The sequence below is a fragment of the Nycticebus coucang genome, chromosome 4 (assembly GCF_027406575.1).
Source record: "Nycticebus coucang isolate mNycCou1 chromosome 4, mNycCou1.pri, whole genome shotgun sequence".
Lineage (NCBI taxonomy): Eukaryota > Metazoa > Chordata > Mammalia > Primates > Lorisidae > Nycticebus > Nycticebus coucang.
In genome coordinates, this window is record NC_069783.1 from 131,902,218 (window position 1) to 131,972,994 (window position 70,777).

General features: G+C 50.1%; 1 protein-coding gene, 2 long non-coding RNA genes and 1 pseudogene across 6 annotated transcripts in view; 2 read left to right on the plus strand and 2 right to left on the minus strand.

Annotated features, from left to right (window-relative positions):
* LOC128583422 (coiled-coil domain-containing protein 152-like) overlaps positions 1 to 9,649 on the minus strand; it is a 10,792-nt pseudogene extending 1,143 nt beyond the window's left edge.
* A 19,349-nt stretch (positions 9,650 to 28,998) lies between these two features.
* On the plus strand, positions 28,999 to 59,605 carry LOC128583508 (uncharacterized). 3 transcript variants are annotated; one of them, XR_008379467.1, is made up of 4 exons: positions 28,999 to 29,139; positions 32,055 to 32,130; positions 46,170 to 46,284; positions 58,629 to 59,605. It is a non-coding gene; the product is annotated as an uncharacterized LOC128583508 (long non-coding RNA). The 3 variants fall into 3 exon arrangements; XR_008379465.1 differs by lacking the exon at positions 58,629 to 59,605 and adding an exon at positions 55,542 to 58,618; XR_008379466.1 differs by lacking the exons at positions 46,170 to 46,284; positions 58,629 to 59,605 and adding an exon at positions 55,542 to 58,618.
* On the minus strand, positions 46,292 to 49,231 carry LOC128583501 (LHFPL tetraspan subfamily member 7 protein-like). Its single transcript, XM_053587702.1, has 3 exons — positions 48,885 to 49,231; positions 48,455 to 48,672; positions 46,292 to 47,584 (listed from the first exon to the last, which is right to left on the minus strand). The coding sequence occupies exons 1-3, from the start codon at positions 48,955 to 48,957 to the stop codon at positions 47,396 to 47,398; spliced, it is 480 nt and encodes a 159-aa protein (XP_053443677.1). The 5' UTR covers positions 48,958 to 49,231; the 3' UTR covers positions 46,292 to 47,395.
* Positions 59,606 to 68,321: 8,716 nt separating the features above from the next.
* LOC128583514 (uncharacterized) overlaps positions 68,322 to 70,777 on the plus strand; it is a 4,942-nt gene continuing 2,486 nt past the window's right edge. For both annotated transcript variants that reach the window (XR_008379479.1, XR_008379478.1), the window contains exons 1-2: positions 68,322 to 68,681; positions 69,633 to 69,731. This is a non-coding gene — a long non-coding RNA (uncharacterized LOC128583514). The remainder of the gene's footprint in view (positions 68,682 to 69,632; positions 69,732 to 70,777) is intronic.

The following is a 70,777-nucleotide window of genomic DNA, read 5'->3' on the forward strand; positions in this document are numbered from 1 at the left end:
GAAGGCTGTGAGGGAGGAACAGTCTGCAGGGTCCTAGTATAAGGCAGACTCTGGTGCACCTTTTGAGCTCAGGTAACCATCCTTGGGGGAGCTGAACAGCCCCTGAATCCCAGGAAGACCCTTTTGTTGTCAGGGGGCACTGTTGGTCATGCCTCCTAAGATATCTGGTGAGAGATTCAGGACCTCGATCCCATGGAGACTGAATGCTGATGAAGCAACCAGGCCGGGACTGAGAGCAAATAAGTCAAGAAGACAGGATCATGGCTCCTTAGGAACTAGAGAATGGCTTCTGACCCCCATCGAATTCAGCAAAGCCAGCCTGTGTTTGCTCTGTCTCCTAATACCACAGCACCACCAGGTGTCCAGGCAATATATTACTCTATATATTTTATTAGTATTATTATTGTTATTTTATTCCTGTTCTCAGTATTTTCCTTTGTTTCTTTCTTTGTTTTTTGTGGCACTGTTCTTTGTTTGGTTTGGTTAGGTTTGGTAGCATTTTTATTTTTTCATTTGTATTTTCTTCAATACAAAGGATCCTCCATTTTTGTTCCAGGTTTTCAGCCCCTTTTATTCTTTTTTTCTTTTCTATTTCATTTTTTCTCTGTGTTAGAGATTTTTCTATTTTTGTCACCTTTCCTACATAAATTTCTCCTACAACAACTAATATATTCCTTTTTTCTTTATCTTATATAATTATATTTTTAATTTTCTTTATTTACTTTTATTTATTTTTTCTTTCTTTTTTCTTTTCTCTGAGGGCTGAGGGTTCATGGCATTGGCCTGTCTGGGAGGTAACAGCATTGGTCTGGCTCTAGGACATCACGAACTTGTGGTCTAGTGTATCCTTCTAGCTTTGGCCTTTGGAAAGTCATCACTGCAACATACTGCTGATTTTTTTCTATACTTGGTGGAGCTGGGGTCTTGCTTTTGCCCAGGATGGCAATAAGATCCTGACCTTGAGTGACCCATTCAGCCCAGCCCCCCAAAGTACTAGAGTTGTGGATATAAGTCAGAGCACCCAGCTGAGCACCACCATTTCTCCTATTGCTCTCTTTGTCTCTTTCTGTCCTTCTTCTCCCCTTTTCTTAAATTATTTCCTTTTACCTCCCCTTCTTTTTTATCCTTTTCATTCCTCTCTCCCTTCTCACTCTTTACTTTTGGCCTTATACCAAAAGGCCACTTCAACACCTAAGCTCAGAGACAAGGTAATTTAAAATGAAGGAGGTAGTGAGAGGAAAAAGTAGGGAAAGGCAGTGAACAGGAAGAAAACACATGAGGAGGAACAAACAGAAAAATTCTGGCAACGTGGAAAACTGGAACAGAGTTCTGCCCTGCAAGGGATCCTGCGGTAGCCACCTCAGAAGATTCCACGTATACAGAATTAATGGAGGCTCAGTGCCCGTAGCACAGTGGTTACAGCACCAGCCACATACACTGAAGGTGGTGGGTTCAAACCCAGCACAGGCTAGCTAAACAACAGCTAAACAACTGTAACAAAAAATAGCCGGGCATTGTGGCAGGCACCTTTAGTCCCAGCTACTTGGGAGCCTGAGGCAAGAATCACTTAAACCCAAGAGTTTCAGGTTGCTGTGAGCTGTGACGCCATGGCACTCTACTGAGGATGACATAGTAAGACTCAGTCTCAAAAAAAAAAAAAAATTAATGGAAATGACAGAAAGGGAATTTAAAATATGAATGGCAAAAACAATAAAGAGAATTGATGAGAAAGTAAAAAATACTCAAAAGGAAATCCAAAAACAGAACCAAAGGATGAAAGATATGAAGAATATAGAAAGGATATGCTGGAGCTTAACAAATTGAAGAAGTCAATCAGGGAACTTAAAGATGCAATAGAAAGTATCAATAACAGATTAGACCATGGAGAAGAAAGAATCTCAGAGCTAGAAGATAAAGCTCTTTTACTAACCCAGGTAGTCAAAGAGACAGAAAAGAGAGAGAAAGCAGAACACTCACTCGAAGAATTATGGGATTTCATGAAGCATTCAAACATATAAATTATAGGGATCCCTGAAGGGGAAGAAGAACCCCAAAGGAACGGAAGCCCTACTGGAGGATATCATAAGTGAAAATTTCCCAATATCACTACAGATTCCAAAACACTCCTTTGGAGGGAGAGCAAATGCCAGGTCATCTCAATACAAATAGAGCATGTTCAAGACACATTGTCATAAACCTGTGCAAAATCAAGATAAAAGACAAAATTCTGCAAGCAGCCAGGAGTAAGCACCAACTGACTTACAGGGGCAATCCTTCAGAGTGATAGCAGATGTTTCAGCTGAAACTTTCCAAGCCAGAAGAGAATAGTCATCTGATTTTAACCTTCTTAAACATAACCATTTTCTGGGCAGAATTTTGTATCCTGCTAAACTAAGCTTCAAAATCAATGGAAAAATCAAATCTTTTACTGATATGCAAACATTGGAGAAATTCACCACAACAAGACTGGATCTACAAGAACTACTTAGACCTAGTCTCCGCATTGACCATCACAATGGACCACCAGCAAGTAAACACCCAGAAACTAAAGGAAAAAACCTAGCTTCCACAATGGCGTAAAGGATAAAACTAAGCAACGGACTTTCACTAAATAAGAAGATTAGAACTCCCTCACACTTACCAATTCTCTCCATGAATGTTAACAGCTTGAATTCCTCACTGAAAAGGCTCAGGCTAGCTGATTGGATAAAAAAGAACAAGCCATCTATATGTTATCTCCAGGAAACATATTTCACTTTAAAGGACAAAACAAGACTCAGGGTGAAGGGTTGGAAAGCAGTATTTCAGGCAAATAGAAATCAGAAGAAAGGAGGGGGTCACTGCTGGGAGAATGGGGACTGAAGACCCCACTCTTGGCAAAGGAAAGCACCCCAAGAAAAAGAGGAAAACTAAAAAGTAAGCTGAGTGAATCAGAACAAAGAAAAATCAGCCAGTTTACATTTAAGCTAGCCATTGCTAGCAAACTTCTTGCCTTTTCTGAAGTTCTAACCTGTTGGGGATACAGCTTACAAACCTCCTGCTGGGTCTGTGAGCACTCTGAGGGGAATAATGGTTATAGAAAAGGCTATGACAAGTCCTAAGAAAAGATATATCTTCTAGGGTATTTCCTGCCCATTAAACAGGCAAAGCAGATACCCATTGTGGAGATTCACATTTGCCTTGGACAGAGACCAAGGGAGTAGCTTGAGCTCTGAGATATGAGCAGAAGAGCTTATGTCCTTTATAACAGAGGAAAATCCTCTGTGGTGGTGATGGCGGGAAAATGCCTCCCTCCCACCGATCCCTCAGAGTAGATTAATGCTGGTGGTGTTTTACTCCACAGGGAACTAGCAGAGCTTAACACCTCCCTAGAAATCTGTGTGTGTGACCTCAAGCAGGAGGCTCTCCCAGATTTAAAAAGGCTCAGATTTCAGATTATTGAAGGAGCTAATATGATCAATCTGAGAAACTGCTGACGTCTTTGTACCCTCCCTCATCTTTCCTCTGGGCAAATAGACTTCAATAAAATCAGAGTGGAGAAAACACCCTGGGCCATTGCTGGAATCCCATGATGGGCAATGGACCCCTGAGGTCCCACTTTTAATTCTACTCTATGTCTCTTCTCTTTCTTTGCCATTGCTCCTAACTCTATATTTCTTCAGTTGATCACCACCATTTCCACAGGTCTCAGTGAACACTGCTCTCAGGGTGGGACCCCGACAGGTCACAATCTTATTTTCAGATACAAGTGGATTTAAAGCAACTAGAGTTAAGAGAGACAAAAACAGTCACCTCATACTGGTCAAAGGAACAATATAACAAGTGTGCATTTCAATTCTAAGTATTTATGTACCCAACGTAAATGCTTCCAGATTTATGAAAAGACCTTAATTGGTCTGAGCAATATGGTATCCTATTACCATAGGATTGGTATCCTATTACCACAGCTATGGACGTTCACACCCCTCTGACAGAACTGGACAGATCCTCTAAATAGAAATTCAACATGCAAGGGACTTAAATGTGACCCTAGAACAAATGGGCTTAATGGACACATAAGAACACCCCATTCCAAAGCTAAAGAATATATACTCTTCTTCACAGCCCATAGAACATACTCCAAAATAGATCATATCCTAGGATACAAATCAAACCTGAACGAAATTAAAAGATTTGAAATTATAACTTGTATCTTCTCAAACCACAAGGCAACAAAGGTGGAACTCAACTCCAATAAACTGTCTCATCCTTACAGAAAGGCATGGAAATTAAGCAACCTTATGGTGAATGACAGTTGGGTCAAGGAAGAGATAAAGGAGGAAATTATTAAGTTTTTTGAACATAACAATGATGAAGCTACAAGTTATGAAAACCTGTTGGATACTGCCAAAGCAGTCCTGAGAGAGAGAGATTTATCATATTAGATACCTAAATCTGAAAAACAGAAAGAGAGCACATCAATAACCTAATGAATCCTCTTAAGAAAATGGAAAATGAAAAGGAATCCAATCCTAACTTAGCAGAAGAAAAAAAATACCCAAAATTAAATCAAAAACAAATGAAAATGATAACAGAATCATTCAGAAAAATTAATAAAACAAAAAGTTGGCTTTTCAAAAGGGGATAAATAAAATTGATAAACCTATGGCCAGATTAATTAGAAACAGAAAAGTAAAATCTCTAATAACCTCAATCAGAAATGAAAAAGGGCAAATAACTACAGATACCACAGAGACACCAGAGATTCTTTCTGACTACTAAAGAAACTCTACCCCCAGAAATTTGACAATGTGTAGGAAATGGACTGATAGCTGGAAACACACTCTCTAGACTTCACCAGGAAGAAATAGATCTCTTGAACAGACCAATATTAAACACTGAGGTCAAAGAAACAATAAAAAAATCTTCCCATAAAAAAAGCTCAGGACCAGATGGCTTCTCACCAGAATTCTATCAAACCTTCAAAGAAGAACTTGGACCTATACTGCAGAACTTATTCCAAAACACTATGAGAAGGAAGGAACCTTTCTCAACACATTTTGTGAAGCAAACACCACCCTGATTCCAAAACCAGGAAAGGACCTAGCAACAAAAGAGAACTATAGACCAATTTCACTGATGAATATTGAAGCAAAAATACACAACCAAATCTTAGCAAATCTTAGCTAATAGATTGCAGCTACACATCAAAAAAATTATACATCACAATCAAGTAGGTTTCATCCAAGGAATGCAAGGCTGGTAACACATGCAAATCCATAAATGTAATTCACCATATCAATAGAAGCAAAAACAAAGACCATATGATTCTCTCAATAGATGCAGAAAAAGCATCTTTTTCTAAGAAGAACACTTAAGAATATAGGCATAGGTGGCACATTTTGTAAACGGATGGAAGCCATCTATGACAAACCCACAGCTAATACTGAATGGAGTAAAACTGAAAGTTTTTCCACTTAGCACTGGAATCAGACAAGAACGTATTCTATCCCCCTGCTATTCAACATAGTCCTGGAAGTTCTAGCCAATGCAATCAATAAGAGAAGGATATAAAGGGCATCCAAATGTGGGTCAAACTCTCTTTGCCGATGATATGATCTTATACATAGAGGACCCCAGAGACCCGACCTCAAGACTCCTGGAAGTGATCAAGAAATACACTAATGTCTCAGGGTATAAAATCAATATCCACAAATCAGTAGCCTTTGTATATGCCAATAACTGTCAAATTGAGAAGCTAATCAAAGACACAATTCCCTTCACAGTAGCTTCAAAGAAAATGAAATACCTAGGAATATACCTAACAAAAGAGGTGAAGGACATCTACAAAGAGAATTAGGAAACTGTAAGAAAAGAAATAGCAGAAGACAAATGGCAGAACCTATTATGCTTCTGGAAAAATCAGAATCGTCAAAATGTCTATATTACCCAAACAATCTACAGATTCCCTGCAATCCCCATTAAAATATCAACATCATACTTTGAAGAACTGGAAGAAATAGTTCATTGTTTCATATGGAACCAGAGAAAAACCCATATAGCTAAAGGAATTTTTAGTAATAAAAACAAAGCTGGAGGCATTACCCTATCAGACTTTAGGTTATATTACAAGTCCACAGTTATCAAAACAGCATGGTAGAGACAGAAAAATAGAGGCATAGATGCATGGAATCAAAAAGAAAATGAAGAGATGGAAGCAGTCTCTTATAGCCATCTGATCTTTGATAAACCAAACAAAAGCATACAATGGGGAAAAGAATCCCTGTTCAATAAGTGGTGCTGGGAGAACTGGATAACCAATTGTAAGAGAGTGAAACTGGACCTGCACCTTTCACCACTTAGAAAAATTGATTCAAGATGGATAAAAGATTTAAATCTATGACATGAAATGATAAATGTCCTAAAAGAAAGTGTGGGAAAAATTCTTCAGGATGTTGGCCTGGGGAAAGATTTTATAAAGAAGATTTCCATGACAATCACAACAACAAATATAAACAAGTGGGACTTAATTAAACTGAAAAGCTTCTGCTCAGCTAATTAAAGCAAATAGACAACCTTCAGAATGGGAAAGGATATTTGCGTGTTACAAATCTGACAAAGGCGTGACTAGGATCTATAAAGAACTCATTTTAATCAATAAAAAAAAGACCAAACAATCCCATCTATTACTGGGCAAGAGACATAAACAGAACTTTCTCTGAGGAAGACAGATGAATGGCCAATAAACATATGAAAAAATGCCCATTGCCCTTGATCGTCAGAGAAATGCAAATCAAAACCACCCTGAGATCTCACCTCACCCCAGTGAGAAAAGCCCACATCACAAAGTCCCAGAGCGGCAGATACTGGCATGGATGTGAGAGAGGGGAACACTTTTACACTATTGGTGGGACTGCAAACTCACACAGCCTCTATGAAAAGAAGTATGGAGAATCCTCAAAGAACTCAAATTGTACTTCCCATTTGATCCTGCAATCCCATTACTAGGCACATACTCAGAAGAAAAAAATCATTTTATCATAAACATATGTGCACTAGATTGTTTATTACAGCTCAATTTACCATCACCAAAATGTGGAAACAACGTAAATGTCAATCAACCCAGGAATGGATGAAGAAACTGTGTTATGTGGACACCATGGAGCACTATTCAGCCATGTAAACGATGGAGACTTCAGATCTTTCATGTTCACCTGGATGGAACTGAAATTCATTCTTCTTAGTAAAGTATCACAAGAATGGAAAATGAAATAGCCAATGTGCTCAGTACTAATGTGAAGCCCACAGATGATCTAACATACACTTATGTAAGAGAAAAGCTCAATTCAATTCAATTTCTGGGCAGAGGGACCGAGGCCAGGGCTGAGGGGAGGCGGGAGGAGGCTGGGTGTGCTCCCACTTAATGAGCACCCTATAAGGGTATACATCTCTTGGGTGTGGGATACAACCACGGGAGGGACTCTACTTAACAAATGCAAATATTGTTACCTGGTTGTTTGTACCTTCACATTTACCCAAAAGAAAAAATATATATATTAAATTAAAGAAGCCAGGCACAAAAGGCCACATAGGCTTTGTTTCCATTGATACAAAACCTCTAGAATAAGCAAATTCACAGGGACAAAAAGTCAATTAGGAATGGCCCTGGACTGAGGGGACTGGGGATGGCGTGGGTGTGTGTGTGTGTGTGAATTCTTATTAGTCCAAGATTTCCTTTTGGGATGATGAGAATGTTCTGGAACTAGGTAGTCATGACAACTGCACAACCCTGTGACTGTATTTAAAACCACTGAACTGTATGCTTTGAAAGGGTAAATTTATGGTAAGTAAATTAGATCTCAATTTTTTAAAAGCCATTTCTTGTAACTTTGAATATTATGCTAAAAGAATGTCTGTCTCATCCCTGAAGTTGAATTGTTGTCTGAGCCACATCAGAGAGAACCGTTCAGAGCCGTGAATGGGATTTTTCTTACTTGCAGTGGGTGGTGTCATCCCCCACCCACCTGTCAAGAATCTGCACTAGTTGTTTCAATGGGGGATCTGTAACTAGAACCCAACAAACCGGGAAGTGGTGGCTTCTGCTCTGTGTCTGCGTGGGATTGTGGTATCTGCTGGGCATTCGGTAGCTGCCTGTGTCACAGGTTTGGATGGCTGGCAACAAAGGCCAAGGCTGCACAGTCGGGGGTCTTTGGGGCTGGCATGAGAGGGGAGTGCAGGGGGACATATTTAAATACTTATTGCTTGTGAATTTGATTACAGTTTGTCTCAGCACTTGAAGCCAATTACCCTGAGATTTTGAAGAATTTAATTGTTGTGAAAGGTGAGTGAGCCAGCCAGGATTTGCACGAGTCAGGGGCAGGAGATGTGGAAGTGACAGAGTGGGCACCTGAGACCCCAGGACTCCACTCACTCAGCTAGTGGCCCAAGGGTGTAGCTCCATGTCTGTTTCAGCCCCCAAGCTATTCGCTGGGGCCTTCACCCTGGTCAAATCATACTCAAGCGAGGAGACACACAGGAAGGTGGAGATTCTGGGAGGCGAGTGAGCTTTCTCAGGCCTCCTTCCCAGCCTGAACCAGAGCCAAGGGTTGCATCCAAGGGCATCAGGCTCTGAGCCCCAACTGCTATTGAGGCCTGTTTCCTTGAGGCAGCTCCTGAGGCCAGTGTGCCCACCCACCAAAGACTAGAGAGGCAGCGTGGGTGGGGTCCCCAGTTTGAGGCTTGGAGATCTGGATTTGAGGATTGACTTTGCCAATTATTAGCTTCAAGTGGGGCGAGTCACCTGCTCTCTCTGGGTCTTAGTTTCCTTATCTGTAGAAAGGGGAGAATGAGATCTAAGTTTTCCAAGTCATGCAATTAATACTGTTTAGAAATCTGGAAAACACAGAGAGGGCATAGTGACTCATGCCTGGAACCCTAGTGCCCTGGGTGGCTGAGGTGGGAGGACGGCTAGAGCTCAGGAGTCTGAGATTACTGTGAGCTAAGCTGAGGCCATGGCACTCTAGTCCAGGTGACAGAGTGAATCTCTGTCTTAAAAAAAAAAAAAAAAAGGAAAATACAGAAATGTATAACAAAGGGTGGAAAATCCTGTCAACCAGAGAACTACTGTTGACACTAACTGTCTTTTTCAGAGGATTACATTTAGAAAAATGTTTTGGGGCAACAGAGTGAGAGGAGGTCTCTTGCTTCAGAAATTCCCTGATGCCTGCCCCAGAACATGACCTTCCCCCTTGCCCTGTTTCTGGACTTGTGTTACTTTAGCTAATAGCTCCAGGAATGCCTGCTCCTCCCACGCCATGTGAGAGCTGCTCCACACCCCACCCTACAAGGACGCCCTGTCCAGATTCCGGGCATGTGTCTTCTGTTCTTGGTGGCCTTCACCCGCCTGTGCTGGATCAACACCTGCTGCTTTCCACTGCCATTAACTTCTGAACCTTCACGACTCTCCGTGGACTCTTTGAATCGTGTGTACCTCTCCACACCAGACAGAGTCATTGGTATCAATGGGTTTGTATCCATCACAGTTCATGAAGCAGGTGGAGAGGAACACTGATGGGGTCACCAGCTCAGGCCCTGGCACCAGGCAACCCATCTCCCATCTCCGGCTCTTAGTATACTCCCACATCCTGTGGGTCCGAGTATCCTCGCCCATTGTGGTGACAACTGTCAACAGCCGGGCAGGCAGCCCCTCTGTGCATGGTCCAGCTCAGTGGCAGTTCCTATCACGCTACCCTGACCCGGTCTCAGGGGCACCGCTCACCATGGCCCTCCAGGAAAACGCGCACCCACATCAGGGACAGCGCAGCTCAGGAGTAGGTGGGTGGGAGGCCGGGTGGGATGGGCACCTCAGGAGCGGGTGGGGCGGGAGGCCGGGTGGGACTGGGCACCTCAGGAGCGGGTGGGGCGGGAGGCCGGGTGGGACTGAGCACCTCAGGAGCGGGTGGGGCGGGAGGCCGGGTGGGACTGGGCACCTCAGGAGCGGGTGGGGCGGGGGGCCGGGTGGGACTTGGCAACTCAGGAGCGGGTGGGGCGGGGTCCGGGTGGGACTGGGCACCTCAGGAGCATGTGGGGCGGGGGGCCAGGTGGGACTGGGCACCTAAGGAGCGGGTGGGGCGGGGGGCCGGGTGGGACTGGGCACCTCAGGAGCAGGTGGGGCGGGGGGCCGGGTGGGACTGGGCACCTCAGGAGCGGGTGGGACGGGAGGCCGGGTGGGACTGGGCATCTCAGGAGGAAGTGGGCCGGGAGGCTGGGTGGGACTGGGCACGTCAGGAGCGGGTGGTGCGGGGTGCCGGGTGGGACTGGGCACCTCAGGAGTGGGTGGGGCGGTTGTTCGGGTGGGACTGGGCACCTCAGGAGCGGGTGGGGCGGGGGGCCGGATGGGACTGGACACCTCAGGAGCAGGAGGGCGGGAGGCCGGTTGGGACTGGGCACCTCAGGAGCGGGTTGGGCGGGAGGCCGGGTGGGACTGGGCACCTCAGGAGCGGGTTGGGCGGGAGGCCGGGTGGGACTGGGCACCTCAGGAGCGGGTTGGGCGGGAGGCCGGGTGGGACGGGGCACCTCAGAAGCGCGTGGGGCGGGGGGCCGGGTGGGACTGGGCACCTCAGGAGCGGGTGGGGCGGGAGGCCGGGTGGGACTGGGCACCTCAGAAGCGCGTGGGGCGGGGGGCCGGGTAGGACTGGGCACCTCAGGAGCGGGTGGGGCGGGAGGCCGGGTGGGAATGGGCAGCTCAGGAATGGGTGGGGCGGGTGGCCGGGTGGGGCTGGGCACTTCAGGAGCAAGTGGGCCGGGAGGCCCGCTGGGCCTGGGCACCTCAGGAGCGGGTGGCGCGGGAGGCCAGGTGGGGCTGGGCACCTCAGGAGCGGGTGGGGCGGGGTGCCGGGTGGGACTGGGCACTTCAGGAGCGGGTGGGGCGGGAGGCCGGGTGGGACTCGGCACCTCAGGAGCGGGTTGGGCGGGAGGCCGGGTGGGACTGGGCACCTCAGAAGCGCGTGGGGCGGGGGGCCGGGTGGGACTGGGCACCTCAGGAGCGGGTGGGGCGGGAGGCCGGGTGGGACTGGGCACCTCAGAAGCGCGTGGGGCGGGGGGCCGGGTAGGACTGGGCACCTCAGGAGCGGGTGGGGCGGGAGGCCGGGTGGGAATGGGCAGCTCAGGAATGGGTGGGGCGGGAGGCCGGGTGGGACTCGGCACCTCAGGAGCGGGTTGGGCGGGGGGCCGGGTGGGACTGGGCACCTCAGGAGCAGGAGGGCGGGAGGCCGGGTGGGACTGGGCACCTCAGGAGCGGGTGGGGCGGGAGGCCGGGTGGGACTGGGCACCTCAGGAGCGGGTGGGGCGGGGGGCCGGGTGGGACTGGGCACCTCAGGAGCGGGTGGGGCGGGAGGCCGGGTTGGACTGGGCACTTCAGGAGCGGGTGGTGCGGGGGGCCGGGTGGGATTGGGCACCTCAGGAGCGGGTGGGGCGGGGGGCCGGGTGGTGCTGGGCACCTCAGGAGCGGTTGGTGCGGGTGGCCGGGTGGGGCTGGGCACCTCAGGAGCGGGTGGGGCGGGTGGCCGGGTGGGGCTGGGCACCTCAGGAGCGGGTGGGGCGGGTGGCCGGGTGGGGCTGGGCACCTCAGGAGCGGGTGGGGCAGGAGGATGGGTGGGAATGGGCAGCTCAGGAATGGGTGGGGCGGGTGGTCGAGTGGGGCTGGGCACTTCAGGAGCAAGTGGGCCGGGAGGCCGGCTGGGCCTGGGCACCTCAGGAGCGGGTGGGGCGGGAGGCCAGGTGGGGCTGGGCACCTCAGGAGCGGGTTGGGCGGGAGGCCGGGTGGGACTGGGCACCTCAGGAGCGGGTGGGGGGGTGGCCGGGTGGGACTGGGCACCTCAGGAGCGCGTGGGGCGGGGGGCCGGGTAGGACTGGGCACCTCAGGAGCGGGTGGGGCGGGAGGCCTGGTGGGAATGGGCAGCTCAGGAGCGGGTGGGGCGGGTGGCCGGGTGGGGCTGGGCACCTCAGGAGCAAGTGGGCCGGGAGGCCGGGTGGGACTGGGCACCTCAGGAGCGGGTGGGGCGGGAGGCCGGGTGGGACTGGGCACCTCAGGAGCGGGTGGGGCGGGAGGCCGGGTGGGACTGGGCACCTCAGGAGTGGGTGGGGCGGTTGGTCGGGTGGGACTGGGCACCTCAGGAGCGGGTGGGGCGGGAGGCCGGGTGGGAATGGGCAGCTCAGGAATGGGTGGGGCGGGTGGCCGGGTGGGACTGGGCACCTCAGGAGCGGGTGGCGCGGGAGGCCAGGTGGGGCTGGGCACCTCAGGAGCGGGTGGGGCGGGGGGCCGGGTGGGACTGGGCACCTCAGGAGCGGGTGGGGCGGGAGGCCGGGTGGGACTGGGCACCTCAGGAGCGGGTGGGGCGGGGGGCCGGGTGGGACTGGGCACCTCAGGAGCGGGTGGGGCGGGAGGCCGGGTGGGCCTGGGCACCTCAGGAGCAGGAGGGCGGGAGGCCGGGTGGGACTGGGCACCTCAGGAGCGGGTGGGGCGGGAGGCCGGGTGGGACTGGGCACCTCAGGAGCGGGTGGGGCGGGGGGCCGGGTGGGGCTGGGCACCTCAGGAGCGGTTGGTGCGGGTGGCCGGGTGGGGCTGGGCACCTCAGGAGCGGGTGGGGCGGGGGGCCGGGTGGGACTCGGCACCTCAGGTGCGGGTGGGGCGGGAGGCCGGGTGGGACTGGGCACCTCAGGAGCGGGTGGGGCGGGAGGCCGGGTGGGGCTGGGCACCTCAGGAGCGGGTGGGGCGGGAGGCCGGGTGGGACTGGGCACCTCAGGAGCGGGTGGGGCGGGAGGCCGGGTGGGACTGGGCACCTCAGGAGCAAGTGGGGCGGGAGGCCGGGTGGGACTGGGCACCTCAGGAGCAAGTGGGGCGGGAGGCCGGATGGGACTGGGCACCTCAGGAGCGGGTCGGTGGGAGACCGGGTGGGACTGGGCAACTCAGGAGCGGGTGGGGCGGGAGGCTGGGTGGGACTGAGCACCTCAGGAGCGGGTGGGGCGGGGGGCCGGGTGGGACTTGGCAACTCAGGAGCGGGTGGGGCGGGGTCCGGGTGGGACTGGGCACCTCAGGAGCATGTGGGGCGGGGGGCCTGGTGGGACTGGGCACCTCAGGAGCGGGTGGGGCGGGGGGCCGGGTGGGACTGGGCACCTCAGGAGCGGGTGGGGCGGGGGGCCGGGTGGGACTGGGCACCTCAGGAGCGGGTGGGGCGGGGGGCCGGGTGGGACTGGGCACCTCAGGAGCGGGTTGGGCGGGAGGCCGGGTGGGACTGGGCACCTCAGGAGCGGGTGGGGCGGGGGGCCGGGTGGGACTTGGCAACTCAGGAGCGGGTGGGGCGGGGTCCGGGTAGGACTGGGCACCTCAGGAGCATGTGGGGCGGGGGGCCTGGTGGGACTGGGCACCTCAGGAGCGGGTGGGGCGGGGGGGCCGGGTGGGACTGGGCACCTCAGGAGCGGGTGGGGCGGGGGGCCGGGTGGGACTGGGCACCTCAGGAGCGGGTGTGGCGGGTGGCCGGGTGGGGCTGGGCACCTCAGGAGGAAGTGGGCCGGGAGGCTGGGTGGGACTGGGCACGTCAGGAGCGGGTGGTGCGGGGTGCCGGGTGGGACTGGGCACCTCAGGAGTGGGTGGGGCGGTTGGTCGGGTGGGACTGGGCACCTCAGGGGCGGGTGGGGCGGGGGGCCGGATGGGACTGGACACCTCAGGAGCAGGAGGGCGGGAGGCCGGTTGGGACTGGGCACCTCAGGAGCGGGTTGGGCGGGAGGCCGGGTGGGACTGGGCACCTCAGGAGCGGGTTGGGCGGGAGGCCGGGTGGGACTGGGCACCTCAGGAGCGGGTGGGGGGGTGGCCGGGTGGGACTGGGCACCTCAGAAGCGCGTGGGGCGGGGGGCCGGGTAGGACTCGGCACCTCAGGAGCGGGTGGGGCGGGAGGCCGGGTGGGGCTGGGCACCTCAGGAATGGGTGGGGCGGGTGGCCGGGTGGGACTGGGCACCTCAGGAGCGGGTGGCGCGGGAGGCCAGGTGGGGCTGGGCACCTCAGGAGCGGGTGGGGCGGGTGGCCGGGTGGGACTGGGCACCTCAGGAGCGGGTGGGGCGGGGGGCCGGGTGGGACTGGGCACCTCAGGAGCGGGTGGGGCGGGGGGCCGGGTGTGACTGGGCACTTCAGGAGCGGGTGGGGCGGGAGGCCGGGTGGGACTCGGCACCTCAGGAGCGGGTTGGGCGGGAGGCCGGGTGGGACTGGGCACCTCAGGAGCGGGTGGGGCGGGAGGCCGGGTGGGACTGGGCACCTCAGGAGCGGGTGGGGCGGGAGGCCGGGTGGGACTGGGCACCTCAGGAGCGGGTGGGGCGGGAGGCCGGGTGGGACTGGGCACCTCAGGAGCGGGTGGGGCGGGGGGCCGGGTGGGGCTGGGCACCTCAGGAGCGGTTGGTGCGGGGCGCCGGGTGGGGCTGGGCACCTCAGGAGCGGGTTGGGCGGGTGGCCGGGTGGGGCTGGGCACCTCAGGAGCGGGTGGGGCGGGGGGCCGGGTGGGACTGGGCACTTCAGGAGCGGGTGGGGCGGGGGGCCGGGTGGGACTGGGCACCTCAGGAGCGGGTGGGGCGGGAGGCCGGGTGGGACTGGGCACCTCAGGATTGGGTGGGGCGGGAGGCCGGGTGGGACTGGGCACCTCAGGAGCGGGTGGGGCGGGGGGCCGGGTGGGGCTGGGCACCTCAGGAGCGGTTGGTGCGGGGCGCCGGGTGGGGCTGGGCACCTCAGGAGCGGGTTGGGCGGGTGGCCGGGTGGGGCTGGGCACCTCAGGAGCGGGTGGGGCGGGGGGCCGGGTGGGACTGGGCACTTCAGGAGCGGGTGGGGCGGGGGGCCGGGTGGGGCTGGGCACCTCAGGAGCGGTTGGTGCGGGGCGCCGGGTGGGGCTGGGCACCTCAGGAGCGGGTTGGGCGGGTGGCCGGGTGGGGCTGGGCACCTCAGGAGCGGGTGGGGCGGGGGGGCCGGTTGGGACTGGGCACCTCAGGAGCAGGAGGGCGGGAGACCGGGTGGGACTGGGCACCTCAGGAGCGGGTGGGTCGGGAGGCCGGGTGGGACCGGGCACCTCAGGAACAAGTGGGGCGGTAGGCCGGATGGGACTGGGCACCTCAGGAGCGGGTGGGTGGGAGACCGGGTGGGACTGGGCACTTCAGGAGCGGGTGGGGCGGGGGGCCGGGTGGGACTGGGCACCTCAGGAGCGGGTGGGGAGAAGGGCCGTGTGGGACTGGGCACCTCAGCAGCGGGTGGGGCGTTGGGCCGGGTGGGACTGGGCACCTCAGGAGCGGGTGGGGCGGGGGGCCGGGTGGGACTGGGCACCTCAGGAGCGGGTGTGGCGGGTGGCCGGGTGGGGCTGGGCACCTCAGGAGGAAGTGGGCCGGGAGGCTGGGTGGGACTGGGCACGTCAGGAGCGGGTGGTGCGGGGTGCCGGGTGGGACTGGGCACCTCAGGAGCGGGTGGGGCGGTTGGTCGGGTGGGACTGGGCACCTCAGGAGCGGATGGGGCGGGGGGCCGGATTTGACTGGACACCTCAGGAGCAGGAGGGCGGGAGGCCGGGTGGGACTGGGCACCTCAGGAGCGGGTTGGGCGGGAGACCGGGTGGGACTGGGCACCTCAGGAGCGGGTTGGGCGGGAGGCCGGGTGGGACTGGGCACCTCAGGAGCGGGTGGGGGGGTGGCCGGGTGGGACTGGGCACCTCAGGAGCGGGTGTGGCGGGTGGCCGGGTGGGGCTGGGCACCTCAGGAGGAAGTGGGCCGGGAGGCTGGGTGGGACTGGGCACGTCAGGAGCGGGTGGTGCGGGGTGCCGGGTGGGACTGGGCACCTCAGGAGTGGGTGGGGCGGTTGGTCGGGTGGGACTGGGCACCTCAGGAGCGGGTGGGGCGGGGGGCCGGATGGGACTGGACACCTCAGGAGCAGGAGGGCGGGAGGCCGGTTGGGACTGGGCACCTCAGGAGCGGGTTGGGCGGGAGGCCGGGTGGGACTGGGCACCTCAGGAGCGGGTTGGGCGGGAGGCCGGGTGGGACTGGGCACCTCAGGAGCGGGTGGGGGGGTGGCCGGGTGGGACTGGGCACCTCAGAAGCGCGTGGGGCGGGGGGCCGGGTAGGACTGGGCACCTCAGGAGCGGGTGGGGCGGGAGGCCGGGTGGGAATGGGCAGCTCAGGAATGGGTGGGGCGGGTGGCCGGGTGGGGCTGGGCACTTCAGGAGCAAGTGGGCCGGGAGGCCCGCTGGGCCTGGGCACCTCAGGAGCGGGTGGCGCGGGAGGCCAGGTGGGGCTGGGCACCTCAGGAGCGGGTGGGGCGGGTGGCCGGGTGGGGCTGGGCACCTCAGGAGCGGATGGGGCGGGGGGCCGGGTGGGACTGGGCACCTCAGGAGCGGGTGGGGCGGGGGGCCGGGTGTGACTGGGCACTTCAGGAGCGGGTGGGGCGGGAGGCCGGGTGGGACTCGGCACCTCAGGAGCGGGTTGGGCGGGAGGCCGGGTGGGACTGGGCACCTCAGGAGCGGGTGGGGCGGGAGGCCGGGTGGGACTGGGCACCTCAGGAGCGGGTGGGGCGGGGGGCCGGGTGGGGCTGGGCACCTCAGGAGCGGTTGGTGCGGGGCGCCGGGTGGGGCTGGGCACCTCAGGAGCGGGTTGGGCCGGTGGCCGGGTGGGGCTGGGCACCTCAGGAGCGGGTGGGGCGGGGGGCCGGGTGGGACTGGGCACTTCAGGAGCGGGTGGGGCGGGGGGCCGGGTGGGGCTGGGCACCTCAGGAGCGGTTGGTGCGGGGCGCCGGGTGGGGCTGGGCACCTCAGGAGCGGGTTGGGCGGGTGGCCGGGTGGGGCTGGGCACCTCAGGAGCGGGTGGGGCGGGGGGCCGGTTGGGACTGGGCACCTCAGGAGCAGGAGGGCGGGAGGCCGGGTGGGACTGGGCACCTCAGGAGTGGGTTGGGCGGGAGACCGGGTGGGACTGGGCATCTCAGGAGCGGGTGGGGCGGGAGGCCGGGTGGGACCGGGCACCTCAGGAGCAAGTGGGGCGGTAGGCCGGATGGGACTGGGCACCTCAGGAGCGGGTGGGTGGGAGACCGGGTGGGACTGGGCACTTCAGGAGCGGGTGGGGCGGGGGGCCGGGTGGGACTGGGCACCTCAGGAGCGGGTGGGGAGAAGGGCCGTGTGGGACTGGGCACCTCAGGAGCGGGTGGGGCGTTGGGCCGGGTGGGACTGGGCACCTCAGCAGCGGGTGGGGCGTTGGGCCGGGTGGGACTGGGCACCTCAGGAGCGGGTGGGGCGGGGGGCCGGGTGGGACTGGGCACCTCAGGAGCGGGTGTGGCGGGTGGCCGGGTGGGGCTGGGCACCTCAGGAGGAAGTGGGCCGGGAGGCTGGGTGGGACTGGGCACGTCAGGAGCGGGTGGTGCGGGGTGCCGGGTGGGACTGGGCACCTCAGGAGCGGGTGGGGCGGTTGGTCGGGTGGGACTGGGCACCTCAGGAGCGGATGGGGCGGGGGGCCGGATTTGACTGGACACCTCAGGAGCAGGAGGGCGGGAGGCCGGGTGGGACTGGGCACCTCAGGAGCGGGTTGGGCGGGAGACCGGGTGGGACTGGGCACCTCAGGAGCGGGTTGGGCGGGAGGCCGGGTGGGACTGGGCACCTCAGGAGCGGGTGGGGGGGTGGCCGGGTGGGACTGGGCACCTCAGGAGCGCGTGGGGCGGGGGGCCGGGTAGGACTGGGCACCTCAGGAGCGGGTGGGGCGGGAGGCCTGGTGGGAATGGGCAGCTCAGGAGCGGGTGGGGCGGGTGGCCGGGTGGGGCTGGGCACCTCAGGAGCAAGTGGGCCGGGAGGCCGGCTGGGCCTGGGCACCTCAGGAGCGGGTGGGGCGGGAGGCCAGGTGGGGCTGGGCACCTCAGGAGCGGGTGTGGCGGGTGGCCGGGTGGGGCTGGGCACCTCAGGAGGAAGTGGGCCGGGAGGCTGGGTGGGACTGGGCACGTCAGGAGCGGGTGGTGCGGGGTGCCGGGTGGGACTGGGCACCTCAGGAGCGGGTGGGGCGGTTGGTCGGGTGGGACTGGGCACCTCAGGAGCGGATGGGGCGGGGGGCCGGATTTGACTGGACACCTCAGGAGCAGGAGGGCGGGAGGCCGGGTGAGACTGGGCACCTCAGGAGCGGGTTGGGCGGGAGACCGGGTGGGACTGGGCACCTCAGGAGCGGGTTGGGCGGGAGGCCGGGTGGGACTGGGCACCTCAGGAGCGGGTGGGGGGGTGGCCGGGTGGGACTGGGCACCTCAGGAGCGGGTGTGGCGGGTGGCCGGGTGGGGCTGGGCACCTCAGGAGGAAGTGGGCCGGGAGGCTGGGTGGGACTGGGCACGTCAGGAGCGGGTGGTGCGGGGTGCCGGGTGGGACTGGGCACCTCAGGAGTGGGTGGGGCGGTTGGTCGGGTGGGACTGGGCACCTCAGGAGCGGGTGGGGCGGGGGGCCGGATGGGACTGGACACCTCAGGAGCAGGAGGGCGGGAGGCCGGTTGGGACTGGGCACCTCAGGAGCGGGTTGGGCGGGAGGCCGGGTGGGACTGGGCACCTCAGGAGCGGGTTGGGCGGGAGGCCGGGTGGGACTGGGCACCTCAGGAGCGGGTGGGGGGGTGGCCGGGTGGGACTGGGCACCTCAGAAGCGCGTGGGGCGGGGGGCCGGGTAGGACTGGGCACCTCAGGAGCGGGTGGGGCGGGAGGCCGGGTGGGAATGGGCAGCTCAGGAATGGGTGGGGCGGGTGGCCGGGTGGGGCTGGGCACTTCAGGAGCAAGTGGGCCGGGAGGCCCGCTGGGCCTGGGCACCTCAGGAGCGGGTGGCGCGGGAGGCCAGGTGGGGCTGGGCACCTCAGGAGCGGGTGGGGCGGGTGGCCGGGTGGGGCTGGGCACCTCAGGAGCGGATGGGGCGGGGGGCCGGGTGGGACTGGGCACCTCAGGAGCGGGTGGGGCGGGGGGCCGGGTGTGACTGGGCACTTCAGGAGCGGGTGGGGCGGGAGGCCGGGTGGGACTCGGCACCTCAGGAGCGGGTTGGGCGGGAGGCCGGGTGGGACTGGGCACCTCAGGAGCGGGTGGGGCGGGAGGCCGGGTGGGACTGGGCACCTCAGGAGCGGGTGGGGCGGGGGGCCGGGTGGGGCTGGGCACCTCAGGAGCGGTTGGTGCGGGGCGCCGGGTGGGGCTGGGCACCTCAGGAGCGGGTTGGGCCGGTGGCCGGGTGGGGCTGGGCACCTCAGGAGCGGGTGGGGCGGGGGGCCGGGTGGGACTGGGCACTTCAGGAGCGGGTGGGGCGGGGGGCCGGGTGGGGCTGGGCACCTCAGGAGCGGTTGGTGCGGGGCGCCGGGTGGGGCTGGGCACCTCAGGAGCGGGTTGGGCGGGTGGCCGGGTGGGGCTGGGCACCTCAGGAGCGGGTGGGGCGGGGGGCCGGTTGGGACTGGGCACCTCAGGAGCAGGAGGGCGGGAGGCCGGGTGGGACTGGGCACCTCAGGAGTGGGTTGGGCGGGAGGCCGGGTGGGACTGGGCACCTCAGGAGCGGGTGGGGCGGGAGGCCGGGTGGGACCGGGCACCTCAGGAGCAAGTGGGGCGGTAGGCCGGATGGGACTGGGCACCTCAGGAGCGGGTGGGTGGGAGACCGGGTGGGACTGGGCACTTCAGGAGCGGGTGGGGCGGGGGGCCGGGTGGGACTGGGCACCTCAGGAGCGGGTGGGGAGAAGGGCCGTGTGGGACTGGGCACCTCAGGAGCGGGTGGGGCGTTGGGCCGGGTGGGACTGGGCACCTCAGCAGCGGGTGGGGCGTTGGGCCGGGTGGGACTGGGCACCTCAGGAGCGGGTGGGGCGGGGGGCCGGGTGGGACTGGGCACCTCAGGAGCGGGTGTGGCGGGTGGCCGGGTGGGGCTGGGCACCTCAGGAGGAAGTGGGCCGGGAGGCTGGGTGGGACTGGGCACGTCAGGAGCGGGTGGTGCGGGGTGCCGGGTGGGACTGGGCACCTCAGGAGCGGGTGGGGCGGTTGGTCGGGTGGGACTGGGCACCTCAGGAGCGGATGGGGCGGGGGGCCGGATTTGACTGGACACCTCAGGAGCAGGAGGGCGGGAGGCCGGGTGGGACTGGGCACCTCAGGAGCGGGTTGGGCGGGAGACCGGGTGGGACTGGGCACCTCAGGAGCGGGTTGGGCGGGAGGCCGGGTGGGACTGGGCACCTCAGGAGCGGGTGGGGGGGTGGCCGGGTGGGACTGGGCACCTCAGGAGCGCGTGGGGCGGGGGGCCGGGTAGGACTGGGCACCTCAGGAGCGGGTGGGGCGGGAGGCCTGGTGGGAATGGGCAGCTCAGGAGCGGGTGGGGCGGGTGGCCGGGTGGGGCTGGGCACCTCAGGAGCAAGTGGGCCGGGAGGCCGGCTGGGCCTGGGCACCTCAGGAGCGGGTGGGGCGGGAGGCCAGGTGGGGCTGGGCACCTCAGGAGCGGGTGGGGCGGGTGGCCGGGTGGGACTGGGCACCGCAGGAGCGGGTGGGGCGGGGTGCCGGGTGGGACTGGGCACTTCAGGAGCGGGTGGGGCGGGAGGCCTGGTGGGACTGGGCACCTCAGGAGCGGGTGGGGCGGGGGGCCGGGTGGGCCTGGACACCTCAGGAGCAGTAGGGTGGGAGACAAGGTGGGACTGGGCACCTCAGGAGCGGGTTGGGCGGGAGGCCGGGTGGGACTGGGCACCTCAGGAGCGGGTTGGGCGGGAGGCCGGGTAGGACTGGGCACCTCAGGAGCGTGTGGGGGGGTGGCCGGGTGGGACTGGGCACCTCAGGAGCGGGTGGGGCGGCGGGCCGGGTGGGACTGGGCACCTCACGAGCGGGTTGGGCGGGAGGCCGGGTGGGACTGGGCACCTCAGGAGCGGGTGGGGCGGGAGGCCGGGTGGGACTGGGCAGCTCAGGAGCAGGTGGGGCGCGAGGCCGGGTGTGACTGGGCACCTGAGGAGCCGGTGGGGCGGGGGTCTGGTGGCACCGGGCAGCTCATGGGCGGGTGGTGTGGGGGACCGGGTGGGACCGGGCACCTCATGAGCGGGTGCGACGGGAGCCCGTGTGGGACTGGGCAGCTCAGGAGCGGGTGGGGCGGGTGGCCGGGTGGGACTGGGCACCTCAGGAGCGGGTGGGACGGGAGGCCGGGTGGGACTGGGCACGTCAGGAGCGGGTGGGGCGGGTGGCCGGGTGGGACTGGGCACCTCAGCAGCGGGTGGGGCGGGGGACCGGGTGGGACTGGGCACCTCAGGAGCGGGTGTTGCGGGTGGCCGGGTGGGGCTGGGAACCTCAGGAGGAAGTGGCCCGGGAGGCCGGGTGGGACTGGGCACCTCAGGAGCGGGTTGGGCGGGAGGCCGGGTGGGACTGGGCACCTCAGGAGCAGGAGGGCGGGAGGCCGGGTGGAACTTGGCAGCTCAGGAGCAGGAGGGCGGGAGGCCGGGTGGGACTGGGCACCTCACGAGCGGGTGGGGCGGGGGGCCGGGTGGGACTGGGCACCTCAGGAGCAGGAGGGCCGGAGGCCGGGTGGGACTGGGGAGCTAAGGAGCGGGTGGGGCGGGGGGCCGGGTGGGGCTGGGCTCCTCAGGAGCGGTTGGGGCGGGAGGCCGGTTGGGGCTGGGCACCTCAGGAGCGGGTGGTGCGGGAGGCTGGGTGGGGCTGGGCACCTCAGGAGCGGCTGGGGCGGGGGTCGGGTGGTACTGGGCACCTCTGGAGCGGGTGGGACGGGAGGCCGGGTGGGACTGGGCAACTCAGGAGCGGTTGGTGCGGGGGGCCGGGTGGGACTGGGCACCTCAGGAGCGGGTGGGGCGGGGGACCGGGTGGGACTGGGCAGCTCAGGACCCGGTGTGGCGGGAGGCGGGGTGGGACTGGGCACCTCAGGAGCGGGTGGGGCGGGAGGCCGGGTGGGACTGGGCAGCTCAGGAGCGGGTGGGGCGGGAGGCCTGGTGGGACTGGGCCCCTAGGAGCCGGTGGGGCGGGGGGCTGGGTGGGACCGGGCAGCTCATGAGCGGGTTGGGCAGGCGGCCGGGTGGGACTGGGCACCTCAGGAGCGGGTGGGACGGGAGGCCGGGTGGGACCGGGCACTTCAGGAGCGGGTGGGGCGGGTGGCCGGGTGGGACTGGGCAGCTCATGAGCGGGTGGGGCGAGAGGCTGGATGGGGCTGGGCACCTCAGGAGTGGGTGGGGTGGGGGGCCGGGTGGGCCTGGGCACCTCATTAGCAGGTGGTGCGGGAGGTCGGGTGGGTTGGGCACCTCTTCTCGGCAGAAGTGGAATCACCTTGTTCTCTTCCTCTAAAACCTTCAATGGCTCCCCATCACTGAGAGGGGATGGCCCCAGCCAATTATGCCCCCCCCCACCAATTCCTTGGTGACCTGACCTCAGTCTTTCTGAGCACACTGCCCTGGTGGTGTCCCTCTTCCTTCTTAGCTCTGTGAGTCACTGTGGTGGTCACCTCTGCCTAGACTGTCCTCTTGTTTCTACCATAGAGGCAGGGTGTAAATGCTGTCTCCTCCGGGGGACATTCCAGGACCTCCTAGTTCAGCACTCCAGCTTAGGTCTTTCCTAGAATACGCTATCTTCAGGGAGCCAAGACAGGTGGTAGTTGAGGACACAAGCCCTGGGTCCAGATAGATAAGGATTCAAATCTGGGCTCTAGGCCAGCTGCAGTAGCTCATGCTTGGAATCCTAGCACTCTGGGAGGCCAAGGCAGGAGGATCCCTTGAGCTCAAGAGTTTGAAACCAACCTGAGCAAGAGTGAGACTCTATGTCCATCCACTAAAATTAGGGATAAAATTAACCAGGTGTTGTGGTAGATACCTGTAGTTCCAGCTACTCAGACCCTGAGGCAAGAGGATCATCTAAGCCCAGGAGTTTGAGGTTGCTCTGAGCTGAGCTAACACCAAGGCACTCTAGACTGGGACAACAGATGGAGACTGTCTCAAAAACAAAAACAAAAACATACATATATATATATTTATCAGCCCCTGGAGCTCAGTCTCTACATGTGTAAAATGGGTCCATGGCTACAAGGATGAGCATGGCAAATGTAGCCCAGGCCTTAGTGCTGTGGTCAGGTAGCCACAACAGGCACTGTCTGATGCGAGCAGTGCTGTGGAAAAGGAGGAGCGGGTTCTGCCTGAGCATTGGGCTAGGGGGTCAGAGGAGGTAAGGCACTAACTAGGCAGAGTTGGGGGCAGAAGGAACAGTATGTGGTATGCAAAGGCTCTGTGGTAGGGGAAAGTAGCAAGGGGAGATGGATGGTACCCCTCCTCCCCCAAGCTGCTAGCCTGTGGCTTGGGAGGGGGCCAGGGGCCTCCTGGCTTTTGGAGGGAAAGAAAGACAGAAATGCAAGGGTGGCCTCGGGATCCCAGACCTTAACCCCTCTCTCTCCCAGGCCCTTCCTGAGGAATAGAGTCACACCAGGCCCTGCCTGTCCCTGGGGCCACCCTGAACTGCTAGGGAAAGCCAAGGAAACTCCTCCTGACTGGGCCTAATCTCCACCTCCCAGTCAGGCCCAGGTGTGAAGCCACTCTGCCCTGGTACCCGTGTCAGGCAGACATCCTCTCCCAGGCCTCTGTCCAGAGTCACTCGAGCCAAGTCACTTGACCAGACCTGGTCAAGAGGAACAGGGAGGGACAAATGTAGCAACAATATGGACCCAGAGCAGACAGGGGCTCCTGCAAAGCCTCATCTCGCTCCCCACAGTACAGATGCCAATCACCCCAGGAAGTGTCCCTCAGTTGGCAGGTCACAGGCCTTAATTAGGACTGCCAGCAGGCACCTGCGGTCAGTGAGGGGTGCTGGAACTATTTGGAACACCTGGAAGGCAGGACGGCAGGGTGCCACAGTGAGTGGGAGGGAGGGTGTAGGATGAAGTTTGCACACCGTGACAACACTGTCATCCAAGTCCAGATTCTCAGCTCTCGGGTCAGAGGCAGAATGGGGGCTGGAAGAGAAGGGCACACCACAGAGGAGCAGAGTCATCGGAGGCCGGAGGAAGGGCCTGTGTGCTGCAGGCGGGTCGGGGGGCATCTGCCTGGAAAGACAGGGACTCGCAGGTGACTTGAGTCCCTGGGAACTCAGAAAGCAGAAGGAAACAGTGCAGTGGCAGCCTCTGGCCCCGCACCAGCCTGCCTGGATTCCAGTCCTGGTTTTGCTGCTTCCGCAGGAAGCTGTTCGAGCTCCGGTTTCCCAATCCATAAGGATAATGGCAGGTCCCACCGCACAGCACAGCCACAAGGATCAGACCGTGCCGCTAACTCGGCACCGTCCAGTGCGGCAATTGCTCGTTATGTCTCCCACTGTGCTAGGACTGCCTCACACTGAATGGCTTAAAGGACGGCATTTGAATCTCTCACAGTTCTGGGGGCCAGAAGTCCAAAGTCAAGGTGCCGGCAGGGTTACTTCCTTCTAAGGCCTGTGAGGAAGAACCTCATCTCCCCTCTAGCTCCTGACAGCTTGGTGGCAATCTGTGGCTCTCCTTGACTAGCAAAAGCATCACCCCCATCTCTGCTTTCACCTTCGCATGGTGCATCCAAATGGCCCCCACTCCAACATGACCTCTACCTACACCTGCAGTGACCCTATTTCCGGGGCAAGGGCACATTCTGAGGTAAGGGAGAGTTAAGACTTCAACCCAGGAATTGAGGGGGAGACATGAGTCAACCCTTAACACCTCATGGGGCCTATTAAACACTCAAAATGTGCTGTGTTGAAATTGAAATGTGCTGTATTAAACACACACTGGACTTTGAAGACTTGGTACAAAAAAAGAAAGCCATCTCACTAGTAATTATTAAGGAGATAATTAATCTAATCTGTTAGTCATATTGGTCATGTAATAAACTAATAATGTTTGGATATATTATTAAAATGAATTTTTCTGTGGCTGCCAGAGACTCTTTTTTCTTTCCTAGAGACAGAGTCTTTCTCTGTTGCCCAGGATGGAGTGCAGAGTGACACAATCATAGCTTGCTGTAACATTGAACTCTGGCTGGCCAGCCGTAGTCCCTCATGCCTATAATTCTAGGACTCTGAGAGGACAAAGCTGGTGGATGGCTTGATCTCAGGAGTTTAAGACCAGCCTGAGCAAGAGCAAGACTCCATCTCTACTAAAAATAGAAAAACTAGCCGGATGTCATGGAGGGCACCTGAAATCCCAGCTACTTAGGAGGCTGAGGCAGAAGGATTGCTTGAGTCCAGGAACTGGAGGTTGCTGTGAGCTAGGCTGATGCCACGGCACTCTAGCCTGGGGCAACAGAGTGAGACTCTGTCTCAAAAACATTAAACTCTGGGCTCATGGGTTCCTCTCACTTCTGTCTCCAGATTAGCTAGGACTACGAAGCACATGCCACCATGCCCAGCCAATTTTTAACTTTTTTGTAGGGATAGGGTCTTGCTATGTTGTCCAGGCTGATCTCAAACTCCCAACTTCAAACTCCAGGTTTCAAGTGATCCTCCCACCTCAGCCTCCCAAAGTGCTGGGATTGTAGGCATAAACCACCATGCAGGTCTGCTAAAGAATTGAAAGTTACCCCTGTGGCTCCTATTATTTTCTGTTGGACAGCACTGAGGTAACATTTACAAATCCTTAGAGCAGGGCCTGGTAAATAGAAAGTACCTGTAAGTGCTAGTTAAATGAAAGCATCTTTGGAAGTGACTGTGGCATTTTTAAATATGACTTTTCACATTCCTCAGAAACTAGCAAAAGTTAAACCATCTCTACAAAAAAAAAAAAAAAAGAAAAGAAAAGAAAAATTAGCCTAATGTGGTGGTGGTACATGTCTGTAGTCCCAGCTACTTGGGAAACTGAGGTGGAGGATCCCTGGAGACCAGAAGTTTGAGGATACAGTGAAGTATAAATGTGCCACTGCGCTCTAATCTGGACAACAGAGTGAGATTTTTGTCTCTTTAAATAAAGAAATAAATAAATATGATGGGAACTAGTATGGCCTCAAAGAAAAACACACACATACAGAAACAGAAACTAGGGAAAGTTGGGACTGCTTTCTTGTCTTGTCCAGCCTTTCTTTCACAGAGCAGGTTTGCGTTTACATTCCAGAAGCAGAAGGCACATATTGTGTGGGCCTATCTTTTCCAAGTTGTTTTGTTGAGTTTTTTCCATGTTTCTATAAACTCATCAACCCCATTAAATGCTGTAGTTTCCTTTAAATGTATTTCCAATTTTCCGGGTAGCAATGAACTAATAATTTAAAGCTTAAAATACTTTCTATCAGGATTATTATTGGGCAAAGTGGTTATGGATGCTAATGTGTATAGTCAAGTAATTTCCCGGAAAAGAGGGATTAATTTTATACACCTGCCAGCAATGTATGAAAGTCTCCATTTCACCAACTTCTAACTGACTTTATTATTAATATCATTTTTTAAAAAAAGATTATGTGTTTATTTTGTTTGTTTTTTTTGTTGACTCATCAGAGGAAAAAAAAAATCTCATTGCTTGAATACACATTTCTTCGATGACCCTGGAGATTGAGCATTTATTTACTTGATAAATGCACAGAGTATATTTCTGAAAATTGGTGTTTTGAGTTCTTTGCCCATTTATTGCTTGATGCCCTACTATTTTTCTTATCAACGTGCATGAGCTCCTTATAAAGATACCAATTATTTTTCTGTTTATCTACTCGTTTATTTTGAGACTAAATTTTACTCTGTTGCCTTGGGTAGAATGCTGTGGCATCATAGCTCACAGCAACCTCAACCTCCTGGGCTCAAGTGATCCTCTGGCCTCAGCCTCCTAAGTAGTTGGGACTACAGGTGCCCTCCATGACACCCAGCTAGTTTTGCTTTTATTTTTGTTTGTTTGTTTGTTTTTTCCTTCTATTTTTAGTAGAGACAAGGTCTCTCTCTTGCCCAGGCTGGTCTCAAACTCCTGAGCTCAGGTAATCCACCTGCTTCAGCCTCCCAGAGTGCTAGCATTACAGGTGTGAGACACCGCGCCTGGCCAAGATACCAATTTTTGTACATTTTATTTTTCCCAAACTCACATCTGCAAACACTGACTTAGTGCCTTAATTCTGTCTCTTATTTAACAGAGTTTCATCTTTGTTGTAGTCAAATCAATTTACTTTCCCTTTGTGATTTCTGTCACTGCTCTTAAGCACTAACCATGCCCTTCCAGAGATGTGGAGTCATTTATACTTTCTTTTAGCATTTTTTTTTTTTTTTTGGTGATTTCTTTCTTTTAAGATTTAACATCTCTCCAGGGCAAACTCTGTTCAAATGAAATATAACATAAGTCACAAATGGGAGCCACACATGTAATTTTACATTTTCTGGTGGCTACATTTTTTTAAAGTAAAAGCGATTCACAGAGGATTTTTATGGCAGTGAAACTATTCTGTATTCTGCTGCAATGGTGGATACATGTCACTAAACCATTGTCAAAACTGGGAGAATATACAACACCAAGCAAGAACCCTAATGTAAACTAGGAACTTGGGGTGATAGTAATGTGTCACTATAGGTTCATTGACTGTAACACGGGTACCACTCTGGTAATAGAGATTGTAAAAAGTAAAGTGACTTTAATTTTTACTCTAAAAAGGTAAAATTTATCAGTTTTAAAAGGTTCAAAATTATTTTTAAAAAATTAAAAGAAACGGGCGAAAATAACTTTAATCTTTTATTCATCCCATTATATTAAAAAACACCATTTCAACATGTAATCACTTAAATAAAATTAACAAAAATCATTTACACGGTTTAGTACTAGGTCATCAAAGTTTGGTTCACATGTCACACTTGCAGCGCATCTCCATTCACCAGGAGCCACGTTTTTCAGTGCTGGACGGTCACACATGGCTCATGGCCACTGCGCCTGTCATCTTGAGTCTAGCACTGGGTTTGACTCCATGGGAGAACAGAGGAGGAAAGTTCCAGGGCCCTGTTTTACTGCCCCTTGGACTTCACCTCCCCCCTGCTTCTCCCTTGCCAAAGCACAGCCAGCCAACTCGTGTTTTCTCACCTCTCCCAGTGGGAGCTCCACTTGACTCTCATTTGTCAGCCACTGACACACAATGGCCTCCCAAGCCGTCTGTCACTGCACCCTGGCCACCTCCCACGTGGCCTTCCCTCTGTGGAGCCTACTCAGGAGCTCACCACCTGGGCCATCCCAGGATGTCCACCCCCGCAACTTCCAGCTCTGTGTCAGCCCCAGTAATAATGAAGTTCTGAAACTATATTCCTAACAGCCAACACTCGCTGAGCACATGTGCCAGCCTAACCCCGGGTTGCATCATCTTGTGAGGGCTGGAATCATTTTGCAAACACCCTCATGAACGCAGCCCCCATGAACACTGACAGAGCCCAGCCTGTGTTCAAGGTCATGGATGGAGCTTGGGGGTCCCTTAGGCAAAAGTCCTGGGGATGTCCTAGAAACCTGTTGAGCCAGGTTTATAAAAAGTCCTTCCAGGGGCGGCGCCTGTGGCTCAGTGAGTAGGGCGCCGGCCCCATATGCCGAGGGTGGCGGGTTCAAACCCAGCCCCGGCCAAACTGCAACAAAAAAATAGCCGGGCGTTGTGGTGGGCGCCTGTAGTCCCAGCTACTCGGGAGTCTGAGGCAAGAGAATCGCTTAAGCCCAAGAGCTGGAGGTTGCTGTGAGCCGTGTGACGCCACGGCACTCTACCCGAGGGCGGTACAGTGAGACTCTGTCTCTACAAAAAAAAAAAAAAAAAAGTCCTTCCATTTTGCTCAGAAGGGGATCCTGCTGTGTTCCCTGAAACGTGCCCACGTGTGTCTCTTACGCACCACCACTCCCCAAGTCCCTCCTCCCCAGCCCCAGAACCAGTAGTTGCCCTGGAAGTGAGGAGGCACAGGTGGGGGCCACCTGCTGCCCAGCCTGAGTCTGTGCTCTGGATCTCCTCCGAGGGTCACCTCCCCGCTCCAGGTAGGGTGTGCGTGGGAACCACGGTAACAGCTTCCGAGGGCGGGGCGGGGCGGGGCAGGACCGGCAGTCCCCAGTCCGGGGCGGGACCAAGAACATCTGGCCCGCCTGGCAAAAGCAGGCGGCGGCTGCTGCCGGCAGACACGGCCGGCTCACTTGCACCACGCCCCCCTCTGTGCCTGAGGGCACCATGAGCGGCCGAGTTGGGGACCTGAGTCTCCAGCAGCAGGAGGTGCTGGCCAGGGTGAGGGGCATCATGGGCTGGGAGGGCTGGGAAGGTCCTCCCCGGCCAGCAGCCTGGCTCCGCAACCCGGCTGGAGCGCCCAGACCGGAGAGCGCCTCTGTCCTGCTGAGGCACACGGGACAGGAGCCCCTCTTTGGGGCGGCCAAATTCAGCCATCACCTGCTAACCAACCCTGGCTCGTGTTCCTCCGCTGTGGGGAAGGAGGGGATGGCTCTGCCACCAGGGTACAGGGGCGGCCTTGGGCAGACAGACCGCCAGGTCTCACGCCCAGATTGCAACACCTGTTTTTGTGTCTCTCGCACTCCTAAGGGTCCAGGCCTCCCTACCTTGTTTTTTTTTTTTTTTTTTTTTTTTTTAATTAAAGGGAAATGGGGGAGATGTTTGGTGATTTTGAGACGTTTTGCAGGCTAGACCTGGAGCCTCGAGACCGTGGGGAAAGGGGAGATGTCCAGGCCTTAGTAGTCACAGAGCGATGTGATTGTGGGGGCCAGGGATTGGAAACTGTGAGCTGGTGGTGGTGTGTTTGTGTGGCATTGGGGGGGTGGGGGGAGGCGTTCCACAGCCTCGGGTCACACTTCCAGTCTGTGGAGGTGGTCCCAGGAGAAGGAGACTGGTCACCAGATGAAGGAGGGGCCTCAGGTTAAAGAGTAGTGTCCACAGGGGAAGGAAGGATCCCCAGTACAGCAGAGAGGTCCCAGATGATTGAGAAGTGTCCTTGATGAAGGAGAAGGCCGTCCCCTGGTGCGCCCTCTCCCTCCCCGGTGCTGATGACCCCAGGCCCTGTGCTCGCAGGGGGGAGTTGATATCTGCCTTTTGGAGGTGAATGATGACAGGAATGCTCTGAGCCTGAGAGCTTTAAGAATGTAAAAAATTGGGTGGCACCTGTGGCTCAAGGAGTAGGGCGCTGGTCCCATAAGCCAGAGGTGGCGAGTTCAAACCCAGCCCCGGCCAAAAACCAAAAGAAAAAAAAAAAAAAAAAAAGAATGTAAAAAATTAATTTTTATCTTTTCCATCCTTTAAAAATAATGAGTGCTTATTTTTAAAATTGGGGAAAGAGAGAAGAGTAGCAAGAAGGGACAGAGGTGAGGGAGGGTCTCTGAGGTCTGGACGACTATGCCTAGCTTCATTTCCTTCTAGATTCCTCCTGAGCTTAGTTTTGCCCACCTCTGGTCACACTGCGGGATGCTGCTTTCTGTATAAATGCAGTAATAAGAGGAGTTTTCCCCAAAGTCAGTGACTTTCTGTTTGACTCTAAAAGTGGTATAGCCCCCGAGGGTGGATTCTTCCTCACTCCGACCCCAGGGAAGATTCCCCACTTCCCTAGCCTTAGTTTCCTATGCACAAACAGGGGTGTGACCTTTGCCCTCTTACCTCAGAGCACAGCCTGAGGTTCAAATGAGGGAACACAGTGACCTGGAGAGGTTGTGGGTGCAGAGTTATTGCCTCTCAGAGGTCCTAATCCCTCTCCTCCCCTCCCCCCAAAAATTCCTCCAGAATGCAGAGGCTGCAGCTGTTTGTACAAGAACCTCCATTCTGGTGCCTGTTCAGATAGTCGTGGCAGGGGCTGTTGCCCACGTCCCTTGTTAACACTGGAGATGTTTTACCGATTATGCATTTTTAACGATGTAGACGATACACGAATATGCTCTTATTTTAAAGCTAAAGGTAGTTTGGTGAATGGCCTCGCATTTGATTCTTTTTCTAAAATTATTTACTTATTTATTTATTTGACACAGGGTCTTCTCTGCTGCAAGGGCTAGAGTACAGTGGCATCATCATTGTTCACTGCAACCGCAAACATCCTGGCTCCAACAACCAACAATCCTCTTGAGTAGCTGGGACCACAGGCACACACCACCACGCCCAGCTAACTTTTTTTTTTTGCAGTTTTTGGCTGGGGCTGGGTTTGAATCTGCCACCTCTGGTATATGGGGCTGGCACCCTACTCCTTTGAGCCACAGGCGCCATCCTTTTATTTTTATTTTTTTAGAGGTTGGTGGTCTCACTTTGTAGCTCAGGCTGGACTTGAACTACTGGGCTCAAATGATCCTCCCCCTCAGCCTTCCTAGGGGCAGGGATTATAGGAGTGAGCCATTGTGCCCAGCAGCCTCATGTATATTTCTAATCCCAAATTCTGGTTCACAGCTTCACCTCTATACCCAGCCCTTGCCTTCAGCTCCCTTAGTCCCCAGGATGTGAGGTGTCCTGTCTGTCTCAGACATGAGCCTCAATCTCTGGTGAACTTCTTTAAAGTCTGCCAGTGGGAAAAGGCACCCCCCAGCGGGTTGGTCACCTTCCTTTCCCCTGGCTTCAGCACATGTCCTAATGAGGCATTCCTGGCTTCCCTTTCAGTCATTTCCCCCCTGCTGACATTTGCCTCTCATTTTTTCCAAAAGTCTCCACTGTGCAGGGCTTCCGACAGTCTGCACTGAATGTGTGCCCATGTGTATCCAACATCTGCTTAGAGGCAGGCCGGACATTAAGTGCTTGACATACCAAACTTCTTTGATTGGCAGGAGTTTATCATTATCCCCATTTCACAGATGAGGAAACTGAGGCTCAGAGGGAGATTAAATAGCTTGCCTCCAAAATCAGACCCTTAAGATGCAGAATCAGACTGGCCTGCATCAGAATAACCCAGGGATCCTTGTAAAAATAGGGATGCTGGGCCCCTACCTCAGCTTGAGGAATTAAGAGTCTTTAGGGGGAGGGCACTCCCAAATTTTGAGAAGGACCCAGCTTTTCTTCCTGGAACGGTGGGCTGGAGGGGGCCCCATTCCCAGATGGCAAAGCGGTTCAGCTCAGATGCTGCAGGGTCTCTGGGTAGGGCTGATGGCTGATGAGGGTTGGAGATGGGGTTGGTGGCCCCAGAGGTTGTGAAAGCCCCATTGACTATCGTATTCTTCTACCCTTAGTTCCGGGAGAATGTCCAGGACCTGCTGCCCGCCTTGCCTAAAGCCGATGACTACTTCCTCCTGCGCTGGCTCCGAGGTAAGGCTGGTAGGGGCTGAGAGGCAGAGGAGGATGTAGGGAAGGGGGTTTCTCAGGAGAAAAGGGTGGAGGACTTAGGGGAACAGGGTTGCCAAGTCGTAAAGAATGTGAGCTCTGGAATCAGACTTCTCTGGGCTAGAATCTGAGCTCCCCTGTGCACAAGCATGGCACAAACCCCCCACTGAGCCCGTTTTTTCATCTGCAAAGTGAAGATGAGGCAGCCCCTGAGCATAGCGTCCAAGTGAGGTTGGAGCTAAACACCTCCACGGCCTCAGGATATAATGGGGCTGGCCAGGCCCTCCAGTCAGACAGCGCTGAGCAGCTTCTTTCAGACTTGCCTTTGGGTCTTTCTTCAGTTGCCTGAGAACAGGGCTGTGTTGTCCCCTTAAGGAACCTAAGTGTCCTCAAGGGCACTGAGTGAGTGCCCAGCAAACATTTAAGGAAGTGGATTTAATTAACAGTAGAGAAGGAGTTTCTTTTAGGAATTACAGAGGGCGGTTTAAAAAAAATAACAACAGAATCCACCCAGGGCTTAGGGTAAGTGAAAATAATTCATTTTAACTCATTACATCCCATGGACTGGATTTTGAACTTGAGATGGGAGAGATGTTGGGAGTCAACCCGTAAAGCATACACACAGTGCAGGGTTCAAAAACCACCAGCCTTGTACTGGTAGAGCTGCCATTGAATCCCAGCTCTACTACGGCCCACAGAGGGCCTGTGACAAGTCCTTCCTTATCTCTCAGCCTCACTTTCCTCTTCTGTATAATGGGCTCAGTATTGGTCCCGACCTTCAGAATGCTGAGTCAGATGAAGTCACAGATGTGTCTGCATCTGTGTGACGGGAACCTGTGCCCAGGAACCAACTCTTCCTTCTGTTTTGTTCTGTTTTTGTCATTATTATTTTTTCATAAACTTCGTTTTTAGGACAGTGTTAGATTTTTCAGAAAAATTTCAAAGATAATATAGAAATTCCCCCAGTTTCCCGATTATGAACATATTGATGTCATTATTGTACATTTGTTACAATTAACGAATGAATATGAATATACTATTATTAACTAAAGTCCATACATTACATTTCCTTATTTTTTCTCTTCCAAGGTCCCATACAGGATCCCACAGTACATTCAGTCACCTTATCTCCTTAAGCTGCTTTTGGCTGTGGCAGTTTCTATCCATATTTTGTTTTGCTTTGTTTTATTTCTTTTTTTTTTTAATTTTTTTTTTTTTTTTTTTTTTGTAGAGACAGAGTCTCATTTTATGGCCCTTGGTAGAGTGCTTTGCTTTATTTCTAAGTGAACATGTCATTGACCCCAGCCTGGGCTAAGAAAGTGTGGGAAAGTGGATTTCTTGAAGCCTCTTGATATGACGTCAGTCTTCTCTCTTTGGAATCTTGTTGGGTTTTGGCTTTGGTTAAAAACCAGCTTTCAGGTACTTCGTGTGTCCTTTATAAAGGAGACCTATCGTGGAAACCTTAGGCTGCTGGGTCCTGGCAAAGGAAAAGTATCCAAGAGTGGAGGTGGGTGGCTGGTGTCCCGATGCCTCCCACTTCATGCTGTGGGCGATAGATCCTGTTGACATGGCTCCATTGTCTATGTCAACATCACCTGCGCCACTCCCTGCCTCACTAACCCAAAATACAGGTAAAGGGAGGGTGCTCACTGGGCCTGAGCTTGGCAGAGCCTCCTCCCTCTGGCCTCATGCTGAGGGGACTTCCCAACCAACCCTCCTTCTGAAGTCCTTTCCCTCTGGTTTTCTTTATCTCCATCCCACATCTCTGTTCATCGCCCCAACTCAGATGCCAGTTCCATGAGGGCAGGGACTGTGCCTGCCATAGTACCCTCAGGCTGGCACAAAGTAGATTCCACTGAAAAAAAAAATTCATCCTTATATCCCATCAGCAGTGCCTGAATCACTGTCTCTAGGACAAGAAGCCACACACTGGTTCTAAATAGAAAAATCTCCTACAGACACTGCAGAGATTGTTTAAAAAGCCAATAAAAGCATATTATGAACAATATACGTTAATAACTTTGAAACTCAAAATGAAATAGATACATTCCTAGAAAAAATATAAGGCCAAAATCCACCAAGAAGAAATAGAAAATCTCAACAGACTGATATGTTTTAAAGAAATTAAAATGGTAATAAAACCTTCCCCTCTTAGAAAACTTAGACCCCAGTGACTTTACAGGTAAATTCCTCAGACATTTTAAGACCAGTTTATTCCTCTCTTACACAACATTTTTAAGTTGCTTTAGAATATATGAAAGAATGAGAGTTACTTTATGAGGCTTGGGTAAGTTTGATCCCAAAGCTATATCAAGACAATAAAATTCTAGTCTTGTTCTGTTTATTAATGTAGATGTGAAGAGATCTGAATCAATATTACACAATAGCATCCAATAGGGTATTAAAACTATATAGCACGACCAAGGAGAATTTACCTTAGTCATATCAGAACAGTTCAACATCCCAATATTAGCACGGCAGTGTCATTGAAAACAATATAGTTAGAAAGAAGAAATCATGTGACTATGTCAATTAATACAGAAAAAGAATTTTAAAAGGTTCAAATCTTATTTATAAGACAGAAGTCTTACCAATCTAGGAACAGAAGGAAATTTCCTTGCCTTGGTAATGATTATATAGCAAACACTCTCTTAACAAATTTAATCCTTAAGGTGAAAATTTAGCTGCATTTTCTTTAATATCAGGAACAAAGAAAGGATGAAGACCTTTAAGTCTTACCGTGTTAATGCAGAATTAGAGATCTGGCTAAAATCCGGCTAAGACTATAGCCAGATCTGTACAGTCAGATTCTGCCAATGCTATAAAGAAAGAAAAATACAGTCATTGGCGTAAGAACTAGAAGGAAAGAATAAAATATCTGCAGATAGGTAGGTGAGGTAGCTTACACGTTATCCTAGTTCTCTGGGAGGCTGAGGTGGGAGGATCAGCTGAGCTCAGGAGTTTAAGACCAGCCTGAGCAAGAGTGAGACCCCATCTCTGCTAAAAAATAGAAAAATTACCCAGGTGTTGTGGTGGGCCCCTACAGTCCCAGCTACTCCAGAGGCTGAGGCAAGAGGATCTCTTGAGCACAGGAATTTGAGGTTGCTGTGAGCTATGAGGCCATGACACTCTAGCCCAGGCAACAGAATGATACTGTCCCCCCCACAAAATCTCTACAGATGATTTGCTTATCTTTCTTGAAAACCAAAACCCAACAGGATCAACAGAAAAACTCTTGAACTAAAAAGAAAGTTCAGCAATACTTCCAGATATGAAATCAGTAGCATTTATCCCAGCATAGAGATATCCTATTGAAAAATATAGAAATCAGATACCATTCAAAACAAAGCCCATAACATATCCAGGATTTTAGGCTAGAATACAAAATCTGTACTGCAAAAATCATAACATTTCTGAAGTATATAGAACTGTTCTCTTCCATTTGGTAGCCTCTATGTTTGGTAGCCTTTAGCCACATATAACCATTAAAATTAAAATTAAATTAAAACTTCAGATCTTGCCAGACGCAGTGGCTCACACCTGTAATCCCCCACCTCAGAGGACGAGGCAGGTAGATTACCTGAGCTCAGGAGTTCAAGACCAGCCTGAGCAAGAGCAAGACCCTGTTTCTAAAAATAGCTAGGGATTATTGTGGGTGCCTGCAGTCTTAGCTACTTGGGAGGCTGAAGCAAGAGGATCACCTGAGCCCAAGAGTTTGAGGTTGCAGTGAGCTTTGACACCATGGCACTCTACCCAGGGTGAAGGATAAAAGAAGACTCTGTCTCAAAAAAAAAAAAAAAAAAAAAGAAAGAAAAAGAAAAGAGAAGAAAGAAAGAAAGGAAGGAAGGAAGAAAAAGAAAGAAACCAACCAACTCCCCCCCCTTCAGATCCTCAGTCACACTTGTCACATTTCACTTCCTCTGTAACCACAGGCTACCAGTGGCTGCTATTTTGAGCAACTCCAGTATAAGATGTTTGTACCATCACAGAAAGTTCTCTTGGACAGCATTGACCCAGAAAGTTCTGTTGGACAGTGTTAACATGGATTATTTGAATAGCTATATAGTGCAGAGCAAAGATCAGGCAGGTGAACTTGCTGGTTTGTTTTCAAATATTTGCTGAGTTGCCACATAGACAAGCCATTACATATATTTGTTTGACTGCTGACGATGGGGCTGGAATCATTGCTGAGCAGATTTGTGCTCAGTCAAAGCTGAGGAATGGAGTAGGCTGCCTGCTGAGGTGGTGAACTCCTCATCATGGGAGATAACGAAGGCTGAGTGGTGGCCTTAGTAGTTGTTTCTGGAGGTTCATGATCAGAGAGGAGGCACGGAAAGCATCTCAGGGCCATTCCATTTGAAAATCTCTGACCCTGCATCTTCTTACAGCTCCATCAATGTCAAATTCCTCAGCGAGCCAATGGTCTCAAAGAACAACCATCATAGCATTTCCAAAATAGAGCATTATGTTTTAAATTAAAGTGTATCTATTTCTTTGAAATAAGCAATCACAACGATAGCTACCATTTATTGATAACTTACATGAGCCAAGTACTGTATCAAACTTTATTTACTTTTTTCATGCTGTTCTATAGAACTGAAAAAGGTATTATTTTCATTTAACAGTTCGTTAGAAAAATCTAGGGCTCAGAGAAGGTAAGTGACTGCTCAAGGTTGCACAGGAAATAAAAAGGCAAAACTACAATTCAAGCACAAGTTGATCTGATTCAAAATCCCATGCTTCTCACTACATCTAACACTTTGGGGGAGGGTCGCTGCTCACTGGGCAGGCATTGAATATTATGGGATAGATCAACTTTTAGAATGAACAGTTTGGCTCTGCAGCCATAGCTCTGTGGTTAGCGCACTGGCCACATGAACCAGGGCTGGTGGGTTCAAACTCAGCCAGGGTCTGCTAAAACAATGACAAAAAAATAGCCAAGCATTGTGACTGGGTGCCTGTAGTCCCAGCTACTTGGGAGGCTGAAGCAAGAAAATCACTTAAGCCCAAGAGTTTGAGGTTGCTGTGAGCTGTGACACCATGGCGCTCTACCCAGGGCAACATAGTGAGACTCTATCTCAAAAAAAACAACAAAAGAGGGGGGCGGAGCAAGATGGCAGCCGAGTAACAGCTTCCTTGCATCTGGGCACCGTGAGTCTGGGGAGATAGGACTCCAGGCATCTCTGGCTGGTGGGAACTGCCTATCATCACTCCTATGAAGATACAGGGAGTCAGCGAGAGACTTCTGGACCCCAAGAGGAGGACTAAAAACAGTGGAAAACCGGCAAGTGGTCGCATGTGTTCAATCCATCTAAACCCGCCCACAACTGTAAGTTCAGTAGCAGCGAGACTGCAAACCAGAAAGGCCTTACCTGTGAACTATTTTGATGTCCTTGGACTTGGCACTGAGTTGAACTGCCTTGGGGAAGGCCTGAGCGGGAGTGCGGAGAACTTTGGCCGTTGTCTAGGGCCCCAGTCAGAGCCGCTGAGCCAGACGGAACTAATAGTGTTTGGCGGTGGGTCACCCGGATCCATTGTCAGTGATCTGCCCCGGCAAGCTCCGCCCTCAGGGTTGCAGAGCTACAAACGGGTGGGAGCTGGTAACCCAGCAACCAAGTAGCCTAAGGGTGGGGTTTGAGCCGCCTTGCAGCCCTAACCCTCAGGGGCAGAGTGAGACCGGTTTTGGCACACTGAGTAAGTGGATAGCCACTTCAGCAGCGATTCCAGTGAGAAAGCTGGGAAAGCTTCTGCTCAGCAAGTTTACAAGTTCAAAGTGCCTTTTAAGTAGGCTAAAGAGAGATTTAGGGTGTCTACCTGCTGGGGTTTGAGAAATCAGCAGCCTCCAGTCGTATCAGAACTGTGACTAACATCTCACACCCCAGAAGACCACGTGTTGCCCAGACAATATTCAATAACATATACAAACTGCATTGTTTTTGGTTCTGTATTTTTTTCTTTTTTTTTTTTGTTTGGTTGTTTTTTTTGTTTCTTTATTTTGACGTTGCTGATGTTCTTTTGTTTTTTTAATTTCAATCTTTTCCACACAGATCCCTTTTTCTTTCTCAATTTTCCTAGTTTAATTATAATTTCCCATTGCTGCCTTTTTTAATAACTTCAACTTCATTTTTGCTAGTGTTTCTACCGATATAATTTGGTTTTTCACCCAATTTTATCCCCGTAAAGTTTTCTGTTTGCTTCTTTTGGTTTGATTTATAGCATTTTTGTCTTTCCTCTCTACTTGGTGGAGGTGGGGTACTGTGTCGGATCAGGTTAGCAAAGAGCTGCTGACCTCAAGGGAACCACGCAACTGGGCACCCCCAGAAGGTGGGGTTTTTTAAGGTTGTGTCAAAGTACCCTACTGTACACCTATATTGCCCTGTCTCCCTCTTTCTGTGCCTCTCTTCTTTTTGTCAATATTCCTTATACCCACCCCCTCTCCTTTCTCTATCTTTCTTTTTTTCTTATCACTCGGTCCTCCTTTCTTTCATCCCCTTTTTTTGCTCTTCAACCTTCTCACCCTTCTGGTCCTGTAACCCTTAGTCCACAGGCACAAGAACTTAAAGAGCAAGAGGAAGTGAAAGGAAAATTAGGGCAAGGAAACAGATAAAAGAAACCACTCATGAGGAAGAATCAGCAGAAAACTCCAGGCAACATGAAGAACCAGTCTAGAACAACCCCACCAAGGGACCATGAGGTAGCTACTGCAGATGATTCCACCAGTATAGAAATGTTAGGAATGACAGAAAGGGAATTTAGAATACACATGTTGAAAACAATGAAAGAAATGATGGAAACAATGAAGGAAATTGCTAATAAAGTGGAAAATAACCAAAAGGAAATCCAAAAACAGAATCAAATAAGAGATGAACGATATGAAGAATATAAAAAGGATATAGCAGACCTGAAGGAACTGAAACAGTCAATTAGGGAACTTAAAGATACAATGGAAAGTATCAGCAACAGGTTAGACCATGCAGAAGAAAGAATTTCAGAGGTAGAAGACAAAGTTCTTGAGATAACTCAGACAGTAAAAGAGGCAGAAAAGAAGAGAGAGAAAGCAGAACGTTCACTGTCAGAATTATGGGACTTTATGAAGCGTTCCAACATACGAGTTATAGGAATTCCAGAAGGGGAAGAAGAATGCCCCAGAGGAATGGAAGCCATACTAGAGAATATTATAAAAGAAAATTTCCCAAACATCACCAAAGATTCTGACACACTGCTTTCAGAGGGATATCGGACCCCGGGTCGCCTCAACTCTAACCAAGCTTCTCCAAGACACATTGTGATGAACCTGTCCAAAGTCAAGACAAAAGAAAAGATTCTGCAAGCTGCCAGGAGTAAGCGCCAGTTGACCTACAGGGGCAAATCCATCAGAGTTACCGCAGACTTCTCTAATGAAACTTTCCAAGCAAGAAGACAATGGTCATCTACCTTTAATCTACTTAAACAGAACAATTTTCAGCCCAGAATTCTGTACCCTGCTAAGCTAAGCTTCAAAATTGACGGAGAAATCAAATCATTTACAGATATACAAACATTGAGGAAATTCGCCACAACAAGACCAGCTCTACAGGAAATACTTCAACCTGTTCTGCACACTGACCACCACAATGGATCAGCAGCAAAGTAAGAACTCAGAAATCAAAGGACAGAACCTAACCTCCACACTGATGCAAAAGACAAAACTAAGCAATGGACTCTCACAAAATAAGACGAATAGAATATTACCACACTTATCAATTATCTCAATAAATGTTAATGGCTTGAATTCCCCACTGAAGAGGCATAGATTGGCTGACTGGATTAAAAAACACAAGCCATCCATTTGCTGTCTGCAAGAAACACACCTGGCTTCAAAAGACAAATTAAAGCTCCGAGTCAAGGGTTGGAAGACAATTTTTCAGGCAAATGGAATTCAGAAGAAAAGAGGAGTTGCAATCTTATTTTCAGATACATGTGGATTTAAAGCAACTAAAGTCAAAAAAGACAAAGATGGTCACTTTATATTGGTCAAGGGAAAACTACAACAAGAAGACATTTCAATTCTAAATATTTATGCACCCAATTTAAATGCTCCCAGATTCTTGAAGCAGACCTTACTCCGTCTGAGCAATATGATATCTGATAATACCATCATAACAGGGGACTTTAACACACCTCTTACAGAGCTGGACAGATCCTCTAAACAGAAATTGAACAAAGATGTAAGAGATTTAAATGAGACCCTAGAACAACTATGCTTGATAGACGCATATAGAACACTCCACCCCAAAGATAAAGAATATACATTCTTCTCATCACCCCATGGAACATTCTCCAAAATTGATCATATCCTGGGACACAAAACAAATATCAACAGAATGAAAAGAATTGAAATTTTACCTTGTATCTTTTCAGACCATAAGGCACTAAAGGTGGAACTCAACTCTAACAAAAATGCTCAAGCCCACCCAAAGGCATGGAAATTAAACAATCTTCTGTTGAATAACAGATGGGTGAAGGAAGAAATAAAACAGGAAATCATTAACTTCCTTGAGCATAACAACAATGAAGACACAAGCTACCAAAACCTGTGGGATACTGCAAAAGCAGTTTTGAGAGGAAAATTCATCGCTTTAGATGCCTTCATTCAAAAAACAGAAAGAGAGCACATCAATAATCTCACAAGAGATCTTATGGAATTGGAAAAAGAAGAACAATCTAAGCCTAAACTCAGTAGAAGAAAAGAAATATCCAAAATCAAATCAGAGATCAATGAAATTGAAAATAAAAGAATCATTCAGAAAATTAATGAAACAAGGAGTTGGTTTTTTGAAAAAATAAATAAAATAGATAAACCATTGGCCAGACTAATGAGAAATAGAAAAGTAAAATCTCTAATAACCTCAATCAGAAACGATAAAGGGGAAATAACAACTGATCCCACAGAGATACAAGAGATCATCTCTGAATACTACCAGAAACTCTATGCCCAGAAATTTGACAATGTGAAGGAAATGGATCAATATTTGGAATCACACCCTCTCCCTAGACTTAGCCAGGATGAAATAGACCTCCTGAACAGACCAATTTCAAGCACTGAGATCAAAGAGACAATAAAAAAGCTTCCAACCAAAAAATGCCCTGGTCCAGATGTCTTCACTCCAGAATTCTATCAAACCTTCAAGGAAGAGCTTATTCCTGTACTGCAGAAATTATTCCAAAAAATTGAGGAAGAAGGAATCTTCCCCAACACATTCTATGAAGCAAACATCACCCTGATACCAAAACCAGGAAAAGACCCAAACAAAAAGGAGAATTTCAGACCAATCTCACTCATGAACATAGACGCAAAAATTCTCAACAAAATCCTAGCCAATAGATTACAGCTTATCTTAAAAAAAGTCATTCATCATGATCAAGTAGGCTTCATCCCAGGGATGCAAGGCTGGGTTAACATACGCAAGTCTATAAATGTTATCCAGCATATTAACAGAGGCAAAAATAAAGATCACATGATCCTCTCAATAGATGCAGAAAAAGCATTTGATACAATCCAGCATCCTTTTCTAATTAGAACACTGAAGAGTATAGGCATAGGTGGCACATTTCTAAAACTGATTGAAGCTATCTATGACAAACCCACAGCCAATATTTTACTGAATGGAGTAAAACTGAAAGCTTTTCCTCTTAGAACTGGAACCAGACAAGGTTGTCCGCTGTCACCTTTACTATTCAATGTAGTGCTGGAAGTTCTAGCCAATACAATTAGGCAAGACAAGGAAATAAAGGGAATCCAAATGGGAGCAGAGGAGGTCAAACTCTCCCTCTTTGCTGACGACATGATCTTATACTTAGACAACCCCAAAGACTCAACCACAAGACTCCTAGAAGTCATCAAAAAATACAGCAATGTTTCAGGATATAAAATCAATGTCCACAAGTCAGTAGCCTTTGTATACACCAATAACAGTCAAGATGAGAAGCTAATTAAGGACACAACTCCCTTCACCATAGTTTCAAAGAAAATGAAATACCTAGGAATATACCTAACGAAGGAGGTGAAGGACCTCTATAAAGAAAACTATGAAATCCTCAGAAAGGAAATAGCAGAGGATATTAACAAATGGAAGAACATACCATGCTCATGGATGGGAAGAATCAACATTGTTAAAATGTCTATACTTCCCAAAGCTATCTACCTATTCAATGCCATTCCTATCAAGGTACCTACATCGTACTTTCAAGATTTGGAAAAAATGATTCTGCGTTTTGTATGGAACTGGAAAAAAATCCCGTATAGCTAAGGCAGTTCTTAGTAACCAAAATAAAGCTGGGGGCATCAGCATACCAGATTTTAGTCTGTACTACAAAGCCATAGTGGTCAAGACAGCATGGTACTGGCACAAAAACAGAGACATAGACGCTTGGAATCGAATTGAACACCAAGAAATGAAACTAACATCTTACAACCACCTAATCTTTGATAAACCAAACAAGAACTTACCTTGGGGGAAAGACTCCCTATTCAATAAATGGTGTTGGGAGAACTGGATGTCTACATGTAAAAGACTGAAACTTGACCCACACCTTTCCCCACTCACAAAAATTGATTCAAGATGGATAAAGGACTTAAATTTAAGGCATGAAACAATAAAAATCCTCAAAGAAAGCATAGGAAAAACACTGGAAGATATTGGCCTGGGGGAAGACTTCATGAAGAAGACTGCCATGGCAATTGCAACAACAACAAAAATAAACAAATGGGACTTCACTAAACTGAAAAGCTTCTGTACAGCTAAGGACACAATAACCAAAGCAAAGAGACAACCTACACAATGGGAAAGGATATTTGCATATTTTCAATCAGACAAAAGCTTGATAACCAGGATCTATAGAGAACTCAAATTAATCCACCTGAAAAAAGCCAACAATCCCATATATCAATGGGCAAGAGACATGAATAGAACTTTCTCTAAAGATGACAGACGAATGGCTAACAAACACATGAAAAAATGTTCATCATCTCTATATATTAGAGAAATGCAAATCAAAACAACCCTGAGATATCATCTAACCCCAGTGAGAATGGCCCACATCACAAAATCTCAAAACTGCAGATGCTGGCGTGGATGTGGAGAGAAGGGAACACTTTTACACTGCTGGTGGGACTGCAAACTAGTACAACCTTTCTGGAAGGAAGTATGGAGAAACCTCAAAGCACTCAAGCTAGACTTCCCATTTGATCCTGCAATCCCATTACTGGGCACCTACCCAGAAGGAAAAAAATCCTTTTATCATAGGACACTTGTACTAGACTGTTTATTGCAGCTCAATTTACCATTGCCAAAATGTGGAAACAGCCTAAATGCCCACCAACCCAGGAATGGATTAACAAGCTGTGGTATATGTATACCATGGAATACTATTCAGCTATTAAAAAAAATGGAGACTTTACATCCTTCGTATTGACCTGGATGGAAGTGGAAGACATTATTCTTAGTAAAGCATCACAAAAATGGAGAAGCATGAATCCTATGTACTCAATCTTGATATGAGGACAATTAATGACAATTAAGTTTATGGGGGGGGAAGCAGAAAGAGGGATGGAGGGAAGAGGGTGGGGCCTTAGTGTGTGTCACACTTTATGGGGGCAAGACATGATTGCAAGAGGGACTTTACCTAACAATTGCAATCAGTGTAACTGGCTTATTGTACCCTCAATGAATCCCCAACAATAAAAAAAAAAAAAAAAAAAATTATCCCGGCATGATGGTGCATGCCTGTAGTCCCAGCTACTCAGTAGCCTGAGACAGGAGGATCCCCTGAACCCTGGAATTTGAGGTTGCAGTGACCTACACCACTTCCCCAGCTAGAGTGCAGTGGCATAGCACTCTAGCTGGGACAGTGCTACACCACTGCACTCTAGTTAGGGCAACAGAGCAAAACTCTGTCTCACAAAAGAAAAAAAAAAGATAGAATTAAAAAGTTTCTATACAACAAAGGAAATAATCAAAAGAATAAATTGGCAACCTATAGAATGGGAGAAAATATTCACAAACTATACATCCAACAAAGGACTAATAGCCAGAATCTACAAAGAACTCAAATAAATCAGCAAGAAATCAACAAACAAACCCTCAAAAAGTGGGCAAAACACAGGAACCAGAATACTTTTAAAAGAAGATGACAAATGGCCAAAATTATGAGAAATGTTTGCCATCACTAATCATCAGGGAAATACAAATTAAAACCACAGTGAATCACCTTACCTCTGTCAGAACAGCAATTGTTAGAAAGTCAGAAAAGCAATAGACGTTGGTGCAGAGCCACAGACAAGGAAAGCTTATACACTGTCGATGGGACTGTCAACTAGTACAACCTCTATAGAAACATGTATGGAGATTCCCCAAAGACATAAAAGTAGACCTTCCATTCAATCAAGCAAGGTCACTACTGAAGTCTACTGAAAGGAAAAGAAGTCATTGTATTGAAAAAAAAAAGTAACATAAAAAGAAAAAAAAAAGTAATTTTATCAAAGAAATACCTGCATTCAAATGTGTATTGCAGTACCATTCACAATTGCAAACATATGGAATCAACCTAAGTGTCCATCAATCCATGACTATATAAAGAAAATGTGGTATATACACACCAAGGATACTATGAAGCCATAGAAAAGGATAAAATAATATATTTTGCAGCAACTTGGATGGAACTGGACACCATTATGGTAAGCGAAGTATCTCAGGAACAGAAACACAGATGGCACATGTTTTTCACTAATAAGTGGGAGCTAAATGATGGGTACACATGGGTACAAAGACATGTAAAGGACATTGGGAACCAAGAAAGGGGAAGAATGGGTGGGGGCTGAGGGATAAAAACCTACCTGTGGAGAGGGAAGGGGATTGGTGGGATTACACCAGCGGTGCATCTTACAAGGGTATATGTGAAACTTGGTAAACGGTCTGTGAAGCTAGTGAATGATGCCCCATGATTATATCAATGTACACAGCTACGATTTAATAAAAAAATAAATAAATACATAAAAAAAAAAAGAAATAGCCAGAGTCACCCCAACCTTCAGCAATCAGCACCCTAATTAGTCAGCAGACATCAACACCAAGGCAGGATCCTTCACCAGCAAAAAGATTATGACTAAATGAAGGCTCAAATGATCATTAGCATTTTTAAACAATAAAGTGTTTTTAATTAAAAAAAAAAAAAAGAAAGAAAATGGCAATCACATAGCCCCAGCCTGGTTGGCACCTTCCACCATGGTACACAGAGGAGCCTTCACAGACTGCTTTGGCGAATGGGGAAGCCAGGCTGATTGGGAAAACCAGCAGGCCCGCAATGGTGGTAGTGGCTGAAAATGACAGGAAGGAAAGCTACTGTGTTGTCTATCAAAGGGCACCGGGCTAACCTTCCATCCCAGGATTCACTCATCCACCCACTAGCAACCCCTCTACCACCCCCCCATCCATTCATTCACTTATTTAGGGGCTCATCGCTCCTTCAATCCACTCACTCACTCAGCTACCCTTCTACCCTCCTGCCTATCCACTCATCTATTCATTCAACCATAATCTTACCCACTTCTCCCCATTCCTCCATCCCACCTATCCGGTCATTAATCCATCTGCCTACTTAGCCACTTGACCCACACTTAATCTTCCATGTATCCAGTGATTTTCTAATCTACCCATCTTCCCTATCCACCCACCATCCATGTGCTAAAATATCCATCTATCCATCCATCAGTTCATCCATTCATTCTTCAAAATTGTAGCGGTGCTGTAGTGGGCATTAATGATACTAATGAAGTGAACCAGACACCTCCGTGCCTCAAGGCACTCCTGGTGGTACAGAAGAGTCGGATGCCCCACAGCCTCCCCGGTGTCTCCAGCCACACTGGCCCACTTTCAGTTCCCTGTGTATGTCTTGCCCTCTTGTCTCCCTGCCTTTGCCCCTGATCTTCCCATTACCTGAAATGCCCTTGTCCTCTGGTTAACTTCTACCCATCCTTCCACACTCAGGTCAAGAGATACCTCCTTGAGGAAGCTTGCCTCAACATGCTGCATGCACTGAGTCAGATGCCTCCTGGAGTTTTTCTTACCACCCTGCGCTCATCCACATTGTTCCAAATATCCAGTGAGTTGTAACCACCTAATCCTCCCAAGCCCTGCCAACTAGACACTAGAGCCTAGAGCAAGGACCGTATCTCTACCCATTGACTCAGCAAATTCCAGTGACTTGGAATTACTGGATATCTAAGATGTGTGGAGCACTGTGCTAGGCCCTGGTGATAAGAAGGCACATAGACATGTCCTTACTCTCACGGAGCTGACATTTAGTGGAAAAGAGTGGACAAAATTCAAGTAGGTAGATAAGATATTTCAGGTAAGTAAGATGTGCTGCAAAAATAGATAAAGCAAGGTAAAAGGATGGAGATTATAAGGAGAGGGAAGCTCCCTTCACTAGAGGTCACGGAAGCCCCCTGTGGAGGCAGTGATATCTGAGCAGCGCCCTTAATGAAGTGGGGTGTGAGATATGAGAAGATCTGGAGAAAGAGAACTCCAGGCAGAGGAAGCAAAAATGGGGTGTGTGAACAACAGAGCAAACCAGGACGGCTGGAACACACTGAGCCTGGCAGAGTAGGAGAGATGCGGATGGAGAGGGAATGGGGGCAGGATCATGTGAGCCATCTTAGGCCAGGTAAAAGAGTTTAGATTTTATTCTCAGGGTGATGGGAAGCCACTGGAGGGTGGATAAGTTGAGCTGACTAGCATGATCTGATTTCAGTTTCCAGTGTGTGGCAGACAGACTCCAGGGGGAAAGGGTGGCAGCAGGGAGCCCCGTGTGGAGTATTGCTATAACCCAGGTGAGAGAATTAATTGAATGAGGGTTGCAATCAAGACTTAGGCCACCGCATCCGAAAGCTATGTGTGAGTTAGAGAAAAGCACCTGAGGCTCACAGTTTAGTAAGTACAGCATGGCCAAGACTTGAGCATCTCCTGAGCTCTTGGATGTGCATCTTTGTGTAGTGCACAACATGCCTGCCCAACCATGGTGGCCCAAGGGGGACAGATTATTAGGACTGAGTTGGGTAAGGGCATGAATGGGTGGCATTAGGGATGCCATCTCTTCTTTCCCTCAATTTCTGGCTTGTTACAGGACCAAGATAGTTGACAATCCTCGGATTTATCTCTGAGGTCTGACCCAGAAGTCCAGACTCTGTTCATAGGCTCATTCATTCATTCACTCATTCATTCCATATGTCTACAGCACTTAAATATGTGCCAGTGTATTTACCTGCCACTGCCTGCACCCCTGGCATTGGGCCACTGACCCTGCTTGGGCACAGCCCTTTGGGGGCCAGGGCCCAGGACAGGAGGAGAATTGCATTGAAGACCAATAGCAGCCAGCCTCCGAGAAGCATCACGGCTGAGACCTGCCAGAGAGAAATAAGAGGAAGGGTTTTGGCTGGGACCAGTGGATGCTGCTGCTGCTTCTTAAATGACCAGCATCTGAGTCCTCACAATGTCCCCATGAGGTCTATTCTATTATTATAACCATTTTACATATAAACAGAAGTCCATGAAATTGTCATCATTTGCCTAAGGACACACAGCAAGTTAAATGGTAGAGCCAGAATTAAGATCCAGACTGATTGGCTACCACACTATAACTTTAGTAAGTACCTGCTACATGTCAGGATCACCAGGAAAGGCACCTGGTGGGTGTTGTTACACCACCTTTGCAATGATCAGTTTTGAAGGCTATACATTCTTCCTTAGAGGTACCAAACTAGGAGTCCTTACCCATTTTCCCCATTGTTGCTCTTGGTAACATGCATCACAACAGGGACTTAGCTTTCATTTCTAAACCTAACAGTGCTTAGAGCGGTGGCGAGGTAGGTGTGCACAGGTTGTACACTGCACAACTCTAGGAGATACCTTTGGGGTTATCATAGATTTGCATACTGATTATAGCTATTTCCCAGCAGATGACAGTATAGTGTCCTGAAGAAGGGGTGCTATTTCCTATGCACAGAGGTGCTGTATGGGCAGGTGACTGCCTTGGGAATGCAGGTGGAGCCCAGAACTTGGCATTTTTGCAAAGATCTACAGGTGTTTCTTAAAGGCTGTCAGGTTTGAGAACCTGTCTCAGTTCAAAGGAGAGACTAAGGGTGAGTTCACAGATACTGGGACACCCAGGTAGCAAGGAAAGGCCCTTCACATCCCATTCACTGAGCTTCCCTCCCATGATGCGTTGGACTGTGCCCCCAGAGGACTCAGGAATCAGTGAATCCAGGTCTCACCTTCCAAGCAAAGTCAGGAATATCCTTGAGGGACCTGAAGGTCACACAGCTCTGGTTCCAGCTGTCACCTTGAGGCGAAGAGCAGTAGGTGAGGACACCAAAGGAGAAGGTGTGTGTCTGGAACCACGCAGGGGAGATGAGGCTGAGGGCTGAGATGCAGGTAAGGGACAGCCCCAGAGCTGCCCACACGCTGCTCACCATTAGGGAGTATTGTTGACCTAGGTTTCAACCAGCAAGATTAGTAATAGAGACCGCCAGGGCAAGAGGTGAAACAGGGACTGGCAGATCCCCCTGACCCCAGCCAGGAATCTGCTGCTAGGGACAGACCCTAGGACATTAGCCCCCCCTTGAGCCTGTAGTTGGGTGGGGGAGACACTTTGCCCTAACAATTTCTGGAAGTAGAATAGAATAAATGTTAGCACTTACAGACCTTTGAACAGATCTCCACCTTCTGCATGGTAAATCATCATCACTGGTCCAACAAGGCACCTCTCATGTTTCATTCATTCATTCATTCATTCTTTCTGCCCATCAAGCCTTCTCTACCCAAAAGGGCTGCTTCTACTGGGGTTGGGGGGAGCATGCCTTTTTAAAATTCACACATAATGTTGTTTCTAGCAGCCACCCTGTCCAACAGCTAATGCCTCTTAATCAATAAGACTTTTTTTTATTTTTGAGATGGAGTCTAACTCTGTTGTCCTGGGTAGAGTGCTGTGGCATCACAGCTCACAGCAACCTGAAACTCTTGGGCTTGACCAATCCTCTTGCCTCAGCCTCCCTAGGACCTGGGACCACAGGCATGTGCCACTACACCTAGCTAGTTTTGTTTTTTTTTCCTATTTTTAGTAGAGATGAGGTTTTGATCTTACTCAGGTTGGTCTCCAACTCCTAAACTCAAGCCATCCATCTGCTTTGGCCTCCCAGAGTGCTAGGATTACAGGTGTGAGCTACCACACACGGCCCAGTACCACTGTTAATTCTTTTATGTGCGTTTGGGGGTATTTTTGCAAAATTGGTGTTATATAATACATGTGCACTTCTCACGTATGTAAATGGTATGACTTCAGGTTTTACCTTTGGTTTCTACTTCTGGCATTAAGCATAATGTTTTTAGGGTTTGTGTTGTCATGAGTATACCTATTCCACCCGTCCTGGTCCGGGTTCCTACAGGCAGAGCCCAAGGACAACCTTAGGGGTTAGGATTTCATCACATAAATTTTGGGGAGGAGATAGGATTTCATCACATAAATTTTGGGGAGGATATAAATATTCAGTCCACCAATGACATGTCTGAGCTTAGAAGGCAGTTTGATAACAGCAAGCCTGTCATTGATGGCTGGAAGGGAGGCCTGGAGGGGTAAGCCTGCCCAAAGACTCCCGGGGTCAAAAGCAGCTACCTGCCAACTATGCCAAGAGCATCTACTCAGACTTCCCAGACCACTGGGTTATATACCTTGGGTTTCACTTTATCAATCTAAGCCTGGCAGCACTTTAAATGTGGCAAGAATTCTTGGTTTGGAGGCCAACCAGCCCTTTACTATTTATTTACCAGCTGTGGGACCTGGTACAAGTTCCCCATTGCCCTGGGCCTCAGTTTCTCCATATGTACAAGAAGATTATAAATCTCTGGGGGCAGAGAGTATTGGGTTGAATCACCAAGCAGAGAGATGTGGTGGAAAGAGGCAGAGAGGCCCAAATAGTCCCCTTCCCAGCTGTGTGAACTAAGAAAATGGGAATACTCACCATTTACCACGCTCTGGAAAATGGGAGTGGGAGTTGTTGTGAAAGTTCTGGGGAATAAAATGCAAGTGTGTTGCAGGGAGAGGGGCAGAGATAAGCCTGAGAAGGTAGGTCAGGGTCAAGTTGCATGGGCTTTTTACTCCGGGATTAGAAAAACATCCTGGCTGCTTGCCACCAAGTGAGATGTGCTCCCTTGAGTGAGAGAGGATGGTTTTCGTTGTTTTTTCCCCTTCTATACTCAAATCAGCCTCTCCTTTGGGCTGGTAGCATCCCGAGGGGTGTAATTCCAGCCAGGATGCTGGGGATAGCTGAATACACCTAGGCTGGTGGTTTTGCCTCTCTCAGGCTACACCAGTGGCCCTCTAGGTTTTTCTGACCTTGAAAGGAGTTTTGTTCTTTAGATAATGCTCAATGTCACCTGGGAAAATCATGCCAACAGTCCAGGTGCCCAGAAACCTAAATGAGGCATAATAACCTGAAACCACATCCGGCCAAGCTCCAATTAGCTGGAATCCACCTAAGGGAAGCTTGAAAGGAACTGAATCTTTTCTCCTCCTGCTCAGTACTTAACTTTTAGTAGCAGTCAGCAATTCCTGAGCATTCACAGGCCCCATTCTAAGCACTTTCAGTGCCTCTTGCATGTAATCCTCATGGCCACCTGATGAGTGCAGATTCTGTTATTCTCATTCCCATTTTACAGATGATAAAACTGAGGCTCAGGAAGTAAGTGGTGGAGCTGGCACTCAGGGAATCAGGCTCCAACTCTGGGCCCTAAGCCCAAAGTGGTATTAAAGTTTAATTTAAAAGCCAAATACCAATAAAAAAATAATAAAATAAAAGCCAAATACCCCAGTGGGTTCCCAGGGCTTTCCAAGGTTACGACATGGTCAGCTCTCCCACCCGCTGTGTCCAGGGGGCCTGGATGATTCCAGAAGAGTCATATTCAGCTACAGGCAGAATCTTAGGAGGAGAACTGTGACTCAGTTTAGAAGTGGCTGCTATAGGGACTTGGGCTTCCATGTTCTCAGTTTTTAAAAGACCAGATTGATCATTCATTTCTTCTACTTTGACGTGCCCAGCCCGGTGTGACTCCTTAACCCTTCACCCCTGGGAATACAGTGATGACCAGAACGTAGTCCCTGACTTCAAGGAGTTTAGAGTTTTGTGGGCAAGACGGACAAACAGGATATAACAATATGTCCATCCATCCATCTATCCAACAAATGCTTACTGAGTATCTACTGTGTTCCAGGCACTGGTTTAGGTGCTAGGGATTTGGCAGTGAGGAAAACAGACAAAGTCCCTCCTCCTGGAACTTCCCTTCTAGCAAAGGACAGAGTCGGCAAGGAGATAAACAAGTCAGAATATTATATGCTGGATGTTAATGGTGCTCTAGAGAAAAATGAAGCACGGAGGCAGAGAGTGAGTGATTGGGAAGTGGTCATGGAAAACCACAGAAAAGGTGAACTTTGAGCAGGGACCTGAGGGCGGGGTGTCAGGGAGGGAGGAATATTTCAGGCCGAAGATGGAGCAGGTACAAAGGCCCTGGTGCTTGGCATGGCAGAGGCTGGAAAAGATGAGGCCTGAGAGAGCGGGGGGCCTTGCAGGCTTTGGCTTTTCATTTCTGAGTGAGATGGAGAGTCTGTAGACAGTCTTGGGCAGTCTTGAGACCTGTCCTAAGTTTTAGAGAGAGCACTCTGCGTCAAGCACAGTGGCTCATGCCTACAACTCCAGCACTTTGAGACGCCATGGTGAGAGGATCACTTGAGACCAGGAGTTGAGAGAGCCTGGACAGCATACACAAAATAAAATCCCCCATCGCTACACAAAATACCATTTTAAAAGTTAGCCAGGCATGGTGGTGCACACCTGTAGTCCCACCTACTCAGGAGACTAGAGGATCGCTTGAGCCCAGGAGTTTGAGGCTGCAGTGAGCTATGATAACACCACTCCAGCCTGGGCGACAGAACAAGACGGGCTCCTGGGTGGGGAACAGGTAGAAGGGAAGGCTGGAGAGAAGCATTCAGAAAGCTCCTTGTCAAGTCAGGTGAGCCACAAGGGTGGATCAGACTAGGGTGCAGGAAAGGCAGGCAAGGGAAAGGGGGTCAGATTCTGAATCTATTGTGAAGGACAAAGGTCAAGTTGACCAGACGTACTGACGGGGTGGCTCCGGGCAGGAGGGAAAGCAGGGAGGCAACGCGCCTCTAGGGCTCTGGACCTGGGCACAGGGGACCGTGGAGCCACCATTATGCCAGCTGGGGAACCTGCAGGAGGAATGGGTTCACCAGGGGAGGGGGAGACTCTGAGTGTGACATGGTATGAGTCTAGCTTGAGTTGTGTGCTTTTGCTGCCTTTTGATCAGCAGGTACATCCAGGTATATGCCTGTCGTATGCAGGTATGTGCGTGTCTGGATGTATGGACAGATGTATACAGGCACAGCTCCAGACCACAGGAAAGCCCGGGTGATGCTGGGGGCAGGCGTGGAGAAAGGGCACTTGATCCAATCTGGGTCCAGGTGTTGTCCAGGCTGAGACCCACAGACGGCCAAGCTGGGCCTGGGGAGGACATTGACTTGCACCTCTCGTGTAAGCCTCCCTTACACAGCCAGTCCAATTCTGGTTCTCTTCCAGCCTTTGTCACAAGTTGGCTGTGTCTCCTTGGAACAAATTCTATGATGGCTCCGAGCCTCAGTTTCCCCATGTACAAAACTAAATCTATGTCCTAGACCCGTGGGACTTAACCTTTTGGAGGTGGTGCTTTCCTTTGAAAATACGATTTAAAACTATGTTTGCTTTCCCTATGCAGATTAGAACGCACAGTGCACACATACACACACACTATTGTAATTTCAGAGCTCATGGACCGCCCCCCCCCCAGCCCATTATGGACCTTGAACTATCCCCTGGAGCTGTTCCAGTTTCCTCTCCTCCCCCATCCTGAGCGCAGATCACTCTCCCCTCCAGACTCCCCGCACTTCAGGTCAGGACCCTCCAATGTGGACACTCCTGCTCAGGCTCCGGCGTTAGACCCAAGTCTGTGACCTCATAAAAGGTTATTTTCCCTTTGGAGGAAACATTCAGGTTGCGGAACAAAGCCGGGCGTGTGTGATAAGCTGTTCTGAGGGTGTGTGCCTGTCCTTTCCAGTTCCTTAAATCCAGCCTTTCACTCTGGGTGGGCAAAGAAGGAAAAGCCAGCCCCAAATGGGGACGGGGTGAGGAGACTGTGTTTTCCGGGCAGGAGAAGTCACACAAAGGGATTAACTGAGCTACAATTAAGCACCAGCCGGAGAAAACTTTGCCACTCTCTCCGCTACCTTTCGCCCTGGTAATTCTAGTCCAGGGAACTGCGTGCACGTATCTTTGCATTTCATTTGTTTGTTTCTTTTTTTTAGACAGAGTCTCACTATGTTGCCCTAGGTAGAGTGCTGTAGCGTCACAGCTCACAGCAACCTCCAAGTCTTGGGCTTAAGCGACTCTCCCAAGTAGCTGGGATATAGGCGCCCAGCACAACACCCGGCTATTTTTTGGTTGTAGTTGTCATTGTTGTTTGGCAGGCCCAGGCTGGGTTCGAACCCGCCAGCTCTGGTGTATGTGGCTGGCGCCCTAGCCACTGAGCCTCAGGTGCTGAGTCTACCTTTTCATTTCTTTCTTTTTTTTTTTTTAATTTATTTATTTTTATTGTTAAATCATAGCTGTGTACATCAGTACAATCAAGGGGTACAATGTGATGGTTTCATATACAATCTGAAAAATTCTCATCAAACTGTTCAACGTAGCCTTCATGGCATTTTTTTAGTTACTATAAGTAGGCATTTGTATTCTGCATTTAGTAAGTTTCACCTATACCCAGTTTCTTGAAGCTTCTCCTGCTATGGAACTCCCAGAGTCAGACACTGTATCTTAAACGTCTTTATTCCCAGCATCCATCCACATAATACTTGGCACAGACCAGGTGCTTGTCTTGTCTTTTACTGCAAGAGATGAAGTGCAGCTCAAACTGGCTCAAGGAGAAATGAAAAATTATTGGCTCACATAACTGAACATTCTCTGATATGACTGGATTCAGGCACAGCAGGATCCAGGTAAATAAGCAATATCTTCAGGATCTCTCTCTCTGCTCTGTGTTTTGCTTGGTTGGCTTTATTCTTAGGCAGATCCTTTCTAACTGTGTTGGCCATCAGTGGCTCCAGGCTGACATTCCTAGACTCAGCAACCCTAGAGAAAAGAAAGGGTTGCTCTTCTTTGCAGTTACAGCAAGTGCTGTGATTAACTCTGTCAGATGTGGATCACATGCTCAGCCATGGACCAATCATGCGTCCAAGAAAATGGGATGTTCTGATTGGCCTGACCTAGGTCCTGGGGCATAGCATTGGGGCTTGAGGTTTGGGAATTCTGGTAGCATAGGAATGCCATGAGGCTCACCTCCCTAAACCACATGGACTGAGTGTGGGGAATGGGGTCATTCCCAGGAAGAAAACTGAGGTGCTGTTAGCAGAGGAGGGGGAATGGATGCGGGGCTGGTGAGAACAATGTTCAGGAAATGGTGGTATGACTTGAGCTGGTGCTGTCAGAAGCAGGAGGCTCCAGCAAGTTACATGCAGAAAACTTGAGTGAAGCCTCAGACACAGGCTCAAGTCCCAGCTCTTCCACCTACATTCAGTGTGCCCTGGTTTGGGGCATCTCTGCCTCTCTGGGCCTCAGTTTCTCCACCTGTAAAATGAGGGCATCTGGAGTGATGACTGTCACGGTTTCCTCCCACTCATTCCATCATTCATTTATTAATTTTTCCTCCCACTTATTCCATCATTCATTTATTTTTTCTCCTTTCAATCGCTATTTGTTGTTGAAGGGATTTGGATTCAGCCTAAACCACATGTCAGTTTTGAGGTTTACTAGCTGTGTCAGGTTTACTGGTGCACCACTCAGCTGTGCCCAGCTGTGGCCTTCCTGGCCTCCCAGCAGCATTGGACACAATCCAGCCTCCCCTCCCCTCCCCTCCCCTCCCCTTGCAGGCATTCTGGATCAGTTGCTGCAGCCGCATGGCCAGCTAGGCCTGAAGTGAGGTGGCCTGCATCATGGCTCAGGCTCCCAACACCCTCAGGTGTCAACCAAGCTGACCTGCCTGGACCCTTTGAAGGAGGGAGCTTTAGAACCTCCTCTTACAGGCTCAGGTGAAGCTGTGCATGGAACTGGCTATCCCTGTGGCTTCCTGGAGGTGAAGGCAACGCAACCCAGCTGTGAGAAGCAGCTGGGCCCAACCATGACTAATGGTGAACAAGTGGTGAGAGGTATCAGCCCATGACACTTTTCATCTCTGCAATAGTCTGTTTTCCCTTCATTTCTGCAGTGGTCTGTTTCACATGGCTTATCCAGAGACACCGTGAATGGAGGAACTCCAGCAGTGTTTTGTGGAGACACTGTGGCCAGCCCACTAAGGCATGTCTTGTATTTCTCTCCTTTCTTTTCTCTCCCTTTACCCTTGCTGGGCTGGGATTACATCTCCAAGAAAGCATTAGCACATATTGCCTTAGGCTCTGTTTTCCAGGGATCAGACTGAGATACTAGCTGTGTGACCTTGAGCAACTTTCTTAACCTCTCTGAGCTTCTGATCCTTCATCTATAAAAGGGAGATAATAGTGCAGCATCTTTCACAGGTGTTGTGGTATTTAACAAGACAGCACAGGCTAAGTACTTTCATTAGTATCATTACTGAATCAGGCACTAGGTCCTATCATGTGAAAACACTTTTTTAACATTGATTGCCATGAATATTGTCAACTGGGTTTCGGGTACTATGCTAGTCTCTGCCCTCAAGGACCTAGAAAGTGAGAGAGAAGTAATTGTGAAATTATACTCAGTATAATCAGAGTTTAATGGAGGAGGGAGTGCACAAGACTAAGAGTCTGTGACACCTAATCAGTCTTGGTAGTCAGGGATGGTGTTTCAGAGGAAGAATCTAAGGTCTGAGGGACATGTAGTTGTTAACCAGATGGTGGACAGGCAGAGGGCAAAGTATTCTTTTTTTTTTTTTTTGTAGAGAGAGAGAGTCTCACTTTATGGCCCTCGGTAGAGTGCAGTGGCCTCACACAGCTCACAGCAACCTCCAACTCCTGGGCTTAAGTGATTCTCTTGCCTCAGCGTCCCGAGTGGCTGGGACTACAAGACCACAACGCCCAGCTATTTTTTGGTTGCAGTTTGGCTGGGGCCGGGTTTGAACCCGCCACCCTCGGTATATGGGGCCGGCGCCCTACCCACTGAGCCACAGGTGCCGCCCCAGGGCAAAGTATTATTAGCAGAGGGCATGGCGTGGGCAAAGGATTTGTGTTGAGGGAAAACATTTCAAATATACTGGCTCTCCCTCTCATGAACCAGGTAAATTACAGGAAAAACAAAATGGATAAATATGCACCAACAAAAATGCATAAACGGGCAGCACCTGTGGCTCAAAGGAGTAGGGCGCCAGCCCCATATGCCGGAGGTGGTGGGTTCAAACCCAGCCCCGGCCAAAAACTGCAAAAAAAAAGAAAAGAAAAAAGAAAAGAAATGCATAAACGTGGTCTCTGCCAAGGAGCGTGTGGGTTGTGGAGCTGTACAATTCAATACAGTAGCTATGGCGGCATGTGACTATTTAAATTAATGAAAATTAAACAAAATTTAAGATTTATTTCCTCAGTTCCGCTGAGCTCATTTCCAGTGCTCCATAGTCATTTGTGGGCAATGTTGGACTGTGCAGACATAGAACACCTCTATCACTGCAGAAAATTCTACTGGGCAGAGCTGCCAAAGATTCTGAGAACAGGCAGTCTAATCAGGACAGATTTCCTGGAGAAGGGGACAGAAGGGCATAGAAAAGAGGTTTGGGAAGGTCTCTGGGTGGTGGCATTGCCTTCTGTCCTCAGGAAGAGAAAATCCAGAGCTGACAGGAGGGGCGGGGGTAGTGGCTGTAGAAACAGTGTACAACCTGACACCTCTTTGATCAGGGTACAATCACTGAGAGGGAGCACACAGGAATGCAGGGGGAACCCGCTAAGGTCAAGCTGAACTAGGAAGAACCACCCTTTCTGGGGCCAGGAGGACACTGGGAGTTGTAGTTTGGCACTTCTGGACACACACACCCACCCAAAGCTGGAGAGGGATGGAAAAGCTGAAACACTGGACTGGGCTGGAGGACATCTTTTTGGGCAGGTGGTCAAGGCTGGGGACACATCTGGGTTTGGGGGCCTTGCAAGGGTGAGGAATGGGCCTTAGGGAGAGGTGGAAGGATGACTAATTCCCTTCAGTGTTTATGTTCTGAGATAGAAAGTGCCATGACAGAAAACTCAGTTGTCTGAGAAACATGGAATATTTAGTTAAGCAGAACCTTCAGCCCACTTATTCTTGTTCATGGGAATTTTCCCACCAGAGATAAGAAGTTCTCTAGCAGGTGCGTCCAACCTTGTCTTTTCTCTATTACACATTGGAACTTCTTCTCTGGCCATACAGTATATACACAAGCACTAGGGAGAGCTGATTAGCAAAAGAAAAAGGTCCGGCATACTTTGCAATACCACAGACAAGCAAAAAAAGTCCTCACGAGATCAGTGTGCGGCTCAGGGGCCACAGGTTGGACACCCCTGCTCTAAAGTTAGGGAGGAGAAGGAGCAGCAGGTTATTCATGCACCCAGCATCTATTCATCCATCACCTACTGTGTGTGGAGCTCTGCTCTAGGCACTGGAAATCAGGGGAGTGAATAAGAGACAAAAGTCTCTCCTTGAGAAGTTCTAGAGAGAAGAGCAGACAATAAATGATTTATCTTTGCTCATGTAACTAACATACATGTACCATATAAAAGCACCACTTAAGGTGGATTTGAGGGATTTTAATTTTCAATTCGTTCCTGACCTCACAGACTTCTCTTGGAAGTGGCAGTCATAGGTAAAAGCCACTGGGTTTGGTCCTATCAATTATTATGCTCAAGATATCCAGATGATAAAGGAGACCGTCCTAAAACATAAAAGACTTGATGAAGCCTCTGCCTCACCACCCCCACCATTTCTGGATTTCATCACTATGGGAGAGTCTGCTAGGGAGCCTCAGGCTGTTGATAAAATGGGGGTGGAGATCCCAACTTCAAAAAGGTTGTGGTGGAAAAGGATGTGCAACGTGAGCCGCCCTTGTGCCACACACACACACACACAAAACATACCTCAACAACTTAGGAGAAAGATGAGGCAAAAGGGCTCCTGTCAATTCTGAAGCCACACAATGTGAAGTTTTTTTTCTCTCTCTTTAGTGAAATCCAGCCGACTTACAATAAAGGCACATATGATTTTAGGGCCTCTGGTTATTCATGCTTTGCACATCTTCCTTAGGAGGACATGTCACAAATGCAATTCCATTTACTCATGCAATTGTTTTTTTCCTTTCTTTTCTTTTCTTTTTTTTTTTTTGTAGAGACAGAGTTTCACTTTATTGCCGTCAGTAGAGTGCCATGGCCACAGCTCACAGCAACCTCCAACTCCTGGGCTTAGGCGATTCTCTTGCCTCAGCCTCCCGAGCAGCTGGGACTACAGGCGCCCGCCACAACGCCCAGCTATTTTTTTGTTGTAGTTTGGCCGGGGCTGGGTTTGAACCCGCCACCCTCGGTATATGGGGCCGGCGCCCTGCTCACTGAGCCTCAGGCGCCGCCCTGTTTTTTTCAATATTTGTAAGCTTCACAAAGCCTGGATCTTGCCAGCAGCTTCACCGCTATGTCTCCAGCACCCGATGTACAGGAAGTGCTTAATAAAGATCTGTTGAATGAAATTTGTAAAGGATATCAGAACAGGCATTTTCTGTTCCAGGGGTGACCTATGATTCTGTCAACTCGTCCGCAAGTCTCTACAGCCATGACCCCACAACCCTTACCCTAGCACAACAGCAGGCGGCTTCTCACACGGTAGGCCCCTGTGCTTGCCGCCAGGGGGCGCCAACGCCTCGCGCAGACCTTGCCGCTCCCGGGCAGGCGCCCGCAGCCCCGGCGATTCGCTGGATCAGACTTTACCAAGCGCCGGGCTGCCTTAGGCTTTGCGGGGCGCAGACCTAGATGGTGCCTGCGGATACTCCGGGGACCGTAAGTGACGTTCCTAGTCGGACACACCAGGGTCGGGATTCGAGGGGCGAGAGAGCTTCCGGCTGGTGTGTCCCGGGAAGACTCCCGACCTCTGACCCGCCGGACAGTCCCCAGGCCCAGGCGCCAGGCAGTGGCTCGGGTCCTATGAGCAGTGCTCCATCCCGAGCCCCTCCGCGCAGGCGCCGCCGCCGCAGTTCCCATGGCGACGGGGGCGCGTCCCTGCCCCAGGCCCCGCCCCCAGCAGGCTGGGCTGCGCAGGGCCGCGGGCGGCGCGGGCAGGTGCCGCGGGCTGCGGGCAGGTGGCGGCGCGGCGCAGCGCGGGCCGGAAACGGCTGCAGGGTAGGTTGCTCAACGGTCGCGGGGGGTGGGGGCTGGCCAGTTGCCCCCAGTCCTGACCCACCAGGAGTCAGGGGAGGCAGCCGAGGGGAAAGGCTGCCATGTTTCTGCTCGGCCGCGGCCCCGAGAGAAAAGTTGGCAAAGTTGGCCAGGTAAGAGGCGGGGACCCGGAGGATCTCTCTGGGCTCTGGATCCGCTGGGAGGGAGGATTCTGGTTGCAAGCCAGAGAATCTGTTTCCCGAGACTTGGGAATGGATCCCGCGGGAAGATCCCGCACAGGGCATCCAATGGATCCCGCGCCATCTGGCTGGCGACTAGAGAGTCGATCCAAGAAGGGGATCAGGCGGCGGCGGCCTGGGGTCCCCCTGGGGTCACCCCAGCCAGGAGTGACGGCGTAGAGTGATTCCGGGCGGGGAGCGAGAGGATCCCCGTCTCTCCTACGCCGGTCTGATCCTTGAGAGTGGATTCCAAAAGCAGATCTGGTGGCCGGGAGCTGAGGGATCGCTGGGGATCTGGGATACCCAGCTTGGCGCTGCTAGGATCTAGACATCCGTGCGGGTTGAAGGCCCCGGAGGTGGACAGTGGGGCGTTAGTGCGACGAGCGAGACTGAGCCCCGGGAGAAGGGAGCACAGGGACAACCGGGGGCATGAGAAGGGCAGCGATTGGAGTCCCCGACGCCTGGGCTGTGGCCGCGTCCTCGGGATCAGGCCTGCGCTCCGCTGCGCTGGTCTTCTGTGGGCAGAGGCGCCCGGCTGGGATTCAGGCAGTGGCCTGCGTGCAGGCAGGCCGGCGTGGTCCCCGCCTGGGTGGCAGCGCCGCCCGGGGACACGGGTGGGCCCCTGGGAAGGGAAGCTGCCCATTGACCCCCACCCCAGCCTGACCTTTTCACACCCTACTGGCACACAGTCGTCTGGGAGCAGGGGCACCGCGCCCTGAAACCCTGCTCTCTGTCCTGGAGCCGGCTTGCCTGTGACCTCCGCAGGCGCTAGGTCACAGGGCTTCCTGCCGGTCAGGGCTTCCTGCCGGTCAGGCCTGAACTTTCTCTAGCCCGGAGCAGCCATTACCTTTTGCAAGGAAAAGGCTGTACCTGTTGCATGAAGAAAAAGCTTTTTCTTTGCAGCTTCTTCGTGACCTTGGGAAAGCACTTAACCTATCTGAGACCAGATTTCCTCCCTGGACAAAATGGGCTTAGGGAAGGGGGAGGGTCACAATTCCTCTTCTAGGGGGCTGGTGGATGGATCCCTATGATTCTATAGTAAGGGTTCTATAAATATTAGTGCCTCTCTTGTTCTAGCCCTTCCTTTTCATGTCCCATCCTCTGGGGTTGCTCTCCAGTAAGCCAGTGAAGGCTCCAGAAACCCAACTTGCTATCTTTTTAAACTGCAGGATTAGAGAAGTATTTATCTTGACCTTTCTTTCAAATGGGTTAATTGCCCCTCTGATTCCCCCCTTGCAGAGAGAATCTCTGAGATTTGGCTAATCAGTAACCAGGACATTTGGACAAGCCTTCTCCCCTGGCCTGGCTTTCTTGCTACTAATCCATCAAGGCTCTTGAACAAACATGCCTTCATCCCTAGACATTGGCGCCTCCTTCCTTCCCCTTGCCAGGGAAGATTCCCCAGGGAGTCTCACTCTCAATTAGGCTGCACTCGAACACATGAGCTCAAGGGATCCTCCTACCCTGGACTCCCAGAGTGCCAGGATTACAGGTGTGAGCCACTGCACCTGTCCTTAAACAACTATTTTCAATAAGAGTATAGTAATTTCTGCTATGAAATCCTCACTGCCAGCCTATTCTCTTAAATATATATATTTACTATATGATTAAATTAAATCATATCTATATGATTTTAATATCATGTTCTTATATTAAATATTTAATATTCTTTAATATTTTATATTCTTAAATGTATTTATTCTTTATAATTCATCTGCTTATTTAATAGTTAAATGTACTTTTTCAAATCCTTTTTCTTTCTTTCTTTCTTTTTTTTTTGTTTGCATTTTTTTTTCGCCGGGGCTGGGTTTGAACCCACCACCTCCGGCACCTAGGGCTGGCACTCTACTCCTTCGAGCCACAGGCGCCACCCAAATTCAGCCTTTTTCTGAAGGCTAAATAGTAATATTTTAGGCTTTGTAGGTCACATATGGTCTCTGTTGCATATTCTTGTCTTTCTTTTTCTTTTACAGACCCTTTAAAAATGTAAAAGCCATTCTTAACTTACAGGCTGTAAATAAAAACAGACTGTGGATTAGATTTGCTCTATGGGTTGTAGACTAAATATAAATATAAGCAGATGATATATAAAACTTATAAAACAAGGTTCAATGGGTGTCAATAATTGCTCAGATGTTATTACCACTTTTTCCTTATAAGCAAAGTTTTTTTCTATCCGTATCTTATCTATGTGATTTTAAAAACTAAAAATGCACAGAGATGGGCTAGAGACGGGCTAAAACGCTACACGGATTTAGAGAACTGCAGCATTTTATTGCTGAAAGAAGTTTTAGAGATTATCTAATTTGAACCCCTGATTCACTTTACAGATAATATCACTAAAAGCTCATAAATAAATATGATTAACTAACTAACTTACAAATACTGGAGGGATAGCAGGCCTTCAAATGAATCTTTATGTAATTCGGTCAAATGATTTTCACTGAGAATTCTGAAAAAGGATAAGGTTATTTGTTATTTCTTTTTTAAGATTTTATTATTGTTTCGGGTTAATCTGGGGGCACAAAGAAATAGGTTACAATGTTTGCATTAGTTAGGTAGAGTTCCTCTTATAATTGTGTACTGCCCCCAAGAAGTGTGCCATGCACTCGAACATTGGGCCCATTGAGTGGGAGCACCTCCATCCTCCTCCTTCCCCTCTCCCTGCTCCCTCTTTCCCCGTCCCAGACCTTGAATTGATTTGAGTTTTTCTCTTATGTGGGAATGTATCAGATTATCTACTGGCCTCATGTTAGTATTGAGTACATTGGATTCCTGCTTCTCCACTCTGTGATACTTTACTAAGAAGAATGTGTTTCAATTCCATCCAGATTAATACAAAAGATGTAATGTCCCCATCTTTTTTAATGGCTGAATAGTATTCCATGGTATACATATACCACAGTTTGGTATATCCATTCCTGGGTTGGTGGCATTTAGGTTGTTTCCACATTTTGCCAATTGTAAATTGAGCTGCGATAAACAACCTAGTACAAATGTCTTTATGATAGAATGATTTTTTTTTTCTTCTGGATACATGACTAATAGTGGGATTGAGGAATCAAATGGGAGATCTAATTTGAGTTCTTTGAGGATTCTCCATACTTCTTTGCAAAGAGGTAGAATTAGTTTGCAGTCCCACCAACAGTGTAAAGGAAGAGGTTATTTCTAAATAAAAATGCAAACTATTTGCCATATCAGACTAACTCCTATCTGTGGAGGAAACCTGGGTAATGGTGCCAATTGAATACACTCATTCTTATTTAATTTCAAGGTGGCAACATCTGCTTTGTTTTCATTCAAACCTTTTTTCACATTTTCCTTTTTGTGTCCAAATCTCTACACACACACACCCCTACCCACTATTCCCACCAAATTTTATATTTAATGCCTACTCTCTAGATCACAACAACCCTGTTAGAACCCAACTCTCATTCTAATCAAGACCAGCAGAACTGCCATTTCCTCGTCTCTTTCCCCCCAATTTTTTTTTGTTGTTGTTGTTGTTGCTTTTTTTGAGACAGAGCCTCAAGCTGTCATCCTGGGTAGAGTGCTGTGGCGTCACAGCTCACAGCAACCTCCAACTCCTGGGCTTAAGAGATTCTCTTGCCTCAGTCTCCCAAGTAGCTGGGACTACAGGTGCCCGCCACAACACCCAGTTATTTTTTGGTTGTAGTTGTCATTGTTGTTTGGCAGGCCCAGGGTGGATTTGAACCTGCCAGCTCTGGTATATGTGTCTGGCGCCTTAGCTGCTTGAGCTACAGGCACCGAGCCCCAAATGTTATTATTAAAGCCCCACATGGACCTATGTCAGGCTACAAGTGAAGTCAGTAGGCTTTTCCCCCCATTTAAAAAATGTTTTTTGTTTTTGTTTTTTTTTTTTTTTTTTGAGAAATACAATGTGCATAAAATGCATATAACTTAAATGTTCAGTTTAAATAATTGTAAAGCAGGTACCCATGTAATATCATCACATCAAGAAAGAGTACCATGAGCATCCAGAAGCTCGTGTGGCCCTTTCCAATCACAACCCTCTCTCTGACCTCTGAAGATAACCACTATCTTAACTTTTATAGTAATTTCCTTGTTTTCAAAATATAGTTTTACCTGTTATATGTCAGTCATACACAACATACTTTAGTTTTGCCTCTTCCTGAACTTTATAGAAATGGAATCATATTACAAGGGGACAAACTTTCATGGAAAATAAAATGACATCTCTATTTTCAAAAATGAAAACTCAGAGATCGCCTATACAAGTTGAACTGATGACACACAAACTACTGTATTTTTCCAAAATAACTTATGTATCTAAATTGACTGCTTTAATAAATTAATAAGAAAATGATAAAAACAATTGAAAAGGAAAATGGATAAAGGACAGAAAACTCAGAAGAAACACAAATGTTCACCAACTTTTAACAAATAAAGGTATTTAAATTCAAGAGTAATCAGAAAAGACCCTTTTTGTTCACCCATCATATCAGCAAAGAGTTGGAGAATACTCAGTGGAAAAAGGCTGTCATATTCTGTTGAGTATAGTATAAGTTGGCACAACTTTTTTGAGGACAATTAAAATTTAATACCTACATTGTCCTCATATCAACCATTCCATTTCTAGATATCTGTTCTACAGAAATATTTGCCCAAGTTTACAAAGAAGCAGCAATGCACCTAACAAGAAAACTGGACATAGGAGGGTGTCACCTGTGGCTCAGTGAGTAGGGTGCCGGCCCCATATACCGAGGGCGACAGGTTCGAGCCTGGCCCCCACCAAAATGCACCAAACTGCAACAAAAAAATAGCCGGGCGTTGTGGCAGGCGCCTATAGTCCCAGCTACTCGGGAGGCTGAGGCAAGAGAATCGCCTAAGCCCAGGAGTTGGAGGTTGCTGTGAGCTGTGATGTCAGGGCACTCTACCGAGGGTGACACAGTGAGACTCTGTCTCTAAAAAAAAAAAGAAAAAGAAAAGAAAACTGGACATAATCTAAACATCCATCCATAGGGGAATTATTAAATAATTCATGCCACATCCATAGTATGGAATCCATAATATGGAATGATGCAAGAGTTTAAATGAATGGGGTAACCCTCTAAGTGCTGTGAAAGAAAAATCTAACATGTATCATGAAGTGAAAGAATCAAGTTGTAAGATGTTACCATTTCTATAAAACAAAAAACGTAAGGCCACACAAAAAATTCATTTTGCTATATGTAAATATGTATGTAGGCAAATACTTGGGAAAGGTCTGGAAGGATATGCACCAAACTTAGGGGTAGTGGTTACCTCAGGGACCAGGCATCAGGGCACAAGGAGGGTTTCCATTATACCTGTTATTTAGTTTTTATATATTAAGAGTATAATGTGTATTACTTACATAATAAAAATACATTTAAATTGCTTCTTTCTTTTAAAGAGAGCCCACCAAATTTAATTTTAAAATAATCATAGAATTATAATCAACAGACATTGATTTGAGATGTGGAGGAAGAAACACCTTTCCTTAGAAGCGTTGACCTCAAGATTCTGGACCAGGAAGGATCTTACAATGCAGCTAAGTTTTTGTACTCATATCTGGAGAGAGTATACTCACAGTTTCTCAGTCCAACGGTATGATTTCCATACATTCTCATCAATGTAAGAAATAGCATTTCCTTGGAAATTTCTGTGAAGAAACACAGGAGATATTCAAATACAGAAAATACTTCCAGTTTTCTCATTTCCAGAGCTATGAGCTTCCTAGTTTGCACAATTAATCAAGAAATAATGTGGGGATTCCTGGAGATTCCAGGTGTCTCTGCAGCAGCCTCTGTCACCCTGTGACCTGCAGGTACTGGGACATCTCGGGAGCTGGGAAGTGATGCACAGCCTGAAAGAAGAAGGCGGCACCGAGGATTCTGAGCAGCGTTTGTCTCTGCAGTTGGGCTCTGAGCTACGGCCTCCTCTTCAGCTGTTCCCTTTCCTGGGGATCCTAAGTGTCTCTGCAGCAGCCTCTGTTACTCTGATTCTGCAGAGAATTGACCTGCAGGACACCGGGACATCCCGGAAGCTGGGAAATGCCCAGAGCTGTCTGAGCAGCTGTCTGCCTGCAGCGCCCAGCGTCCCCCCTCGTGGTAACATTCAAAAGGTCCTCAGGGAAGATACCAAAGGAGTGTTGACATTCAAGGACATGTCTGTTGAATTCTTTATGGAAGAATGGGCCTGCTTGGACCCTGCTCAGCAGCATTTGTATGGGGAAGTCATGTTAGAGACCTACAGAAACCTGTTCTTCCTGGGTCTTACTGTCTCTAAGCCAGAACTCATCCCCTGTCTGGGGCAAAGCAAAGAACCCTGGAAGGCGAAGACACACCAGACACTAGTCAAGCACCCAGCTCTATATACTCATCATACTGAAGACCGTTTTCAAGAGTGGGGCACAAATATTTTATTTCCAGAGATGATCCTGACCAGATATCAAAGCTATGGCTCCGAGAATTTAAACTTAACAAAATATTGGGAAAGTGTGTATAAGTGTGATGAGCAGAAAGTAAGTTACAGTGGACTTCACCAATGATTAACAGCTACCTATGGCAAAGTATTCCAATGTAGTAACTCTTTGAACACCTTCAGACAATTGTTAAATTTCAATGGACAAATAACGATATATACCTTAGAGAAAACTTTTAATTGTAAAAGCTATAGGAAAGCCTCTAACTTCTGGTCACATGTTACAGAACATAAGATCACTCATATTGGAAAAAACAGTCCAATGCAAAGAAGGCAGCCAAGTTTTTCAGTCTTGCTCAAGATTCGATACTGGAGAGAAACTGGACATGTGTGAAAATGATGGCAAATGTCTTAGCCACAGTTCAAAATATCGTAACCATGAGAATTTTGATACTGGAGGAAAAACCTGCAGCTATAAGGAATGTGACAAACTTACCAAGCAACACTCACACGTTTCTGGACGAGAAAAAGAATTGATTCTGCAGAGAAACCTTTCAAATGTGAAGAATGTGACATAACCTTTAACCAGCACTCTCTCCTCTGTAGACATCAAAGAATTCATTCTGGAGATAAACCCTACAAATGTCAGGAATGTGGCAAAGCCTTTAACAAGTACTCAAACCTTTCTGTACATCAAAGAATTCATTCTGAAGAGAAACCCTATGGATGTGAAGAATGTGGCAAAGCCTTTAAACACCACTCACACCTTTCTAGACATCAAAGAATTCACTCTGGAGAGAAACCCTACAAAGGTCAAGAATGTGGAAAATCCTTTAAGTACTACACAAGCTTTTCTAGACATCAAAGAATTCACTCTGGAGGGAAACCCTACAAATGTCAAGAGTGTAGCAAAGCCTTTAACTGTGACTCAAACCTTTCTGTACTTCAAAGAATTTACTTTGGACATAAAACTTACAAATTTAGAGAATGCACTAAAGCCTTTTTCCTTAGTTAAACTCATAGTGAACATAACAGAATTTCCTGTGGAGAGAAACTCCACAAATGTGAATAAGGGGGCAAGGCATTTACACTGTACTCAACCCTTTCTGTTCATCAAAAGTAGTCATTCTTGAAAGAAACTACAGTGGTCAAAATGTGGCATAGACTTTCATTAGTTTGTGAACATTTCTAGACATTTAAGAATTTATTCTGGAGAAAAACCTTTTAAATATGGACAGTGTGGCAAACTCTAACTCAAATTCAATCCTCACTGTACATAGAGGAAATCACACAGAGAGAAACCCTCCATTTGAAGACTGCGGCAGTGCCTTGACCTGGTGTTGATAGCATGCTAAGCATAGAAGAATTCAAACTGGAGAGTAAGCCTACAAATGTGAACAGTGTGGCAATGACCTTAACCAGAGCTCAAACCTTAACATACGAACATTCATATTGGAGAGAAATCTTCCAAATATTGATAATGTGGCAAAGGTTTTCAGTGGTCCTCAGTCTTATTAAACATCACAGAAACCATAGGAGGGAAAATGGAAACGATGTGAAGATGTGGCAGTGCCTCATGCCAGTATGCACTGTTTTCTGTACACAATAGAATTCATGTGGAAGAGAAAGTCTAAAAAGAAAAAGGAAAAAAAAAACCCAAGACTTCAGCCAGGCACAGTGACTCATAGCACTCTGGGAGGCCAGGATGGGTGGATTGCTTGAGCTCACAAGTTCGACACCAGCCTGGGCAAAAATGAAGACCCCTGTCTCTACTAAAAATAGAAAACTGAGGCAAGAGGATCACTTGAACCCAAGAGTTGCAGGTTGCTATAAGCTATAGCACCATGGCACTCTACCAAGGGTGACAGCTTGATACTTTGTCTCAAAAAAGAACAATCCAAGACTTCAGATGAAAGGACTGGATTGGGTTGTGGGGAGAGGTATGAATGGTCCCCTCTCATTGAAGGTAAGTGGATGTACCTGAATTGCCTCACCACCCAGAATTGGTCATATTCTCCATTAGTTGGGTCGTGGTCTTCGTACTTCTTTCCAGTGTTTGTGTGGCATATAATAAAAAAAAAAAATGGCCATCTATAATAATTCATTTGCAAATCTTACTTGATTTTGAAGCTATAGGATGCATCAACTGTTAGCTGGGATTCCTGGAGTTTAGTTTTTAATTCTAATAGCAAAACACTTCAAAGTCTACTTTAAGATCCTAAGAAGGACCTTTAATGCAAAATCTTAACAGCTTCAGGAGCTTTCTCACCTTGAAGAAAGGGAAAATGAAGATATTGTGGCACTTCAGAAGCAAAGCCTGACGTCCTTCTGTGCTTTAGAGGTGCTGCTGCCGTTCTATGAGTGCAGGAGCCTTGGAGCTGGCGGCAGAAGAGCCTGTACATAACCTGGAGGAAGGTCTGTTTTCAGTCGGGGAAGTATCTCTCTTTTTTCTTAGTTTCTGAAACTTATCATTTTAGATACCTATCAGCCCCCCACCCCTGCCCCCCCCCCCGCTAAGCTACTAAAGTCCTGGGCAGAGTTTTTCTCCCTTATTATATAGGTTTTTGTTTTAGGCAATTCCTGATAGAGCCTTTAAGTTAAAAATTTTAGAGCTGACTTCCTACCAAAAAGCTGAGGAGGAGGAGGAGGGAGATAATGTTTTTCTAGTTTTTGGTGAAGACCTTGCTTTGTGTTAAAATAGTCCTTCAGATACAGATCTCTTGTGACCTTCTGTTGTCTCAGCAAAATCATCATCTGAAGATAAAAAGAAAAAAAAAACTCCTTTGTAAACGTTCAGTCCGTTTCCTACTCATGGAAGGGCTTGAGTCAAAAAAAGAGTCACATATGGATACCTAGTTAGGGTATTAAGTTGGTACTGATACTAAATTTTTCTATAATCCATGGCCCCCAAGCTTAGGGCTGTGACTTAAGAGAGAGAGAGGTGGAATAGAGCAGGTGCCTGTGGTGACAGCCAGGGTCGAGCCAGACCATCTGCACTACCACCAAAGCCTTGATGGGTAGGGTCTATAGTGGTGTAGCCTCAACTGGTCAATTTGAAATCTGTGGGTGGTATAGAATTGTACCAAGTTCCTGGCTTGTATCTCCCTTCTAGTTCTTCAGGAACTTCCAGCTTAGACAGAAGCAGTAAAACAAACAAACAAACAAAAAAAGAAAAACAAAAAACGAGCCCTGCCAGTATGTGCTTACAACAGTGCCATTCATTCAGCCATAGGCTTGTATTCTGTCTGCCCTAATCACTAAGATAGCGATCTAAGAATCATGAATGTATTTTCATTTTTTAAACACTTAATAACCAATTATCATTCAAATAGGCATTTAAAAACCATTTGTTTTGGTTGGATTTAGGACCATTATCATTCCTTATGAAAAGGAAGATAGCTCAGAGGCTTGCTATTCAGAAAGCTTTGTCAGATGCATTACAGAAACTATTGATTGTGGTTTTAGGTAAGACTTCTTTAAATTTAATTTTTCTCATTCATGTGTATGTGTGTATCTGTATGTGTTTATCTATTTTTTGGGAGGCAGAGTTTAACTCGATTGTCCAAGCTAGAATATAGTGGCATCATCATAGCTGACTACAACCTAAACTCCTGGGTTCAAGTGATCCTCCTGCTACAGCCCAGCTAATCTGTTTTGTAGAGATGGTGTCTTACTCTTGCTTAGGTATGTCTTGAAATCCTGGCCTCAATGAGTCCTCCCACATCAACCTCCCAGAGGACTACAGGCGTGAGCCAGTAAGCTTAGATATTTTTATAATTTTCAATAATACTTATTTTTTTTTGAGACAGAGTCTCACTTTGTCACCCTTGGTAGAGTGCAGTGGCGTCACAGCTCACAGCAACCTCAAATTCTTGGGCTTAAGCGATTCTCTTCCCTTCACCTCCCAAGTATCTGGGATTACAGGTGCCAGCCACAATGCCTGGCTATTTTTTTGTTTGTTGGTTTTTGTTTAGCAGGCCCTAGCTGCGTTTAAACCCACCAGCCCTGGTACATGTGGCCAGCACCCTAACCACTGAGCTACAGGCACCAAGCCAAAATGTCTGTTGTTGTTGTCTTTTTCTGTTTGTTTGTTTGTTTGTTTTATTTTGTTTTATTTAGCAGGTCCAGGCTGAGTTCAAACCCACCAACACCGGTACAGGGGGCCAGCACTCTAACCATTGAGCTACAGGTACCCAGCCAATTTTAAATAATTTTTAAAAATAGAGACAAGATCTCACTATGCTGCCCAGGGTAGTCTCAAACTCCTGGCCTCAACCAATATTCTTGCCTCAGCCTCCCAAAGTACTGGGATTTTGAAAAGTTAAGTGGATGAAAATATGGATATCTAAAACACTCCATCTTATGTTCTTATTCACTAAATTCTTCTACGGAAATGGTCTCAGATTTGTTCTCTGTGACATCTGTGAGAAAAATGACAGCAAATATTATTGTACGCATTTTGTAGGTGTAAAATGACTTGCCTCAGTTCACATAGAAAGTCTTTGATCCAG

Bases quoted from the DNA above. Each gene is read 5' to 3' on its own strand.
- LOC128583501 (XM_053587702.1), bottom strand. From the start codon at position 48,957: ATGAAACATGAGAGGTGCCTTGTTGGACCAGTGATGATGATTTACCAT. The intron at 48,673-48,884 runs GTCTGTAAGTGC...GTTGAAACCTAG, and splicing joins AGGTGGAGATCTGTTCAAAG to GTCAACAATACTCCCTAATG. The intron at 47,585-48,454 runs GTGAGACCTGGA...TCTCTCTGGCAG, and splicing joins TTCCTGACTTTGCTTGGAAG to GTCTCAGCCGTGATGCTTCT.